The sequence below is a fragment of the Hemitrygon akajei genome, chromosome 24, assembly GCF_048418815.1.
Source record: "Hemitrygon akajei chromosome 24, sHemAka1.3, whole genome shotgun sequence".
Lineage (NCBI taxonomy): Eukaryota > Metazoa > Chordata > Chondrichthyes > Myliobatiformes > Dasyatidae > Hemitrygon > Hemitrygon akajei.
Window position 1 is genome coordinate 45,784,476 of NC_133147.1, and position 71,804 is coordinate 45,856,279.

Consider the following 71,804-nt stretch of genomic DNA (forward strand, 5'->3'; position numbering starts at 1 on the left):
GTGCCTTCCTGCACAAGGCATCTGTGTTGGCAGTCCAGTCTAGCTTCTCGTCTAACTGTACTCCCAGATACTTGTAGGTCTTAACCTGCTCCACACATTCTCCATTAATGATCACTGGCTCCATATGAGGCCTAGATCTCCTAAAGTCCACCACCATCTCCTTGGTCTTGGTGATATTGAGACGCAGGTAGTTTGAGTTGCACCATATCACAAAGTCCTGTATCAGTTTCCTATAATCCTCCTCCTGTCCATTCCTGACACACCCCACTATGGCCGTGTCATCAGCGAACTTCTGCACATGGCAGGACTCCGAGTTATATTGGAAGTCTGATGTGTACAGGGTGAACAGGACCGGAGAGAGTACGGTTCCCTGCGGCGCTCCTGTGCTGCTGACCACCGTGTCAGACCTACTGTCTCCCAACCGCACATACTGAGGTCTATCTGTCAAGTAGTCCACTATCCAATCCACCATGTGAGAGTCTACTCCCATCTCCATTAGTTTGTGCCTTAAGATCTTGGGCTGGATGGTGTTAAAGGCACTAGAGAAGTCCAGGAATGTAATCCTCACAGCACAACTGACCCCATCTAGGTGAGAGATGGATTTGTGCAGCAAATACGTGATAGCATCCTCCACTCCCACCTTCTCCTGATACGCAAACTGAAGAGGATCCCGGGCGTGCCTGGTTTGTGGCCTCAGATTCTGTATTATCAGCCGCTCCATGGTCTTCATCACGTGCGATGTCAAGGCAACAGGTCTGAAGTCATTCAACTCCTTTGGTTGTGGTTTCTTCGGTACCGGGACAATACAGGATGTTTTCCACTGTCTGGGTACTCTTCTCTGCTCCAGGCTCATGTTGAAGATGCGCTGTAGTGGTTCTCCCAGCTCAGTCGCACAGGCCCTCAGTAATCGTGGGGATACTCCATCCGGTCCACCCGCCTTGCTGGTACAGATCTTCCTCAGTTGACCTTCCACCTGTGCAGCCGTAATCCTGGGCGTGGGCAAGGTCTCCTGTGAGTGGCTATTTTCCTGTGAGGGAAGTAAGAGGGAGGACGAGTCCTGGTGTGGAGTTCTGCGGTGAGGATGAGATTGTGCTGTCGAACCTATTGAAGAAGTTGTTCAGCTGGTTCGCTTTCTCCACATCTCCACTTATGTTTGCCCCCCGCTTTGCACCGCATCCGGTGATGATCTTCATCCCATCCCACACCTCCTTCATGCTTTTTTTCTGCAGCTTTTGTTCTAGCTTCCTCCTATACTGCTCCTTTGCCCCCCTGATCTGTACTCTGAGTTCCTTCTGAACTCTTTTAAGCTCCAACCGATCACCATCTTTAAAAGGACCTCTTCTTCTGATTTAGGAGAACTGTGCACGGTGCTCCCGGTGTGGGTCTGACCCAGGGGGTTATGGAGATGGGAACTGTGCACGGTGATCCCGGTGAGTGTCTGATCCAGGGGGATATGGAGATGGGAACTGTGCACGGTGCTCCCGGTGTGGGTCTGACCCAGGGGGATATGGAGATGGGAACTGTGCACGGTGCTCCCGGTGTGGGTCTGACCCAGGGGAATCTGGAGATGGGAACTGTGCACGGTGCTCCCGGTGTGGGTCTGACCCAGGGGGATATGGAGATGGGAACTGTGCACGGTGATCCTGGTGCGGGTCTGACCCAGGGGGATATGGAGATGGGAACTGTGCACGGTGCTCCCGGTGTGGGTCTGACCCAGGGGAATCTGGAGATGGGAACTGTGCACGGTGCTCCCGGTGTGGGTCTGACCCAGGGGGATATGGAGATGGGAACTGTGCACGGTGATCCTGGTGCGGGTCTGACCCAGGGGGATATGGAGATGGGAACTGTGCACGGTGATCCCGGTGTGGGTCTGACCCAGGGGGATATGGAGACGGGAACTGTGCACGGTGATCCCGGGGTGGGTCTGACCCAGGGGGATATGGAGATGGGAACTGTGCACGGTGATCCCGGTGTGGGTCTGACCCAGGGGGATACGGAGATGGGAACTGTGCACGGTGATCCCGGTGTGGGTCTGACCCAGGGGGATATGGAGACGGGAACTGTGCACGGTGATCCCGGGGTGGGTCTGACCCAGGGGGATATGGAGACGGGAACTGTGCACGGTGATCCCGGTGTGGGTCTGACCCAGGGGGATATGGAGACGGGAACTGTGCTCGATGCTCCCGGGGTGGGTCTGACCCAGGGGGATACGGAGACGGGAACTGTGCTCGATGCTCCCGGGGTGGGTCTGAACCAGGGGGATACGGAGACGGGAACTGCTCGATGCTCCCGGGGTGGGTCTGACCCAGGGGGATATGGAGACGGGAACTGCTCGATGCTCCCGGGGTGGGTCTGACCCAGGGGGATACGGAGACGGGAACTGCTCGATGCTCCCGGGGTGGGTCTGACCCAGGGGGATACGGAGACAGGAACTGTGCACAGTGATCCCGGTGTGGGTCTGACCCAGGGGGATACGGAGACGGGAACTGCTCGATGCTCCCGGTGTGGGTCTGACCCAGGGATGCAGAGACGGGAACTGCTCGATGCTCCCTGGGTGGGTCTGACCCAGGGGGATATGGAGATGGGAACTGTGCACGGTGCTCCCGGTGTGGGTCTGACCCAGGGGGATATGGAGACGGGAACTGCTCGATGCTCCCAGTGTGGGTCTGACCCAGGGGGATACGGAGACGGGAACTGCTCGATGCTCCCGGTGTGGGTCTGACCCAGGGGGATACGGAGACGGGAACTGCTCGATGCTCCCGGTGTGGGTCTGACCCAGGGGGATACGGAGACGGGAACTGCTCGATGCTCCCGGGGTGGGTCTGACCCAGGGGGATACGGAGACGGGAACTGCTCGATGCTCCCGGGGTGGGTCTGACCCAGGGGGATATGGAGACGGGAACTGCTCGATGCTCCCAGTGTGGGTCTGACCCAGGGGGATACGGAGACGGGAACTGCTCGATGCTCCCGGTGTGGGTCTGACCCAGGGGGATACGGAGACGGGAACTGCTCGATGCTCCCGGTGTGGGTCTGACCCAGGGGGATACGGAGACGGGAACTGCTCGATGCTCCCGGGGTGGGTCTGACCCAGGGGGATATGGAGATGGGAACTGCTCGATGCTCCCGGGGTGGGTCTGACCCAGGGGGATACGGAGACGGGAACTGCTCGATGCTCCCGGGGTGGGTCTGACCCAGGCGGATACGGAGACGGGAACTGCTCGATGCTCCCGGGGTGGGTCTGACCCAGGGGGATACGGAGACGGGAACTGTGCACGGTGATCCCGGTGTGGGTCTGACCCAGGGGGATACGGAGACGGGAATTGCTCGATGCTCCCGGGGTGGGTCTGACCCAGGGGGATACGGAGACGGGAACTGCTCGATGCTCCCTGGGTGGGTCTGACCCAGGGGGATACGGAGACGGGAACTGCTCGATGCTCCCGGGGTGGGTCTGACCCAGGGGGATACGGAGACGGGAACTGTGCACGGTGATCCCGGGGTGGGTCTGACCCAGGGGGATACGGAGACGGGAACTGTGCACGGTGATCCCGGGGTGGGTCTGACCCAGGGGATACGGAGACGGGAACTGTGCACGGTGATCCCGGTGTGGGTCTGACCCAGGGGGATATGGAGACGGGAACTGCTCGATGCTCCCGGGGTGGGTCTGACCCAGGGGATACGGAGACGGGAATTGCTCGATGCTCCCGGGGTGGGTCTGACCCAGGGGGATACGGAGACGGGAACTGTGCACGGTGATCCCGGGGTGGGTCTGACCCAGGGGATACGGAGACGGGAACTGTGCACGGTGATCCCGGTGTGGGTCTGACCCAGGGGGATATGGAGACGGGAACTGCTCGATGCTCCCGGGGTGGGTCTGACCCAGGGGATACGGAGACGGGAATTGCTCGATGCTCCCGGGGTGGGTCTGACCCAGGGGGATACGGAGACGGGAACTGCTCGATGCTCCCTGGGTGGGTCTGACCCAGGGGGATACGGAGACGGGAACTGCTCGATGCTCCCGGGGTGGGTCTGACCCAGGGGGATATGGAGATGGGAACTGTGCACGGTGATCCCGGGACGGGTCTGACCCAGGGGATACGGAGACGGGAACTGTGCACGGTGATCCCGGGGTGGGTCTGACCCAGGGGGATACGGAGACGGGAACTGTGCACGGTGATCCCGGGGTGGGTCTGACCCAGGGGATACGGAGACGGGAACTGTGCACGGTGATCCCGGGGTGGGTCTGACCCAGGGGATACGGAGACCAACAGCCACAAAAGGATTCAACACTTCTGATTCTGATATTCATTCAAACAATCTAAAACTACTGAAAAGTTTTGAAAACTCTAGAGGTTACCAAAACGTGTGCCCCAGATCTGAACCTTTGCTGCTAACAAATGTGGGGAAGGTTCCGAAAACATATGTCAAGGCCTGGATACGAATCTGCTCCAAATTCGCTGGTTTCCAAAGCGCCAGCACCTTTCCAAACAACTCTTCAGCGCCGCTTTCAAACGCAAGTTGCGGACCTAACAATCATTCCAAAACGTCTTGAAAGCTTGTCGAAGCCTTTTCCTTTGCTGGCAACTCGTCCGCTTCCGATTAAAAGACCAAACGCAATCAGAGGGAATGATTGTGATCGCACTCCTCAGCACCACTCGTTGACGGACAACTCCCTTCAAAGCACACAAATTCGGCAGCAGGCTGAATTAAAGGGACATCGCTGAAGCTTTAACCCGTGACATTCCTCTTCTCTTCCCCAGAGATTAACTATTCAAGGAAACATCGGAGCTCTCCCGCGACCGCTTTCCCAACTAGTGCTTTTTACCCCATTTCACAGATACCCTCCGAGAGAAGCGAATGTGCACCGTGCTCCCGGTGCGGGTCTGACCCAGGGGGATATGGAGATGGGAACTGTGCACGGTGATCCCGGTGTGGGTCTGACCCAGGGATACAGAGACGGGAACTGTACACGGTGATCCCGGTGTGGGTCTGACCCAGGGATGCAGAGATGGGAACTGTGCACGGTGATCCCGGTGTGGGTCTGACCCGGGGGATATGGAGACGGGAACTGTGCACGGTGATCCCGGTGTGGGTCTGATCCAGGGGGATATGGAGATGGGAATTGTGCACGGTGCTCCAGGTGTGGGTCTGACCCAGGGGGATATGGAGATGGGAACTGTGCACGGTGCTCCCGGTGTGGGTCTGACCCAGGGGGATACGGAGACGGGAACTGCTCGATGCTCCCGGGGTGGGTCTGACCCAGGGGGATACGGAGATGGGAACTGTGCACGGTGATCCCGGTGTGGGTCTGACCCAGGGGGATATGGAGATGGGAACTGTGCACGGTGATCCCGGGGTGGGTCTGACCCAGGGGGATATGGAGATGGGAACTGTGCACGGTGATCCCGGTGTGGGTCTGACCCAGGGGGATATGGAGATGGGAACTGTGCACGGTGATCCCGGTGTGGGTCTGACCCAGGGGGATATGGAGATGGGAACTGTGCACGGTTATTGCGGTGTGTGTGGGTCTGACCCAGGGGGATATAGAGATGGGAACTGTGCACGGTGCTCCCGGTGTGGGTCTGATCCAGGGGGATATGGAGACGGGAATTGTGCACGGTGCTCCCGGTGTGGGTCTGACCCAGGGGGATATGGAGATGGGAACTGTGCACGGTGCTCCCGGTGTGGGTCTGACCCAGGGGGATACGGAGACGGGAACTGCTCGATGCTCCCGGGGTGGGTCTGACCCAGGGGGATACGGAGACGGGAACTGCTCGATGCTCCCGGGGTGGGTCTGACCCAGGGGGATACGGAGATGGGAACTGTGCACGGTGATCCCGGTGTGGGTCTGACCCAGGGGGATATGGAGATGGGAACTGTGCACGGTGATCCCGGGGTGGGTCTGACCCAGGGGGATATGGAGATGGGAACTGTGCACGGTGATCCCGGTGTGGGTCTGACTCAGGGGGATATGGAGATGGGAACTGTGCACGGTGATCCCGGTGTGGGTCTGACTCAGGGGGATACGGAGATGGGAACTGTGCACGGTGATCCCGGTGTGGGTCTGACCCAGGGGGATATGGAGACGGGAACTGTGCAGGGTGATCCCGGTGTGGGTCTGACCCAGGGGGATATGGAGACGGGAACTGTGCTCGATGCTCCCGGGGTGGGTCTGACCCAGGGGGGTATGGAGACGGGAACTGCTCGATGCTCCCGGGGTGGGTCTGACCCAGGGGGATACGGAGACGGGAACTGCTCGATGCTCCCGGGGTGGGTCTGACCCAGGGGATACGGAGACCAACAGCCACAAAAGGATTCAACACTTCTGATTCTGATATTCATTCAAACAATCTAAAACTACTGAAAAGTTTTGAAAACTCTAGAGGTTACCAAAACGTGTGCCCCAGATCTGAACCTTTGCTGCTAACAAATGTGGGGAAGGTTCCGAAAACATATGTCAAGGCCTGGATACGAACCTGCTCCAAATTCGCTGGTTTCCAAAGCGCCAGCACCTTTCCAAACAACTCTTCAGCGCCGCTTTCAAACGCAAGTTGCAGACCTAACAATCATTCCAAAACGTCTTGTCGAAGCCTTTTCCTTTGCTGGTAACTCGTCCGCTTCCGATTAAAAGACCAAACGCAATCAGAGTGAATGATTGTGATCGCACTCCTCAGCACCACTCGTTGACGGACAACTCCCTTCAAAGCACACAAATTCGGCAGCAGGCTGAATTAAAGGGACATCGCTGAAGCTATAACCCCTGACATTCCACTTCTCTTCCCCAAGATTAACTATTCAAGGAAACATCGGAGCTCTCCCGCGACCGCTTTCCCAACTAGTGCTTTTTACCCCATTTCACAGATACCCTCCGAGAGAAGCGAATGTGCACCGTGCTCCCGGTGCGGGTCTGACCCAGGGGGATATGGAGATGGGAACTGTGCACGGTGATCCCGGTGTGGGTCTGACCCAGGGATACAGAGACGGGAACTGTACACGGTGATCCCGGTGTGGGTCTGACCCAGGGATGCAGAGATGGGAACTGTACACGGTGATCCCGGTGTGGGTCTGACCCAGGGGGATATGGAGATGGGAACTGTGCACGGTGATCCCGGTGTGGGTCTGACCCAGGGATACAGAGACGGGAACTGTGCACGGTGATCCCGGTGTGGGTCTGACCCGGGGGATATGGAGACGGGAACTGTGCACGGTGATCCCGGTGTGGGTCTGATCCAGGGGGATATGGAGATGGGAATTGTGCACGGTGCTCCCGGTGTGGGTCTGACCCAGGGGGATATGGAGATGGGAACTGTGCACGGTGATCCCGGTGTGGGTCTGATCCAGGGGGATATGGAGATGGGAATTGTGCACGGTGCTCCCGGTGTGGGTCTGACCCAGGGGGATATGGAGATGGGAACTGTGCACGGTGCTCCCGGTGTGGGTCTGACCCAGGGGGATACGGAGACGGGAACTGCTCGATGCTCCCGGGGAGGGTCTGACCCAGGGGGATACGGAGATGGGAACTGTGCACGGTGATCCCGGTGTGGGTCTGACCCAGGGGGATACGGAGACGGGAACTGTGCACGGTGATCCCGGGGTGGGTCTGACCCAGGGGGATATGGAGATGGGAACTGTGCACGGTGATCCCGGGGTGGGTCTGACCCAGGGGGATATGGAGATGGGAACTGTGCACGGTGATCCCGGGGTGGGTCTGACCCAGGGGGATATGGAGATGGGAACTGTGCACGGTTATCCCGGTGTGTGTGGGTCTGACCCAGGGGGATATGGAGATGGGAACTGTGCACGGTTATCCCGGTGTGTGTGGGTCTGACCCAGGGGGATATAGAGATGGGAACTGTGCACGGTGCTCCCGGTGTGTGTCTGACCCAGGGATATGGAGATGGGAACTGTGCACAGTGATCCCGGTGTGGGTCTGACCCAGGGATATAGAGATGGGAACTGTGCACGGTGATCCCGGTGTGGGTCTGACCCAGGGGGATATGGAGATGGGAACTGTGCACGGTGATCCCGGTGTGGGTCTGACCCAGGGGGATATGGAGATGGGAACTGTGCACGGTGCTCCCGGTGTGGGTCTGACCCAGGGGTATACGGAGACGGGAACTGCTCGATGCTCCCTGGGTGGGTCTGACCCAGGGGGATACGGAGATGGAAACTGTGCACGGTGCTCCCGGTGTGGGTCTGATCCAGGGGGATATGGAGATGGGAACTGTGCACGGTGATCCCGGTGTGGGTCTGACCCGGGGGATATGGCGACGGGAACTGTGCACGGTGATCCCGGTGTGGGTCTGATCCAGGGGGATATGGAGATGGGAATTGTGCACGGTGCTCCCGGTGTGGGTCTTACCCAGGGGGATATGGAGATGGGAACTGTGCACGGTGCTCCCGGTGTGGGTCTGACCCAGGGGGATACGGAGACGGGAACTGCTCGATGCTCCCGGGGTGGGTCTGACCCAGGGGGATACGGAGACGGGAACTGTGCACGGTGATCCCGGTGTGGGTCTGACCCAGGGGGATATGGAGATGGGAACTGTGCACGGTGATCCCGGGGTGGGTCTGACCCAGGGGGATATGGAGATGGGAACTGTGCACGGTGATCCCGGTGTGGGTCTGACTCAGGGGGATATGGAGATGGGAACTGTGCACGGTGATCCCGGTGTGGGTCTGACCCAGGGGGATATGGAGATGGGAACTGTGCACGGTGATCCCGGGGTGGGTCTGACCCAGGAGGATATGGAGATGGGAACTGTGCACGGTGATCCCGGTGTGGGTCTGACTCAGGGGGATATGGAGATGGGAACTGTGCACGGTGATCCTGGTGTGGGTCTGACCCAGGGGGATACAGAGACGGGAACTGTGCACGGAGATCCCGGTGTGGGTCTGACCCAGGGGGATATGGAGATGGGAACTGTGCACGGTGATCCCTGTGTGGGTCTGACCCAGGGGGATCTGGAGATGGGAACTGTGCACGGTGATCCCGGTGTGGGTCTGACCCAGGGATCAGAGACAGGAACCGTGCACGGTGATCCCGGTGTGGGTCTGACCCGGGGGATATGGAGACGGGAACTGTGCACGGTGATCCCGGTGTGGGTCTGACCCAGGGGGATATGGAGATGGGAACTGTGCACGGTGATCCCGGTGTGGGTCTGACCCAGGGGGATATGGAGATGGGAACTGTGCACGGTGATCCCGGTGTGGGTCTGACCCAGGGGGATACAGAGACGGGAACTGTGCACGGTGATCCCGGTGTGGGTCTGACCCAGGGGGATACAGAGACGGGAACTGTGCACGGTGATCCCGGTGTGGGTCTGACCCAGGGGGATATGGAGATGGGAACTGTGCACGGTGATCCCGGTGTGGGTCTGACCCAGGGGGATCTGGAGATGGGAACTGTGCACGGTGATCCCGGTGTGGGTCTGACCCGGGGGATACGGAGATGGGAACTGTGCACGGTGATCCCAGTGTGGGTCTGACCCAGGGGGATATTGAGATGGGAACTGTGCACGGTGATCCCGGAGTGGGTCTGACCCAGGGATCAGAGACAGGAACCGTGCACGGTGCACCCGGTGTGGGTCTGACCCAGGGGGATATGGAGATGGGAACTGTGCACGGTGATCCCGGGGTGGGTCTGACCCAGGGGGATACAGAGACGGGAACTGTGCACGGTGATCCCGGTGTGGGTCTGACCCAGGGGGATATGGAGATAGATAGATAGATAGATAGATAGATAGATAGATAGATAGATACTTTATTCATCCCCATGGGGAAATTCAACATTTTTTCCAATGTCCCATACACTTATTGTAGCAAAACTAATTACATACAATACTTAACTCAGTAAAAATATGATATGCATCTAAAATCACCCTCTCAAAAAGCATTAATAATAGCTTTTAAAAAGTTCTTAAGTAGTTTACTTAAATACATTGAATCCTAACCCCGGCACTTTAACATATCTTACTCCTGGCGGTTGAATTGTAAAGCCTAATGGCATTGGGGAGTATTGACCTCTTCATCCTGTCTGAGGAGCATTGCATCGATAGTAATCTGTCACTGAAGCTGCTTCTCTGTCTTTGGATGGTGCTATGTAGAGGATGTTCAGAGTTATCCATAATTGACCGTAGCCTACTCAGCGCCCTTCGCTCAGCTACCGATGTTAAACTCTCCAGTACTTTGCCCACGACAGAGCCCGCCTTCCTTACCAGCTTATTAAGACGTGAGGCGTCCCTCTTCTTAATGCTGCCTCCCCAACACGCCACCACAAAGAAGAGGGCGCTCTCCACAACTGACCTATAGAACATCTTCAGCATCTCACTACAGACATTGAATGACGCCAACCTTCTAAGGAAGTACAGTCGACTCTGTGCCTTCCTGCACAAGGCATCTGTGTTGGCAGTCCAGTCTAGCTTCTCGTCTAACTGTACTCCCAGATACTTGTAGGTCTTAACCTGCTCCACACATTCTCCATTAATGATCACTGGCTCCATATGAGGCCTAGATCTCCTAAAGTCCACCACCATCTCCTTGGTCTTGGTGATATTGAGACGCAGGTAGTTTGAGTTGCACCATATCACAAAGTCCTGTATCAGTTTCCTATAATCCTCCTCCTGTCCATTCCTGACACACCCCACTATGGCCGTGTCATCAGCGAACTTCTGCACATGGCAGGACTCCGAGTTATATTGGAAGTCTGATGTGTACAGGGTGAACAGGACCGGAGAGAGTACGGTTCCCTGCGGCGCTCCTGTGCTGCTGACCACCGTGTCAGACCTACTGTCTCCCAACCGCACATACTGAGGTCTATCTGTCAAGTAGTCCACTATCCAATCCACCCATGTGAGAGTCTACTCCCATCTCCATTAGTTTGTGCCTTAAGATCTTGGGCTGGATGGTGTTAAAGGCACTAGAGAAGTCCAGGAATGTAATCCTCACAGCACAACTGACCCCATCTAGGTGAGAGATGGATTTGTGCAGCAAATACGTGATAGCATCCTCCACTCCCACCTTCTCCTGATACGCAAACTGAAGAGGATCCCGGGCGTGCCTGGTTTGTGGCCTCAGATTCTGTATTATCAGCCGCTCCATGGTCTTCATCACGTGCGATGTCAAGGCAACAGGTCTGAAGTCATTCAACTCCTTTGGTTGTGGTTTCTTCGGTACCGGGACAATACAGGATGTTTTCCACTGTCTGGGTACTCTTCTCTGCTCCAGGCTCATGTTGAAGATGCGCTGTAGTGGTTCTCCCAGCTCAGTCGCACAGGCCCTCAGTAATCGTGGGGATACTCCATCCGGTCCACCCGCCTTGCTGGTACAGATCTTCCTCAGTTGACCTTCCACCTGTGCAGCCGTAATCCTGGGCGTGGGCAAGGTCTCCTGTGAGTGGCTATTTTCCTGTGAGGGAAGTAAGAGGGAGGACGAGTCCTGGTGTGGAGTTCTGCGGTGAGGATGAGATTGTGCTGTCGAACCTATTGAAGAAGTTGTTCAGCTGGTTCGCTTTCTCCACATCTCCACTTATGTTTGCCCCCCGCTTTGCACCGCATCCGGTGATGATCTTCATCCCATCCCACACCTCCTTCATGCTTTTTTTCTGCAGCTTTTGTTCTAGCTTCCTCCTATACTGCTCCTTTGCCCCCCTGATCTGTACTCTGAGTTCCTTCTGAACTCTTTTAAGCTCCAACCGATCACCATCTTTAAAAGGACCTCTTCTTCTGATTTAGGAGAACTGTGCACGGTGCTCCCGGTGTGGGTCTGACCCAGGGGGTTATGGAGATGGGAACTGTGCACGGTGATCCCGGTGAGTGTCTGATCCAGGGGGATATGGAGATGGGAACTGTGCACGGTGCTCCCGGTGTGGGTCTGACCCAGGGGGATATGGAGATGGGAACTGTGCACGGTGCTCCCGGTGTGGGTCTGACCCAGGGGAATCTGGAGATGGGAACTGTGCACGGTGCTCCCGGTGTGGGTCTGACCCAGGGGGATATGGAGATGGGAACTGTGCACGGTGATCCTGGTGCGGGTCTGACCCAGGGGGATATGGAGATGGGAACTGTGCACCGTGATCCCGGTGTGGGTCTGACCCAGGGATGCAGAGACGGGAACTGTGCGATCCAATTGGACATTGCTTTGTGGATCCAGAACTGGCTTGCCCACAGAAGGCAAAGAATGGTTGTAGATGGGTCATATCCTGCCTGGAGATCAGTCACCAGTGATGACACAAAGGTTGGGGGTGTTGTGGATAGTGTGGAGGGCTGTCAGAGGTTACAGCGGGACATTGATAGGATGCAAAACTGGGCTGAGAAGTGGCAGATGGAGTTCAACCCTGATAACCTTGATAAATGTGAGGTAGCTCATTCTGGTAGGTCAAATATGATGACAGAATGTAGTATTAATGGTAAGACTCTTGGCAGTGTGGAGGATCAGAGGGATCTTGGAGTCCGAGTCCATAGGACACTCAAAGCAGCTGCGCAGGTTGACTCTGTGGTTAAGAAAGCATACAGTGTATTGGCCTTGGTGAGACCGCACCTAGAACATTGTGTGTAGTTTTGGTCCCCTAATCTGAGGAAAGACTTTCTTGCCATAGAGGGAGTACAGAGAAGGTTCACCAGATTGATTCCTGGGATGGCAGGACTTTCATATGAAGAAAGACTGGATCGACTAGGCTTATACTCACTGGAATTTAGAAGATTGAGGGGGGATCGTATTGAAACGTATAAAATTCTAAAGGGATTGGACAGGCTAGATGCAGGAAGATTGTTTCCAATGTTGGGGAAATCCAGAACGAGGGGTCACAGTTTAAGGATAAAGAGGAAGCCTTTTAGGACCGAGATGAGGAAAAATTTCTTCACACAGAGAGTGGTGAATCTGTGGAATTCTCTGCCACAGGAAACAGTTGAGGCCGGTTCATTGGCTATATTTAAGAGGAAGTTAGATACGGCCCTTGTGGCTAAAGGGATCAGGGGGTATGGAGAGAAAGCAGGTACAGGGTTCTGAGTTGGATGATCAGCCATGATCATACTGAATGGCGGTGCAGGCTCGAAGGGCCGAATGGCCTACTCCTGCACCTATTTTCTATGTTTCTATGTCTATGCTTCAACAGTTATGGAACTGAACTTAGGAGCCAAGAGGTAATGTTGCAGCTATATAGGACCCTGGTCAGACCCCACTTGGAGTACTGTGCTCAGTTCTGGTCGCCTCACTACAGGAAGGATGTGGAAACCATAGAAAGGGTGCAGAGGAGATTTACAAGGATGTTGCCTGGATTGGGGAGCATGCCTTATGAGAATAGGTTGAGTGAACTTGGCCTTTTCTCCTTGGAGCAACAGAGAATGAGAGGTGACCTGATAGAGGTGTATAAGATGATGAGAGGCATTGATCGTGTGGATAGTCAGAGGCTTTTTCCCAGGGCTGAAATGGCTAGCACGAGAGGGCACAGTTTTAAGGTGCTTGAGTGTAGGTACAAATGAGATGTCAGGGGTAAGGTTTTTTTACACAGAGAGTGGTGAGTGCGTGGAATGGGCTGCTGGTGACGGTGGAGGAGGCGGATACGATAGGGTCTTTTAAGAGACTCCTGGATAGGTACATGGAGCTTAGAAAAATAGAGAGCTATGGGTAACCCTAGGTAATTTCTAAGGTAAGGACATATTCGGCACAGTTTTGTGGGCCGAAGGGCCTGTGTTGTGCTGTAGGTTTTCTATGTTTCTATGTTTATACAAATTATCACCATATACAACCATATACAATCTGTCACCATATTAATGGATTTGTGGCTAAATATGCTGATGATACAAAGATAGATGGAGGAGTGGGTAGTGTTTAGGAAACAGACAGCCTGTTAGATAGTTTAGGGGAATGGGCAAAGAAGTGGTAAATGAAATACAATGTTGGAAAGTGTATGGTCATACACTCTGGTGGAAGAAATAAACGGGCAGACTATTATTTAGATAGGGAGAGAATTCAAAATGCAAAGATAAAGCGACTTGGGAGTCCTTGTGCAGGATGCCCTAAAGGTTAATCTCCAGGTTGAGTCGGTGGTGAAGAAGGTGAATGCGATGTTGTCATTCATTTCTAGAGGAATAGAGTATAGGAGCAGGGATGTGACATTGAGGCTCTGAGGCACTCGTGAGACCACACTTGGAGTACTGTGTGCAGTTTTGGGCTCCTTATTTTAGAAAGAATGTACTGACATTGGAGAGGGTTCACAGAAGATTCAGGAGAATAATTCCAGGGATGAAAGGATTTCTGTATGAGGAACGTCTGGCAGCTCTTGGACTGTATTCCCTGGAGTTCAGGAGAATGAGGGGGGATCTCATAGAGACATTCTGAATGTTAAAAGGCCTGAACAGATTAGATATGGCAAAGTTACTTCCCATGGTAAGGGATTCCAGGAAAAGAGGGCATGACTTCAGGATTGAAGAACATCCATTTAGAACTGAGATGCTGAGAAATTACTTTAGTCAGAGTCACTATATATATATATATATATATACATATATATATATATATATATCCATATATAAACTGTCAGCATATACCACCATATACAAACCATCACCATATACTGCCATATACACACCATAATGAGATACAACCATATACAGTCACTATATATGGCCATATACAAACTGTCACCATATACAACCATATACAAATTGTCACTATATATATCCATATATAAACTGTCACCATATACTGCCATATACAAACCCTCACCATATACAACCAAACTGTCACTACATAAAATAATATACACACCATGATGATATACAACCATATACAGTCACCATATACAGCCATATACAAACTGTCACAGTATACAGCCATATACAAATCATCACTATATATATATATATCCATATATAAACTGTCAGCATATACCACCAGATACAAACCATCACCATATACCATATATAAACTGTCACCATATATAACCATATATAAACTATCACCATTTACAAATTGTCACTATATACCACATATAAACCAACACCATATACAACCATATACAAACCGTCACCATTTACGATATACAAACTGTCACCGTATACAAATCATCAATATATATGTATATATATCTGGTCGCCTCACTATAGGAAGGATGTGGAAGCATTGGAAAGGGTACAGAGGAGATTTACCAGGATGCTGGCTGGTTTAGAGAGTATGGATTATGATCAGAGATTAAGGGAGTTAGGGTTTTACTCTCTGGAGAGAAGGAGAATGAGAGGAGACATGATAGAGGTGTACAAGATGTTAAGAGGAATAGATAGAGTGGATAGCTAGCACCTCTTCCCCAGGGCACCACTGCTCAGTACAAGAGGACATGGCTTTAAGGTAAGGGGAGGGAAGTTCAAGGGGGATATTAGAGCAAGGTTTTTTACTCAGAGAGTGGTTGGTGTGTGGAATGCACTGCCTGAGTCAGTGGTGGAGGCAGATACACTAGTGAAATTTAAGAGACTACTAGACAGGTATACGGAGGAATTTAAGTTGGGGGGTTATATGGAGGCAGGGTTTGAGGGTCGGCACAACATTGTGGGCCAAAGGGCCTGTAATGTGCTGTACTATGTTCTATGTTCTATGTTCTATATCCATATATAAACTGTCACCACATACCGTCATATACAAACCATCACCATATGCAGCCATATAAAAACCATTACCATATACAAACCATATACCACATATAAAATATAGAATGTATATATACCATATGGAAAGGATCCTGAGTGCTGAGAGGCAGGATTTAGGAACATGTGAGCGAATAGGACCTATCAAGTGTGACAGTGGGAAAGTGTGTATTGAAATGGAGGAGATGGCGGAGGTACTTAATGAATACTTTACTTCAGTATTCAGTACAGAAAAAGATCTTGGCGAGTGTACGGATGACTTACAGTGGACTGAAAAGCTTGAGCATGTAGATATTAAGAAAGAGGAGCTTTTGGAAAGCATCAAGTTGGATAACTCACCGGGTCTGGACAAGATGTACCCCAGGCTACTGTGGAAGGCGGAGGAGGAGATTGCTGAGCCTCTGGCAATGATCTTTGCATCATCAATGGGGATGGGAGAGGTTCCAGAGGATTGGAGGGTTGCAGATGTTGTTCCCTTATTCAAGAAAGGGAGTAGAGAGAGCCCAGGAAATTATAGACCAGTGAGTCTTACCTCAGTGGTTGGTAAGTTGATGAAGAAGATCCTGAGAGGTAGGATTTATGAACATTTGGAGAGGTATAATATGATTAGGAGTAGTCAGCATGGCTTTGTGAAAGACAGGTTGTGCCTTATGAGCCTGATTGAATTTTTTGAGGATGTGACTAAACACATTGATGAAGAAAGAGCAGTAGATGTAGTGTATATGGATTTCAGCAAGGCATTTGGTAAGGTACCCCATGCCAGGCTTATTGAGATGGGTCATATTCTGCATGGAGGTTGGTCACCAGTGGAGTGCCTCAGGGATCTGTTCTGGGACCCTTACTCTTGGTGATTTTTATAAATGACCTGGATGAGGAAGTGGAGGGATGTGTTAGTAAGTTTGTTGATGACACAAATGTTGGGGGTGTTGTGGATAGTGTGGAGGGCTGTCAGAGGTTACAGCGAGACATTGATAAGATGCAAAACTGGGCTGAGAAGTGGCAGATGAAGTTCAACCCAGATAAGCATGAGGTGGTTCATTTTGGTAGGTCAAACATGATGGCAGAATATAGTATTAATGGTAAGACTCTTGGCAGTGTGGAGGATCAGAGGGATCTTGGGGTCCGAGTCCATGGGACACTCAAAGCAGCTGTGCAGGTTGACTCTGTGGTTAAGAATGCATACGGTGCATTGGCCTTCATCAACCATGGGATTGAGTTTAAGAGCTGAGAGGTAATGTAGCAGCTATATAGGATCCTGGTCAGACCCCACTTGGAGTACTGTGCTCAGTTCTGGTCGCCTCACTACAGGAAGGATGTGGAAACTATAGAAAGGGTGCAGAGGAGATTTACAAGGATGTTGCCTGGATTGGGGAGCATGCCTCTTGAAAATAGGTTGAGCAAATGTGGCCTTTTCTCCTTGGAGCGACGGAGGATGAGAGGTGACCTGATAAAGGTGTATAAGATGATGAGAGGCATTGATCATGTGGATAGTCAGAGGCTTTTTCCTGGGGCTGAATTGGGTAGCACGAGAGGGCACAGTTTTAAGGTGCTTGGAAGTAGGTACAGAGGAGATGTCAGGGGCAAGTTTTGTTTTACTCAGTGAGTGGTGAGTGCGTGGAATGGGCTGCCGGCGAAGTGGTGGAGTTGGATACGATACGGTCTTTAAAGAAGCTCTTGGATAGGTATGGAGCTTAGAAAAATAAAGGGTTATGGGTAACCCTAGGTAATTTCTGAGGTAGAGACATGTTCGGCACAGCCTTGTGTGCTGAAGGGCCTGTATTGTGCTGCAGGCTTTCTATGTCCTGAAAGGAGAATATAGGGAGTTAGGAAGGCAGTTGAGAAGAAGGACTGCAAAGGTAGTAATCTCAGGAATCCTAGGGGATGGGGGATCCTTGAATCCCAAGGGGACCAATATCCTGGCGGGAAAGCTTAATAGAGCTGTTGGGGAGGGTTTAAACTAATTTGGCAGGGAACCGGAATGATGGAGCGGTAGAGAGGGAAAACAGAAATAGATCTAAGGTAGTGAGCAGTAAGGATGTCAGGAAGGACAGGCATGTGATGGAGCAAATTTGCAGTCATTGGGTGAGTTGCAGTGCAATCAATGCAAAAAGTACCAAATACTGGACTTAAGGTGTTATACAAATGCACGCAGCGTAAGGAATAAGGTGGATGATCTTGTCGTACAGCTACAGATTGGCAGGTATGATATTGTGGCCATCACTGAGACGTGGCTAAAGGATGCATGTCTCTGGGAGCTGAACGTCCAAGGATACATGGTGTATCGGAAGGATAGGCAGGTAGGTAGAGGGGGTGGCGTGGCTTTAATGGTAAGAAATGATATTAAATCATTAGAAAGATGATTGAAACACACACAAAGTGCTGGTGGAAAACAGCAGGCCAGGCAGCGTCTATAAGGATGTTTCGGGCCGAGACCCTTCATCAGGACTAACTGAAAGGAAAGATAGTAAGAGATTTGAAAGTGGGGGGGGGGGGGGAAATGCGAAATGATAGGAGTAGACCGGAGGGGGTGGGATGAAGCTAAGAGCTGGAAAGGTGATTGGCGAAAGTGATACAGAGCTGGAGAAGGGAAAGGATCATGGGACGGGAGGCCTCGGGAGAAAGAAAGGGGGAGGGGAGCACCAGAGGGAGATGGAGAACAGGCAGAGTGATGGGCAGAAAGAGAGAGAAAAGGAGGGGGGAAAAATCTAAATATGTCAGGGATGGGGTAAGAAGCGGAGGAGGGGCATTAACAGAAGTTAGAGAAGTCAATGTTCATGCCATCAGGTTGGAGGCTACCCAGCCGGTATATAAGGTGTTGTTCCTCCAACCTGAGTTTGGATTCATTTTGACAGTAGAGGAGGCCATGGATAGACATATCAGAATGGGAATGGGACGTGGAATTAAAATGCGTGGCCACTGGGAGATCCTGCTTTCTCTGGCAGACCGAGCGTAGGTGTTCAGAGAAACGGTCTCCCAGTCTGCGTCGGGTCTCACCAATATATAAAAGGCCACACCGGGAGCACCGGACGCAGTATACCACACCAGCCGACTCACAGGTGAAGTGTCGCCTCACCTGGAAGAACTGTCTGGGGCCCTGAATGGTGGTGAGGGAGGAAGTGTAAGGGCAGGTGTAGCACTTGTTCCGCTTACAAGGAACCAGAGGTGATTAGAGAGCTAGAAGTGAAGGAACCCTTAGGAGGCAGTGATCACAACATGATTGAGTTCACTGTGAAATTTGAGAAAGAGAAGCCGAAATCTGATGTGTCGATATTTCAGTGGAGTAAAGGAAATTACAGAGGCATGAGAGAGGAACTGGTCAAGGTTGACTGGAAAGGGACACTAGCGGGAAGGACGGCAGAGCAGCAGTGGCTGGAGTTTATGCGAGAAGTGAGGAAGGTGCAAGACAGATATATTCCAAAGAAAAAGAAATTTTCGAATGGAAAAAGGATGCAACCGTGGCTGACAAGAGAAGTCAAAGCCAAAGTAAAAGCAAAGGAGAGGGCATACAAGGAAGCAAAAATTAGTGGGAAGACAGAGGATTGGGAAGTTTTTAAAAGCTTACAAAAGGAAACTAAAAAGGTCATTAAGAGGGAGAAGATGAACTATGAAAGGAAGCTGGCAAATAATATGAAAGAGGATACTAAAAGCTTTTTCAAGTATATAAAGAGTAAAAGACAGGTGAGAGTAGATATAGGACCGATAGAAAATGATGCTGGAGAAATTGTAATGGGAGATAAGGAGATGGCGGAGGAACTGAACGAGTATTTTGCATCAATCTTCACTGAGGAAGACATCAGCAATATACCGGACATTCAAGGGTGTCAGGGAAGAGAAATATGCGCAGTCACAATTACGACAGAGAAAGTACTCAGGAAGCTGAATAGTCTAAGGGTAGATAAATCTCCCGGACCAGATGGAATGCACCCTTGTGTTCTGAAGGAAGTAGCTGTGGAGATTGCGGATGCATTAGTAATGATCTTTCAAAAGTCGATAGATTCTGGCCTGGTTCCGGAGGACTGGAAGATTGCAAATGTCACTCTGCTATTTAAGAAGGGGGCAAGGAAGCAAAAAGGAAATTATAGACCTGTTAGCTTGACATCGGTGGTTGGGAAGTTGTTGGAGTCGATTGTCAAGGATGAGGTTACGGAGTACCTGGAGGCATATGACAAGATAGGCAGAACTCAGCATGGTTTTGTTAAAGGAAAATCTGCCTGACAAACCTAGTGCAATTTTTTGAGGAAATTACAAGTAGGCTAGACAAGGGAGATGCAGTGGATGTTGTGTATTTGGATTTTCAGAAGGCCCTTGACAAGGTGCCGCACATGAGGCTGCTAAACAAGATAAGAGCCCATGGAATTACGGGAAAGTGGAGAAGGAGAATTGTGGAAATTGTGGAGGAGCAGAGGGATCATGTCCACAGATCCCTGAAAGTTGCCTCACAGGTAGATAGGGTAGTTAAGAAAGCTGATGGGGGTGTTAGCTTTCATAAGTCGAGGGATAGAGTTTAAGAGTTGCGAGGTAATGATGCAGCTCTATAAAACTCTGGTTAGGCCACACTTGGAGTACTGTGTCCAGTTTTGGTTGCCTCAGTATAGGAAGGATGTGGAAGCCTTGGAAAGGGTACAGAGGAGATTTACCAGGATGCTGCCTGATTTAGAGAGTATGGATTATGATCAGAGATTAAGGGAACTAGGGCTTTACTCTTTGGAGAGAAGGAGAATGAGAGGAGACATGATAGAGGCATACAAGATATTAAGAGGAATAGACAGAGTGGACAGCCAGCACCTCTTCCCCAGGGCACCACTGCTCAGTACAAGAGGACATGGCTTTAAGGTAAGGGGAGGGAAGTTCAAGGGGGATATTAGAGGAAGGTTTTTCACTCAGAGAGTGGTTGGTGTGTGGAATGCACTGCCTGAGTCAGTGGTGGAGGCAGATACACTAGTGAAGTTTAAGAGACTACCAGACAGGTATATGGAGGAATTTAAGGTGGGGGGTTATATGGGAGGCGAGGTTTGAGGGTCGGCACAACATTGTGGGCCGAAGGGCCTGTAATGTGCTGTACTATTCCATGTTCTTGTGGTGAACTATATATACCTGTCTGGACATGCTGACATGTCTGGACATGGTCCTGTGGCTCCTCCCACGGACCCTGGTATAAAGGCGATTGGAGGCACAGCCCCTTCCTCAGTCTCCAGGATGTAGTATGGTGGTCTCTTGCTGCTTGTTCTTTCTTCCAGCCAATAAAAGCCTATATCTCTGAGAGTTATTGATGGTGCATCAGTTCTATGTTCTGTGGATAGAGTGTTGGCTGATTGGCAGGAAGCAGAGAGTGGGAATAAAGGGATCCCATTATGGTTGGCTGCCGGTTACCAGTAGTGTTCCACAGGGGTCCGTGTTGGGGCCGCTTCGTTTTACGTTGTATATCAACGATTTGGATTATGGAATAGATGGCTTTGTGGCTAAGTTTGCTGATGATACAAAGATAGGTGGAGGGGCCGGTAGTGCTGAGGAAACAGAGAGTCTGCAGAGAGACTTGGATAGATTGGGGGAATGGGCAAAGAAGTGGCAAATGAATTACAATGTCGGAAAGTGTATGGTCATGCGCTTTGGTAGAAAAAATAAACGGGCAGACTATTATTTAAATGGGGAGAGAATTCAAAGTTCTGAGATGCAACAGGACTTGGGAGTGTTTGTGCAGGATACCCTTAAGGTTAACCTCCAGGTTGAGTCGGTGGTGAAGAAGGTGAATGCAATGTTGGCTTTTGTTTCTAGAGGAATAGAGTATAGGAGCAGGGATGTGATGTTGAGGCTCTATAAGGCTCTGGTAAGACCTCACTTGGAATACTGTGTGCAGTTTTGGGCTCCTTATTTAAGGAAGGATGTGCTGACATTGGAGAGGGTTCAGAGAAGATACACTAGAATGATTCTGGGAATGAGAGGGTTAACATCTGAGGAACGTTTGACCGCTCTTGGACTGTACTCCTTGGAGTTTAGAAGAATGAGGGGGGACCTCATAGAAACATTTTGAATGTTGAAAGGCATGGACAGAGTGGATGTGGCAAAGTTGTTTCCCATGGTGGGGGAGTCTAGTATGAGAGGACATGACTTGAGGATTGCAGGGCGCCCATTCAGAACAGAGATGTGAAATAATTTTTTAGCCAGAGGGTGGTGAATCTATGGAATTCGTTGCCACGGGCGGCAGTGGAGGCCGGGTCATTGGGTGTATTTAAGGCAGAGATTGAGGGGTATCTGAGTAGTCAGGGCATCAAAGGTTATGGTGAGAAGGCGGGGGATGGGACTAAAGGGGAGATTGGATCAGCTCATGATGAAATGGCGGAGCAGACTCGATGGGCCGAATGGCCGACTTCTGCTCCTTTGTCTTATGGTCTATAAACTGTCAGCATATACAAACTATCATCATATACAATCATATTTAATTGTTATCATGTAGAAACCATCACCTCATACAACCCTACGATCATTTTCTGATGGGGGACAATGAATGTTGAGAATGCTGGGGGGGGGGGAAGAGAATCAGAATCACTTTTAAAATCACTGACAAGTCATAAAATTTGCAGTTTTGTAGCAGCAGTACAGCACGTGACACAAAAATCACAATAAATAAATACTCACGAATATTAAAAATGGACTTGTGAGGTAGTGTCCATTCAGAAGTCTGATGGCAGGGGGTAGAAAGTGTTCCTGAATCATTGAGTGTGACCCTCCTCCCTGATGGTAACAGTGAGAAAAGGGCTTGTCCTGAGTGAAGGGGGGCAGGGTCCTGAGTGACATTCTGCCACCTGTCGAGGATGGTCAGGGTGCTGGAGCGGGCTGAGGTTACAGATCAGTCAGAATGCTGTGACGGAGCTTTCTGTGATCAGTCATCCATCTGTAGAAATAGTGACAAACCAAATCTCCTCAAACTCCTATCGAAGATGAGGAAAGCCAGATGGACAGGCTGCCTCCGACAAGTCAGAGAGGCTTGCTTCTGGGTTCTAATCCCCAAATCGGATCAGGGGAAGGGTTGAAACAGAGAGTCAGACTCACCAGAGAGACACACTGACAGACAGAGAGAGACACTCTGACAGAGAGAGAGAGACACACACACACACTGACAGAGAGAGACACACACTGACAGAGAGAGAGAGACACTCTGACAGAGAGAGAGACACACTGACAGAGAGAGAGAGACTCTGACAGAGAGAGAGAGAGAGAAAGAGACACACACACACACTGACAGAGAGAGAGACACTCTGACAGAGAGAGAAAGAGAGAGAGACACACACACACTGACAGAGAGAGAGAGAGAGAGAAAGAGAGAGACACACACACACACACACTGACAGAGAGAGAGAGCGAGAGACACACACACACACTGACAGAGAGAGAGAGACACACACACACACACACTCTGACAGAGAGAGAGAGACACACACACACACACACTCTGACAGACAGAGAGAGACACACTGACAGTCAGAGAGAGACACTGAGAGAGACTGACAGTCAGAGAGAGAGACACTGACAGTCAGAGACAGACAGACAGAGAGAGAGGGGTAGTGAGAGTTGGGAAGGAGAGAAAAAAGAAAGGTGGAGGGTGAGGGATTAGCACACTCCACCTTCTCCCGGTGCCGGGGATGAAGGTCGGTGCCCGGCAGCGTCTGCACCTCTCGCTGGTGCTGAGCTCACTGGCCCTCATCTCCTCCACCGCCGCCTTTGCCAGCGGTTACTGGTGTGTCGGCACACACCGGGTGGTGAAGCCGCTCTGCCGGAAGGCAGCGGCGTCTGGCGACAGGCGGGAGGCGGAGACCGAGATCCGCGGGTGCCTGGGACACGCAGCCGGCAACGAGACCGCGGGCGAGCTGGAATCGTACGGCTGGGAGACGGGAGAGGACCGCTTCACCTTCCACGCGTTCCACACCGGCTTCTGGACCTCGTGTGAGGAGGGGGACGAGAGAGGGAGAGGTGAGACGTGGAGACAGAGTGAAGGGGAGAGAAGAGAGTGGGGTGAGTGCAACGGGAGAGAGGAGGGGAAGAGAAAGAGAGGGGGTGAAGGGGGAGGAGAGAGGGAGAGGGGGAGGGAGGGGAGATGGGGCAGGGGAAAATGGGGATGGGAGAGGGGCAGGGGAAAATGGGGAGGGGAGAGGGGCAGGGGAAGATGGGGGAAGGTGGGGCGGGGGGACGGAGAGGGGAGATGGGGCGGGGAGGGAGGGGGGAGGGGGGGAAAGGGGAGGGGAGAGGGGAAGAGAGGAGATGGAAAGGAGAGGGTGTAGGGGGTAGAGAGGGGGATAGAGAGGAGGTAGAGAAGGTGTTAGAGAAGGGAGTAGAGGTGTGACTCTCCATCTGCTCTTACTTATTCTTTCTCCTCTCCAGTGAAATGCCGGAGCTTCCTACAGCTCACACCAGAATCGGAACAGGGTAGGTATAACCCCTCCATATCTCTTGTAACCCCTACACACCCCGTCCTCCTGTTCAAACCCCTCCCTATCTAATATTGTTATTAATATATCAATATTCCCTAATATTGATTGGCTCCTGATCAGTTCCAATGGTTTAGATGGGGCAGAGTTTGTTAAGTGTGTCCAGGATGGATTCCTGTCACAGTATGTTGACAGACCGATGAGGGGGAATGCCATACTAGATCTAGTATTAGGTAATGAACCGGGTCAGGTCACAGATCTCTCAGTGGGTGAGCATCTGGGGAACAGTGATCACCGCTCCCTGACCTTTAGCATTATCATGGAAAAGGATAGAATCTGAGAGGACAGGAAAATTTTAAATTGGGGAAGAGCAAATTATGAGGCTATAAGGCTAGAACTTGCGGGTGTGAATTGGGATGATGTTTTTGCAGGGAAATGTACTATGGACATGTGGTTGATGTTTAGGGATCTCTTGAGGAATTAGGGATAAATTTGTCCCAGTGAGGAAAATAAAGAATGGTAGGGTGAAGGAACCATGGGTGACAAGTTAAGTGGAAAATCTAGTCAGATGGAAGAAGGCAGCATACATGAGGTTTAGGAAGCAAGGATCAGATGAGTCTATTGAGGAATATAGGGTAGCAAGAAAGGAGCTTAAGAAGGGGCTGAGGAGAGCAAGAAGGGGGCATGAGAAGGCCTTGGCGAGTAGGGTAAAGGAAAACCCCAAGGCATTCTTCAATTATGTGAAGAACAAAAGGTTGACAGGAGTGAAGGTTGGACCGATTAGAGATAAAGGTGGGAAGATGTGGCTGGAGGCTGTGGAAGTGAGCGAGGTCCTCAATGAATACTTCTCTTTGGTATTCACCAATGAGAGGGAACTTGATGACGGTGAGGACAATATGAGTGAGGTTGATGTTCTGGAGCATGTTGATATTACGGGAGAGGAGGTGTTGGAGTTGTTAAAATACATTAGGACGTTAAAGTCCCCGGGGCCTGATGGAATATTCCCCAGGCTGCTCCACGAGGCGAGGGAAGAGATTACTGGGCCTCAGGCTAGGATCTTTATGTCCTCGTTGTCCACGGGAATGGTACCGGAGGACTGGAGGGAGGCGAATGTTGTCTCCTTGTTCAAAAAAGGTAGTAGGGATAGTCTGGATAATTAAAGACCAGTGAGCCTTATGTCTGTGGTGGGAAAGCTGTTGGAAAGATTCTTAGAGATAGAATCTATGGACAATTAGAGAATCATGGTCTGATCAGGGACAGTCAGCATGGCTTTGTGAAGGGCAGATTGTGTCTAACAAGCCTGATAGAGTTCTTTGAGGAGGTGACCAGGCATATCGATGAGGGTAGTGCAGATCTACATGGATTTTAGTAAGGCATTTGACAAGGTACCACACAGTAGGCTTATTCAGAAAGTCATAAGGCATGGGATCCAGGGACGTTTGTCCAGGTGGATTCAGAACTGGCTTGCCTGCAGAAGGCAGAGGGTCGTGGTGGAGGGAGTACATTCAGATTGGAGGGTTGTGACTAGTGGTGTCCCACAAGGATCAGTTCTGGGACCTCAACTTTTCGTGATTTTTATTAACGACCTGGATGTGGGGGTAGAAGGGTGGGTTGGCAAGTTTGTAGACGACACAAAGGTTGGTGATGTTGTGGATAGTGTAGAGGATTGTCGAAGATTGCAGAGAGACATTGATAGGATGCAGAAGTGGGCTGAGAAGTGGCAGATGGAGTTCAACCCAGAGAAGTGTGAGGTGGTACACTTTGGAAGGACAAACTCCAAGGCAGAGTACAAAGTAAATGGCAGGATACTTGGGAGTGTGGAGGAGCAGAGGGATCTGGGGGTACATGTCCACAGATTCCTGAAAGTTGCCTCACAGTTAGATAGGGTAGTTAAGAAAGCTTATGGGATGTTAGCTTTCATAAGTCGAGGGATAGAGTTTAAGAGTCGTGATGTAATGATGCAGCTCTATAAAACTCTGGTTAGGCCACACTTGGAGTACTGTGTCCAGTTCTGGTCACCTCACTACAGGAAGGATGTGGAAGCATTGGAAAGGGTACAGAGGAGATTTACCAGGATGCTGCCTGGTTTAGAGAGTATGGATTATGATCAGAGATTAAGGGAGCTAGGGCTTTACTCTTTGGAGAGAAGGAGGATGAGGGGAGACATGATAGAGGTGTACAAGATATTAAGAGGAATAGATAGAGTGGACAGCCAGCACCTCTTCCCCAGGGCACCACTCCTCAGTACAAGAGGACATGGCTTTAAGATAAGGGGAGGGAAGTTCAAGGGGGATATTAGAGGAAGGTTTTTTACTCAGAGAGTGGTTGGTGCGTGGAATGCACTGCCTGAGTCAGTGGTGGAGGCAGATACACTAGTGAAGTTTAAGAGACTACCAGACAGGTATATGAAAGAATTTAAGGTGGAGGGTTATATGGGGGGCAGCACAACATTGTGGGCCGAATGGCCTGTACTGTGCTTTGTTCTTTATTTCTGTAACTCTCCTTGGAAATTATGCACTTTTATATTACTGTATACACTTTTCTTTTGAAGACAACACAACCACAACAAACTTTCAGAGTCCATTGTGTTGCAAGCTGTGGTGTTTCTGTCCTGAAGTGGTGGTTAGGGTTGTGCTGGTTGGTTCAAGAACTGACGGGTGGGTGCTGCTGAACCTGGTGGTGTTGGAATTCCTGCCCGATACGAGCTGTCAGAAGATGGATGCTGGGGTCTTCGATATCAGATTTACCTGCTGTAGGTACCCCGATGGTGGGAATTCCTGCCCGATACGAGCTGTCAGAAGATGGATGCTGGGGTCTTCGATATCAGATTTACCTGCTGTAGGTACCCCGATGGTGGGAATTCCTGCCCGATACGAGCTGTCAGAAGATGGATGCTGGGGTCTTCGATATCAGATTTACCTGCTGTAGGTACCCCGATGGTGGGAATTCCTGCCCGATACGAGCTGTCAGAAGATGGATGCTGGGGTCTTCGATATCAGATTTACCTGCTGTAGGTACCCCGATGGTGGGAATTCCTGCCCGATACGAGCTGTCAGAAGATGGATGCTGGGGTCTTCGATATCAGATTTACCTGCTGTAGGTACCCCGATGGTGGGAATTCCTGCCCGATACGAGCTGTCAGAAGATGGATGCTGGGGTCTTCGATATCAGATTTACCTGCTGTAGGTACCCCGATGGTGGGAATTCCTGCCCGATACGAGCTGTCAGAAGATGGATGCTGGGGTCTTCGATATCAGATTTACCTGCTGTAGGTACCCCGATGGTAGGAATTCCTGCCCGATACGAGCTGTCAGAAGATGGATGCTGGGGTCTTCGATATCAGATTTACCTGCTGTAGGTACCCCGATGGTGGGAATTCCTGCCCGATACGAGCTGTCAGAAGATGGATGCTGGGGTCTTCGATATCAGATTTACCTGCTGTAGGTACCCCGATGGTGGGAATTCCTGCCCGATACGAGCTGTCAGAAGATGGATGCTGGGGTCTTCGATATCAGATTTACCTGCTGTAGGTACCCCGATGGTGGGAAGGTGATGTACTGGGTTGGGCCCACAACGCTCTGCAGCTCCTTACGTTGCGGAGGAGTGCGACAGATCAGCAGTGAAGAGCGTGAGCAGCTTCCATTTCCTTGGCAATAATATCCCTGAGGATACAACCTGGGTCCAACATATTGATGTCATTATGAAGTGGCACAATTAGTTTTTCAGCCGTCTGAGGAGATTTGGTATGCCACCAGAGAGCAGTCGGCATTTCTACTGACTGCATCATCACCTGATTCGCAGGCTTCAATGCACGGGATCGCGAGAGGCTGCAGAGGATTGTAGACACACCCAGGCCTCCCCACCATCGAGGACATCTTCGAGAGGTGCTACCTCAGAAAGGTGGGCTCTCTGCACACTTCTCATTGGCAACAACAGAGCAGAGGTGCAGCAGTCTGAGACATACAGTCAGTGTTTCACCCACCAGGACAGGCCATTGGTGATGTTCAGTTCTGACAACACTGCTGATGTAGACAGGAGAGCATACAGCACCCTCCTCCTGAAACGTGGGGACAAGGCTGAGGTCAGTGATCAGATTGCCCCAAACCGCTCTTTCCGGAGGAGAGAGGAGGGAATAGGATTGATTTGCAGTGATCTCTCTCTCACCCTCCCTCCCTCTCTCCTCCTTCCCACATTCAATATCTCTCCCCATCCCCATCCTTCTCTCTCCCACCCCTCCCACCCTCCCACTCCCAATCGCAGTTCTGTTCTCTGGCTCTGTCCTCCCTCTCTCCCCCGCTTCACTCTCTTCACCCCCCACCCCCTCTATCCTCCCTCCAGCACCCTCTTCCCCACTGCCACTTCCCATTCCTTCCCCCTTTCCATACTCTCCCCGTCCCTCTCTCACCTTCCACACTCTCAACAACCCCTCCTTCTTCACCCCATCCCCCTTCCCTTTAGTCCCTTCTCCACATGTCTCTACTTTCCCCCTCCTCCCTCCCTCTTGTCCTAGGGACTCACCCTCCGTTCTGTTCCAGGAGTCCTGTGGTTTGCCATCGTGGCTGAGATCCTCTACATCACCCTTCTGTCTCTGGGCTTCAGTCTGCTGTGTTTCGAACTCGCCTGCACCCGCCGCTCCCTCGTCACACTCAAGACCAATTCCTTTGCTGCCATCTTCACCGTCCTCTCGGGTAAGAGCCTCCCTCTCCCCAGCCTGACTTCACCCTTCAAGAGCCTCCACCCTCAATACCACTGACCCCAGCCAATCCCTCAACACACATCCAAAACCAAAATGAGTTAGTCTATGCATACAGCATCCGTCACATCTATCGGTCAGGAGTGTGAGGGAACTCCCCCCACATCCCTGGATGGTCTTAGCCAAAGTTCAGAGTAAAATGTATTATCAGAGTACATACATGTCACCACATACAACCCTGGGAGTCTTTTTCCTGCGGGAATACTTAGCAAATCTATAGAACAGTAACTGTAAACAGGATCGATGAACAAAAAACTGTGCAAATGCAAATATAAATAAATAGCAATAAATAACTAGAGCATGAAATAACAAGCTAAAGAGTTGTTAAAGTGAGACCATTGGTTGTGAAAACACCAGAAACAGACTGAGTGTAGTTATCCCCTTTTGCTCAAGAACCTGATGGTTGAGGGGTGGTAACTGTTCTTGAACCTGGTGGTGTGAGTCCTGAGGCTCCTGTACCTTCTACCTGATGGCTGCAGGAAGAGAGCCTGGCCTGTGTGGTGAGGATCTTTGATGATGGATGCTGGTTTTCTATGGCAATGTTTCATGTAGATGTGCTCAATTGTTGGATGGGTTTTATCCATGACATACTGGGCCAAATCCACAACCGTTTGTAGGATTTTTTAACTCAATCCCATAACACAGCCACCCTTCCCACCACACACCTATAGAAGTTTGCCAAGGTTTTTGATGAGATGCCAGACCTCCACAGGCTCCTGAGGAGGTAGAGGCATTGTTGTGTTTTTTTTTGGAATATTTATTTATACGATGGGTCCAGGACAGGTCCTCTGACCGTCTGCACCTCTGCCCTCCGATGATTACTGGCTCACGGATCTCTGGCTTCCCTCTCCTGAAATCTACAATCAGATCCTTGGTCTTGCTGACATTGAGTGAGAGATTGTTGTTACGACACCACAGCCAAGTTTTCAATCTCCCTCCCGTATTCATCACCCCTTTGATACGGCCCACAACAGTAAACTTGAACCTGGTGCTGGAGCTGTACTGAGCCTCACAGTCACAGGTGAAAAGCGAGTAGAACAGGGGGCTAAGCACACATCCCTGCGGTGCTCCTGTGCTGATGGAGATTGTGCAGGAGATGTTTCTGCCAATCCGGACCGACTGGGGTCTACAAGTGAGGAAATCCAGGATCCAACTGCACTAGAGGGTATTGAGGCCCAGGTCTTGGAGTTTACTGATTACTTTTGAGGGGATGATGGTGTTAAATGCCGAGCTGTAATCGATAAAGAGCCTCCTGATGTTTGCATCTTTGCTGTCCGGATGTTGCAGGGCTGTGTGAAGAGCCAGTGAGATGGCATCTGCTGTGGGCCTGTTGTTTCGGTAGGCGAATTGGTGCAGATCCAAGTTTCATTCAGACAGGAGCTGATACGTTTCATCACCAACCTCTCAAAACCTGTCATCACTGAGGATGCAAGTGATAGTCACAGACGGGTTACCACACTCTCTGGGGCACTGGCATGGACGAAGCCTGCTTGAAGCAGATGGGTACCTCACACTGCCGGAGCGAGAGGCTGGAGATAGTTGGTCAGCGCAGGACCTCAGTACGTGGCCGGGGACTCTGTCCAGACCGGACGGTCTCCTTGGAATCACTCTCTTGCTGGTACTCCGCACGTTATCTTCAGATACTGAGACCAAAGGGTCATCGGGAGACGGGGGTGTGCGATGGTTCCTCCCTGTTCTAGTGATGCATCAAAGGCATTGGGCTCATCTGGAAGTGAAGCTCTGCTGTCCCTATGTCACAAGGTTCAGCTTTGTAGGAGGTTATGGCATTCAGATCCTGACACAGCCATCCAGCATCCCTCGTTGATTCAGCCGTGTCTGGAATCTCCACTTTTTCCGTGAGATGGCTCTCCGGCGATCACACCCGCACCTCTTGTAGCATTCTTGATCTCCAGACTTGAGGCCTCCGATCTGGCTCTCAGGTGATTCTGGATTTCATTGTTCATCCAGGGCTTCTGATTGGGGACCCTGAATAATTTCATGGGGACATCCTCATCCACAGCTGTTTTAACAGAGTCTGTAATGACCCTGGTGTTGTCATTCAGGTCCTCAGATGCGTTCTTGCACACAGCCTAATTCACAGACTCAAGACAATCCTGTCACCATTCTTCAGCCTCTTGGTTGTCGTGATCTCTGGACCTTGCTCTTTAGTCTGTCTGTACGCAGGTCGCAGGAGTGCAGCCAAATGATCCAACTTGCCAAAATGCAATCTCAGGAAGGATCGATAGGCATTCCTTTTTGCAGTGTAGCAGTGGTCTTGTGCGTCGGGACCTCCGGTACAACTGGTGATGCGTGCAGTATTTTCTTCAGACAGGCCTGGTTAAAACCACCGACTATAATTTGAAATGCATCAGGTTTCTTGCTTAGAGCATCGTGCAGGTTGGCGGGAACTCTCGAGGCAAATAGAATGGTCAACATGTAATCATTGGTTGTTCTAAGTGAAGGAACAAGATGTCGACATTACCCTCTCATCCAAACACCAACGAGATTGATGTTGCCACCTTTTTCCTTACCAGAGATCACAGTTCGATCATTTCTGAAAATTTCTGGCAGAATGCCTCCCCCTCTGTGCTTCAGCCTGCTTGAACTCTACCTCTCCTGCCACGTTTCCAGCCTTGATCCTTAAACTCTTCATGTGCTCCATTCGAGCTCACGATTTCTGCTCCGTATTCAATCGACAATCCACACCGTCTCTGGTCAGGAGTGCAAGGGAACGACACCACTTCCCCGAGGTTCCAAAAACCCTCAACAGCACCCAGGTACGTCCCATCTGCCCGCGTTTCCCCATTAGCTTACCTGTCCAAGTCCCTTTTAACTGTTGTTAATGTTCCTCTGGCAGCTCGTTCCATAGACAGACCACCCTCTGAGTGAAACAGTTACCCCTCTGTCCCTAGTAATATCTCCCCTTACACCTGTGTCCTCTGGTTCTTGAATCCCAACCCCAGGGAAAAAGTCCGTTCACATTCACCCTATCTGTGCCCCTCATACATCTCTGTAAGGCCACCCCTCAATCTCCAACACTCCAAGGAATAAAGTCCCAACCTGCACAACCACTCTCCATAACTCAATCCCTCAAATATCCTCGTAAATCTCCTCTGCACCTTCCCAGCTCAATGGCATCTTTCCTACAGCAGGGCGACCAGAACTGAACACAATACTCCGAGTGTGGCCTCACCAACGTCTTGTACAACGGCAACATAACGTCCCAACCCCTGTACTCAGTGCCCTGAACGATGAAGGCCAGCGTGGCAAACAGCTTCTTCACCGTCCTGTCAACCTGTGACTCCACTTTCAGGGAACCATGTCCCCGTACCCCTGGGTCCCTCTGTTCCACAACACTCCCCAAAGTCCCCGTCTACCTGTGACTCCACTTTCAGGGAACCATGTCCCCGTACCCCTGGGTCCCTCTGTTCCACAACACTCCCATGATGCTACTATTCTCTATGTAAGACCTACCTGGCTTGTCTTCCCAACACACAACTCCTTGCACTGATCCAAATTTGCGATTCCTCCACCCATTTCCCCAGTTGACTGAGATCCAGAGGATAATGGAAGGAGAACCAGGGGGGAATGAGTGGAACGGATGCCGGGAGTGGAATGGCATGCAGAGGAGTGGAAATTACACAATCGGTTGGAAGGAGTGTCGGGGGGTCGGAAGGAGTGTCGGGGGGGGGGGTTGGAGGATATGCCGGGGCTGTATGGATTATTAGGAGGGGGAACAGAGGTGGATGGTTTTCTGGGGGGGTTGGCTGGAGTTTTGGGGTTGTTGTGGATGGACTGTCAGGTGGTGCGGGGGGGGGAGAGATGGAGAACGCTAGGGTGGGTGATGCTACCTCTGTCGCACCGTTAGGCTGATGTTCTGCTGATGTGGCAGGTCTGCTGGGAATGGTTGGACACATGATGTACACGACAGTTTTCCACGTAACTGTCAGCCTCGGTCCGAAGGATTGGAAGCCTCAAACATGGGATTACGGATGGTCATTCCTGTAAGTTGCACTTCTTCCGACCATCCCATCACACACACCCCGGGGTCAGACAAAGAGTGAATCTCCCTCCACACCGTCCCATCACACACTCCCGGGGTCAGACAGAGTGAATCTCCCTCCACACCGTCCCATCACACACTCCCGGGGTCAGACACAGAGTGAATCTCCCTCCACCCCGCACCATCACACACTCCCGGGGTCAGACACACTGTGAATCTCCCTCCACACCATCCCATCACACACTCCCAGGGTCAGACACAGAGTGAATCTCCCTCCATACCGTCCCATCACACACTCCTGGGGTCAGACACAGAGTGAATCTCCCTCCACACCGTCCCATCACACACCCCGGGGTCAGACAAAGAGTGAATCTCCCTCCACACCATCCCATCACACACTCCCAGGGTCAGACAGAGTGAATCTCCCTCCACACCGTCCCATCACACACACCCCGGGGTCAGACACAGAGTGAATCTCCCTCCACACCGTCCCATCACACACTCCCGGGGTCAGACACAGAGTGAATCTCCCTCCACCCCGTCCCATCACACACTCCCGGGGTCAGACACAGAGTGAAACCCCCTCCACACCGTCCCATCACACACTCCCGGGGTCAGACACAGAGTGAATCTCCCTCCACACCATCCCATCACACACTCCCGGGGTCAGACACAGAGTGAAACTCCCTCCACACTGTCCCATCACACACTCCCGGCGTCAGACACAGAGTGAAACTCCCTCCACACCGTCCCAACACACACTCCCTGGGTCAGACACAGAGTGAATCTCCCTCCACACCGTCACATCACACACTCCCGGGGTCAGACACAGAGTGAATCTCCCTCCACACCGTCCCATCACACACTCCCAGGGTCAGACACAGAGTGAATCTCCCTCCACACTGTCCCATCACACACTCCCGGGGTCAGACACAGAGTGAATCTCCCTCCACACTGGCCCATCACACACTCCCGGCGTCAGACACAGAGTGAAACTCCCTCCACACCTTCCCATCACACACTCCCGGGGTCAGACACAGAGTGAAACTCCCTCCACACTGTCCCATCACACACACTCAGGGTCAGACAGAGTGAAACTCCCTCCACACCGTCCCATCACACACTCCCGGGGTCAGACACTGAGTGAATCTCCCTCCACACCGTCCCATCACACACCTGCTAATCGGGCGAGCAAATTAGAAAGAATTCCCCCCACACTGAGGAGAGAATCCTGAGAGATACCAAGTTGTGTTGAATCTGTGCTGAAATTGTCCCCACCCCCACATCATCCCAAACAACCGCACAGTGCAATCCTATCAATTATACACTCAGGATAGAGATACCGAGGACTTACTTGTGTATATTTTAAGAGGATTACAAGTGTAATTTAAAAGAAATCCAAAAATTATAATCGGGGGAACTGAACACAAGGAAAGTCCAGGGACAGACAGAGCAGAGGAACAGGCCCTTTGGCCCACATGGTCCATGCTATCCCACTAAGGCCCCATCACACATTCCATTTCCCAAGGATTTTACTGTAACTCCTCTTCCTTGGCATTTCAAGGGGTATCCTGATTCATCTGAAATGTTGGGTAAGTCTCTCCCCCTATTACTTCTGTCCACCCCAGTCTCTGTGGAGAAATAACTCATCTACATCACCTCTTAGCTGATGCAGCACAAAAAATCATCACGGCTCTGTACAGCATCAGCAATGCCTGTGACCAAAGTAAACCACAGAGTAGTGGGCACAGCTCAGCACATCACGAGACCAGCCTCCCCTCCACGGACTCTACAGCAGCCAACATAACCAAAGATCCCCACCTACCCGGTTCCCTTCTGCGTATCCCTGGGTCAGATCCACACCGGGAGCACCGTGCACAATTCCCTTCTGCGTATCCCTGGGTCAGACCCACACCGGGATCACCGTGCACAGTTCCCGTCTCCGTATCCCTCTGGGTCAGACCCACACCGGGAGCACCGTGCACAGTTCCCGTCTCCATATCCCCCTGGGTCAGACCCACACCGGGAGCACCGTGCACAGTTCCCATCTCCATATCCCCCTGGGTCAGACCCACACCGGGATCACCGTGCACAGTTCCCGTCTCCGTATCCCTCTGGGTCAGACCCACCCCAGGATCACCGTGCACAGTTCCCATCTCCATATCCCTGGGTCAGACCCACACAGGGATCACCATGCACAGTTCCCGTCTCCGTATCCCCCTGGGTCAGACCCACACCGGGATCACCGTGCACAGTTCCCGTCTCCGTATCCCCCTGGGTCAGACCCACACCGGGATCACCGTGCACAGTTCCCGTCTCCGTATCCCTCTGGGTCAGACCCACACCGGGAGCACCGTGCAGTTCCCTTCTCCATATCCCTGGGTCAGACCCACACCGGGAGCACCGTGCACAGTTCCTGTCTCTGTATCCCCCTGGGTCAGACCCACACCGGGAGCACCGTGCACAGTTCCCATCTCCATATCCCTGGGCCAGACCCACCGGGAGCACCATGCACAGTTCCCATCTCCATATCCCTGGGTCAGACCCACACCAGGAGCACCGCGCACATTTCCCTTCTCCGTATCCCTGGGTCAGACCCACACCGGGAGCACCGTGCACAGTTCCCTTCTCCGTATCCCTGGGCCAGACCCACCGGGAGCACCGTGCACAGTTCCCGTCTCCGTATCCCTGGGTCAGACCCACACCGGGAGCACCATGCACAGTTCCCATCTCCATATCCCCCTGGGTCAGACCCACACCGGGAGCACCGTGCACAGTTCCCTTCTCCGTATCCCTGGGCCAGACCCACCGTGAGCACCATGCACAGTTCCCGTCTCCGTATCCCTGGGCCAGACCCACCAGGAGCACCGTGCACAGTTCCCGTCTCTGTATCCCCCTGGGTCAGACCCACACCGGGAGCACCGAGCACAGTTCCCTTCTCCATATCCCTGGGCCAGACCCACTGGGAGCACCGTGCACAGTTCCCGTCTCCATTTCCCTGGGTCAGACCCACATCAGGAGCACCGTGCACAGTTCCCGTCTCTGTATCCCCCTGGGTCAGACCCACACCGGGAGCACCGTGCACAGTTCCCGTCTCCATATCCCTGGGTCAGACCCACACCGGGAGCACCGTGCACAGTTCCCGTCTCCATATCCCTGGGTCAGACCCACACCGGGAGCACCGTGCACAGTTCCCGTCTCCATATCCCTGGGTCAGACCCACACCGGGAGCACCGTGCACAATTCCCGTCTCCATATCCCTGGGTCAGACCCACACCGGGATCACCGTGCACAGTTCCCGTCTCCATATCCCTGGGTCAGACCCACACCGGGATCACCGTGCACAGTTCCCGTCTCCATATCCCTGGGTCAGACCCACACCGGGAGCACCGTGCACATTTCCTGGAGTGTGAAGAGGGGGGCAGGGGAGCGGAAGAAGAGGTAATAAACGGGAAAGGATGGGAGGTGTTCGAGGGGAGGCTCCATGGACAGCACTGACACCCCCATCCCTCTCCCCACAGGTTGGCCTGGCTCTCATTTAGCCTCTGCATGGCCTCAGCTGTTTGCAGCCTCAACGCTTACGCCAAGACAGAGGCGCAGGGTCGCTGCGGCCGGCAATCATTAGCGGGAACCTCCTCCTGTCGCACCCTCGCTTCCTCTCCTCCGCACCTGCTGGTACTGGACCCCGAGCTCGCCCCCTTCCTGTGGGAGCGTTCCGCCTTCCCGACGCGTGGGCCGGCCCAGGATGGTGAGGGCCAGGAAGGGGGTGAGATTGAGGGGGGGCTCTCCCTGTCCAACGACTTCCCACCCCACAGCCCCCCTGACTCACTTGAGGAGTGAGAGGGAGGGTGGATATTTCACAGGGTGGGGAGTTGGGTATTGGAGTTGCTGTCCAATGACCTTTCACACCTGACCCTCCGTGTGAAATGTGGACTCTTCTTCCCAAACCCCACTGCTGACTTTTGACCCACTCTGGGGTCAAGCAAAGCCCATACAACGTTTCACCCCTCATCCTCTGGGTCAAACCCCATCTCCATGACCTTTCACTCCTCACCTTCTGGGATTAAAGCCCATCCCTGCGGCCTCTCACCTCTTGCCTTCTGGTACACAAGCCACATCCCCGTGACATCTCACTCCTCGCTCTCTGTGTTAAATCCTTAACCCATGACCTTTCACCATTTGCCTTCTATGGTCATGCTCAGTCTCTGCAACCTTTCACCCCTCTTTCTGGGGTCAAACTCCATTTCTCCTCACCCGCCCAGTCTAACCTTTCGCCCTGTCTCCTGAGGTAAACCCTCATGCGCAAGCCTCACCCTTCCAACTCCCCATTCAACTCCTGCCTTCCATTGATGACCTTTCACCCACCAGAAGCCAGACACCTCCTTCACCTCTCACTCCAAACGTGGCCCACTCTCACCTCTGACCTCTTTGCTACTGTTGGATGGGTCAGAGACCAGCTCCCCTCCCCCCTCTGTGACCTGCCGTCTGGACATCAACCCTCCACCCCTCCAAACCCTGAGAGTTTCCAGCAAACCCCTCCCCTCCTGCAGAAATGATCAGTGCTCAACCTGCAATCAGGATCCCACATCACTTTATTGCAGAGAGATTTACAACGTTCAAAGTTACGTAAGTCTACAGATGGGCAGCTTCATAAGCTCAAGGTCAACCTCATGGGATGGAGAGGGAAGAAAGCGACAGATAGACACTCACTCACACAGGGGTGGGGGGAGAAAGATACATATCTTCCCCATCTACTGTCTGTGTATGTGTCTCTATCTGGTGTGTGTGTGTGTGTGTGTGTGTGTGTGTGTGTGTGTGTGTGTGTGTGTGTGTGTGTGTGTGTGTGTGTGTGTGTGTCTGTGTCTCTGTGTGTGTGTGTGTGTGTTTGTGTCTATATGTGTGTATGTGTGTGTGTCTGTGTTTGTGTCTGTATGTCTCTGTGTGTGTGTGTGTGTGTGTGTGTGTGTGTGTGTGTGTGTGTGTGTGTGTGTGTGTGTGTGTGAATGTGTGTGTGTGTGTGTGAGTGTGTGTTTGTGTGTGTCTGAATGTGTGTGTGTGTGTGTGTGTGAATGCGTGTGTGTGTGAACGTGTGTGTTTGTGTGTGTGTGAATGTGTGTGTGTCTGAGTGTGTGTGAGTGTGTGTTTTTCTCTGTGTGTGTGTGTGAGAGTGTGTGAGTGTGTGTGAGAGTGTGTGTGTGTGTACGTCAGTGAACTTACATTCAGGCAGTTGTTGACAGCCATGCCCCCTCATGATTCCAAAATCATCCTCTTGGAAAGCTGCCCCACTGCCCCCATACAACCCTCCTCATCCTGAGGCAACCCTCCACACTGGCTGCACAGTACTACTCGCCCTCTTCCCCTACCCTCCATTCCCCCCCCCCCATCTTCCAGGTAACCCCACTGATGTAACAAGTGGAACCTGCCACATGCCTCCTTCGCAACCCCACCCTCGCGATGTCCGACGAGGCAAGGAGGGGGGAAAGAGGAGGGAAGAGGAATAGTGGGGAGGAGAGGGACAAAATGAGGGGGCAGAGAATACAGGAATAGGGGATAAGGGAAGGGAAAACGAAGGAGGAGGAAGGAAGGAAGGAGGAGGAAGGAAGGAAGGAGGAGGAGCTGGTTCCATCATGGTGTCTGACGAGTCTGGACAAGAGAGTCGGGGGGTAGGAGAGATTCTTGCTCCCCAATGCCTCCTCCCATCATCCCCCTCTCCTTCAACCCCATGCTTGGTTCTTGCAGTAGTGCAGCACCAACTTGCCGTCACTCCCGAAGCACTGGAAGAAAAAAAAAGGGTCAGGTGCAAGGAAACCTTGGGGCTACAGTTCAGAAAGAGAGGCCCCCAAAACTGAGTGGGAAGGGGCCCAGGATCTTCACCCCCACCCTCCACCCCAATCCTCCTCCTTATCCACCTGTCCGACTCTGAGCTCTGGGACTGCGTCTGCCTCGGCCTCATTCTATGTACAAGCAACAAGAAAAGTTTCTTCCTCCACAATCCTCTATAGATCAGCTCCCCTCTCTCACTTCAGGGGATCCACGGACACCTCCATTAATGGCCAGGGATGATTTTAAATCATCGATTCCCCCCTCAACTTCCCTTTCAAATATAACCACCCCTTACTTTAATCTTGTTTTCCCTTGTTCTACCTCAACGCACTGTGTAACGAGCTGATCGGTGTCCACACTGTGTAACGAGCTAATCGCTGTCGACACTGTGTAACGAGCTGATCGGTGTCGACACTGCGTGTAACGAGCTAACCGCTGTCGACACTGTGTAACGAGCTGATCGGTGTCGACACTGCGTGTAACGAGCTAACCGCTGTCGACACTGTGTAACGAGCTGATCGCTGTCGGCACTGTGTAACGAGCTGATCGGTGTCGACTGTGTAACGAGCTGATCGGTGTCGACACTGCGTGTAACGAGCTAACCGCTGTCGACACTGTGTAACGAGCTGATCGCTGTCGACACTGTGTAACGAGCTGATCGCTGTCGGCACTGCGTGTAACGAGCTAACCGCTGTCGACACTGTGTAACGAGCTGATCGCTGTCGGCACTGTGTAACGAGCTGATCGGTGTCGACACTGCGTGTAACGAGCTAACCGCTGTCGACACTGTGTAACGAGCTGATCGCTGTCGGCACTGGGTAACGAGCTAACCGCTGTCGACACTGTGTAACGAGCTGATCGGTGTCGACACTGTGTGTAACGAGCTAACCGCTGTCGACACTGTGTAACGAGCTGATCGCTGTCGGCACTGGGTAACGAGCTAACCGCTGTCCACACTGTGTAACGAGCTGATCGGTGTCGACAGTGTGCAGTTCACTGTATCTCAGTACATCTCTCAATAATAAACCAAGTTGTCGTCGTGACCCTTGCACCTTGTCGTCTGCCTGCACTGCCCTTTCTCTGTAACTGTTAACACTTTATTCTGCATTCTGTTATTTTAACTTGTTCTACCTCAATGCACTGTGCAATAATCTGATCTGTATGCAAGACAAGATTTTCACTGCATCTCGGTACGTGCTACAATGATAAACCAACTCCAGTCGCGAGCCTGTCTTTCCTGAAGGTAAGGAGACCTGAACTCATCACGGTATTCACCAGGAACCAGACCATAAGACACAGAAGCAGAATTAAGCGGTTCTACGCATCGAGCCTGCTCCATCCTGGCTGATTTATTGTCCCTCTCAACCCCATTCTCCTACCTTCTCCCCGTGACCTTCAACATCCTGACTAAACCTTCGATTTAAATATACCCAATGTCTTGACCTCAACAGCCAACTGTGGCAATGAATTCCACAGATTCACCACCATCTGGTTAAAGAAATTCCTCCTCACCTCTGTTCTAAATAGGTTTCCCTCCATTCTGAGGCAGTGCCCTCTGGTCCTTGGCTCCCCACCAGCCTCAAAAGGGCAACAATTATACCATCACCCAAGAAAAGTTGTCCCGCTTGGTGGCGCCATAATATCAGCGCCAGACTCCGGAGCGAAGGTTCCCGAGTTCAAATCCAGGTCGGGTTGAGTGTTGAGCTAGCAACTCGGCCTTGTAAAAACAAGAATAGCTTGCTACGGAAACACCGTCATGACGGTGCCCCGATAACTCCACTGCTGAGTTGAGGGCTATTCTTCTGCAGCTTTAATGACTGTGGTTGCACTCAGATCTACTGCGATGAAATACTTTGAGAAGTTGGTCATGGCTAGAGTCAATCTCTCCGTAAGGTCAAACAGAAAATCCGCAGACTTGCTGGGAGTGCAAGCAATTCCTGCCTCAGCGAGGACCTGGACCCAACTTGCCCTGTCACCACAACAGGTCTACGGCAGATGTACGCTCAATCGCTCTCCATGTGGCCTTAGATCACCTGGACAATACAATCACCTACGTCATTGACTATAACTCAGCGTTTAACACCATCATTCCCACAGTCCTGATGAATAAGCTACGGAACCTCTGCAATTGGATCCTCAACTTCCTAACCGGAAGACCACAATCCATGTGGATTGGAAATAATACCTCCTCCTCGCTGACGATCAACATGGGCGTACCTCAGGGGTATGTGCTTAGCCCACTGCTCTGCTCTCTCCACACCCATGACTGTGTGGCTGGGCATTGCCCAAATGCCATCTATAAATTTGCTGATGATACAACCATTGTTGGCAGAATCAATTTCTAAGATAGGGACGTGTTCGGCACAACTTTGTAGGCCGAAGGGCCTGTATTGTGCTGTAGGTTTTCTATGTTTCTATGAAAGGGTGTACAGGAGCAAGATATACCAGCTGGTGTCACAGCAACAACCTTGCACTCGTTAATAAGACCAAAGAACTGACTGATGACTTCAGGAAGAGTAAGACATGAACCGATCCTCATATAGGGAAGTGGAAAGAGTGAGCAATTTCAAGTTCCTGGTAGGGAACATCTCAGAAGATACAACTTAGCCCCAACATATCAATGAAACTATAAAGAAGGCAAGACAGTGGCTAAATTTTAATCAGGAGTTTGAGGAGATTCAATTTGTTGACTAAAACACTTGAAAACCTCTATAGACATACCGTGGCGAGCATTCTGACGGACTGCATCACTGTCTGGTATAGAGGGGCTACTGCACAGGACCGAAAGAAGCTGCAGAGGGCCGTAAATCTAGTCCGCTCCATCTTGGGTGCTAACATACAAAGTACGCAGGACATCTTCAGGGAGCGGTGTCTCAGAAAGGCAGCGTCCATTATTAAAGACCTCCAGCCCCCAGGGCATGCCCTTTTCTCACTGTTACCATCAGGTAGGAGGTACAGAAGCCTGAAGGCACACACTCAGCGATTCAGGAACAGCTTCCTCCCCTCTGTTGTCCAATTTCTAAATGGACACCACCTCACTACTTTTTAATTTCTGTTTTTGCAGTACTTATTTACTGCACATACCTATTCTGTTTTTTCTATATTTATCATGTATTGCAATGTACTGCTGCTGCTAAGTTAACAAATTTCACCACATATGCCGGTGATATTAAACCTGATTCTGATGGGAAACATCTTCTCCACATCCAGTCTATCAAGGAAATTCAATGAGATGCCCCCACCTCCCCCCCCATTTACCCTCTTCCCTGACCAGCTCTGCACCCTGTTCTGGTGAATTGGAAATGCCTCAGCGCCTACATGCAGAGCGATGGTGAATGGGCTAATCTCACCTCATAGAGCGTTCCCACTTCCTGATCAGGACTCGGGGCGAACGACTGGTTTACGTAGATGAACTGAAGGGGAGAGAGAGCAGAGAATGCATACAGAATCTGATGAATCAAAGTAAATGTATTATTAAAGTACATCTACACTCAGTGGCCGTTTTATCAGGTATATATCTAATCAGCCAATCAAACGACAGCAACTCAATGCATAAAAGCATGCAAACAGAGGTTCAGTTGTTGTTCTGACCGTACATCAGAACGGGGAAGAGATTTGATTTATTTACTTGTTTGGAGATGCAGCACAGAATGAGCCGAGCTGTCCAACAACCCGATTCACAGGACAATTTACTGTACAATGACCAATTAACCTACCGGGAGGAAACCCACACGTTCCATGGGGAGGTTGTACAGAGCATGCTGGGATTGACCTCGCGCAATGCCATTGCACTACCCGCTACACTACAGTGGCGATCTAGGTGACTTTGACCGTGGTGCCAGACAGGGTAGTTTGAGTATCTCAGAAACTGCTGATCTCCTGGGATTTTTACACACAACAGTCTCTAGAATAAAATCTATACATAACTGTACTCGCTGGAATTCAGAAGGATGAGAAGGATCTTACAGAAACATTAAAACTTATGAAAGGGATAAATAGAGGCAGTTTCCACTGGTAGGTGACACTAAAACTAGGGAACATTGCCTCGAGATTCGTGGGAGCAGATTTAGGATGGAGATGAGGAGGATCTGCTTTTCCCAGAGAGTGGGGAATCTGTGGAATTCTCCGCCCAGGGAAGCAGCGGAGGCTGCCCCAGTAAATATACTTAAGACAAGGTTGGATAGATCTTTGCATCGTAGTGGAATTAAGGGTTATGGGGAAAAGGCAGGTAGGTGGAGATGAGTCCGTGGCCAGATCAGCCATGATCTTATTGAATGGGGGAGCAGGCTCGACGGGCCGGATGGCCGACTCCTGCTATTCCTTGTGTTCTTATAAACAAGTTCTTTAACAAACAACTAATGTGTAAAAAGACAATTCGTACAAATGAAAAATAATGCTAAGAACATGATTTGTAAAGAATCCTTGAAGGCGAGTCTGTGGAATCCACTCAGCACTGAGGTGAGCGAAGTTACCACGCTGGTTCAGGAGCCTGATGGTACCATTCCTGAACCTGGTGGTATTGTACCAAAGCCTCCTCAAACAAGAGAAAATCTGCAGATGCTGTAAATCCAAGCAACACACACCAAGGAAAAGAGTAAACAGTTGACGTTTTGAGCTGAGATCCTTCATCAGGACTGGAGGAAAAAAGATGAAAAAAGGAGGCGGGGGAGGGGAGGAAGGTGGCAAGTGAGACCGGGAGGGGGGAGTATACAGTAAAGAGCTGAGAAGCTGATTGGTGAAAGAGATCAAGGGCTGGAGAAGGGGGGATCTGATAGGAGATGACAGAAGGCCATGGAAGAAATGAAAGGGAGAGGACCACCAGATAAGGTGTTAGGGAGATGAGGGAGAGAAAACAGGAAAGGGGAATGGGGGGTAGACAGCATTGCTGAAGGTTCGAGAAATCGATGTTCACGCCATCAGGTTGGAGACTAACCAGACAGCGTTGCTCCACCAATGTGAGTGTGGAGGAGGCCAGGGACTGGCCTACGGGAATGTGAAGTGGGATTGAAATGGGGGGCCACCAGGAGATCCTGCTTGTCCTGGTGAATGGAGCGTAGGTACTCAGCGAAGTGGTCTCCCAATCTACATCAGGTCTCACTGATATCCAGGAGACCGCACCGGGAGACTCCGGCCTGATGGCAGCAGTGAGAAGAGAGCATGGCCTGGGTGGTCGTGGTCCTTGACGATGGATCCTGTGACAGAGCTCAGTGGTAGAGAGGATTTTTCCTGCGAAGGACTGGGCCGATCCACCTCTTTCTGCTCCTTTCCCGTTCCTGGGCATTGGTGATTCGATACCCGGCCATGATACACTCCCCAGCTAGCCCATGGTGACATGCCAAATCTGTGCAAACTTCCTTGTGATCCTCTGATACAAGTCCTAGATAGAGTGGATGCAGTTTCCAATGGTGGGAGAATCGGCACCGGAGGGCACAGCCTCAAAATAGAGGGACATTTTAGCCAGAGGGTAACTATGAAACTGGACAAGGGAGAGCCAGTGGACATAGTGTACCTGGACTTCCAGAAAGCTTTTGATAAAGTCCCACATAGGAGATTAGTGGGCAAAATTAGGGCACATGGTATTGGGGGCAGAGTACTGACAAGGATTGAAAATTGGCTGGCTGACAGGAAACAAAGAGTAGCGATTAACTGGTCCCTTTCGGAATGGCGGGCTGTGACCAGTGGGGTACCGCAAGGTTCGGTGCTGGGACCGCAGCTGTTTACAATATACATTAATGATTTAGATGAAGGGATTAAAAGTAACATTAGCAAATTTGCTGATGACACAAAGCTGGGTGGCAGTGTGAAACGTCAGGAGGATGTTATGAGAATGCAGGGTGACTTGGACAGGTTGGGTGAGTGGGCAAATGTATGGCAGATATAGTTTAATGTGGATAAATGTGAGGTTATCCACTTTGGTGGCAAGAACAGGAAGGCAGATTACTATCTAAATGGAGTCAAGTTAGGAAAAGGGGAAGCACAACGAGATCTAGGTGTTCTTGTACATCAGTCAATGAAAGCAAGCATGCAGGTACAGCAGGCAGTGAAGAAAGCTAATGGCATGCTGGCCTTTATAACAAGAGGAATTGAGTATAGGAGTAAAGAGGTCCTTCTGCAGCTGTACAGGGCCCTGGTGAGACCCCACCTGGAGTATTGTGTGCAGTTTTGGTCTCCAAATTTGAGGAAGGACATTCTTGCTATTGAGGGAGTGCAGTGTAGGTTCACAAGGTTAATTCCCGGAATGGCGGGACTGTCATATGTTGAAAGATTGGAGCAACTGGGTTTGTATACACTGGAATTTAGAAGAATGAGAGGGGATCTGATTGAGACATATAAGATTATTAAGGGATTGGACATGCTGGAGGCAGGAAGCATGCTCCTGCTGATGGGTGAGTCCAGAACTAGAGGCCACAGTTTAAGAATAAGGGGTAGGCCATTTAGAACTGAGATACGGAAAAAAAATTTCACCCAGAGAGTTGTGGATCTATGGAATGCTCTGCCCCAGAAGGCAGTGGAGGCCAAGTCTCTGGATGCATTCAAGAGAGAGTTAGATAGAGCTCTTATTGATAGCTGGGTCAAGGGATATGGGGAGAGGGCAGGAACGGGGTACTGACTGTGCATGATCAGCCATGATCACAGTGAATGGCGGTGCTGGCTAGAAGGGCCGAATGGCCTACTCCTGCACCTATTGTCTATTGATTCACTGACAACAGATGTGGAGGCTAAGTCACTGGGTATATTTAAAACTAAGGTGAACAGGTTCTTGATTACATAGAACATAGAATAGTACAGCACATTACAGGCCCTTCGGCCCACAATGTTGTGCCGACCCTCAAACCCTGCCTCCCATATAACCCCCCACCTTAAATTCCTCCATATACCTGTCTAGTAGTCTCTTAAATTTCTCTAGTGTATCTGCCTCCACCACTGACTCAGGCAGTGCATTCCACGCACCAACCACTCTCTGAGTGAAAAACCTTCCTCTAATATCCCCCTTGAACTTCCCTCCCCTTACCTTAAAGCCATGTCCTCTTGTACTGAGCAGTGGTGCCCTGGGGAAGAGGCGCTGGCTATCCACTCTATCTATTCCTCTTAATATCCTGTACACCTCTATCATGTCTCCTCTCATCCGCCTTCTCTCCAAAGAGTAAAGCCCTAACTCCCTTAATCTCTGATCATAATCCATACTCTCTAAACCAGGCAGCATCCTGGTAAATCTCCTCTGTACCCTTTCCAATGCTTCCACATCCTTCCTATAGTGAGGCGACTAGAACTGGACACAGTACTCCAAGTGTGGCCTAACCAGAGTTTTATAGAGCTGCATCATTACATCGCGACTCTTAAACTCTATCCTTCGACTTATGAAAACTAACACCCCATAAGCTTTCTTAACTACCCTATCTACCTGTGAGGCAACTTTCAGGGATCTGTGGACATGTACCCCCAGATCCCTCTGCTCCTCCACACTACCAAGTATCCTGCCATTTACTTTGTACTCTGCCTTGGAGTTTGTCCTTCCAAAGTGTACCACCTCACACTTCTCTGGGTTGAACTCCAACTGCCACTTCTCAGCCCACTTCTGCATCCTATCAATGTCTCTCGGCAATCTTCAACAATCCTCTACACTGTCTACAACACCACCAACCTTTGTGTCATCTGCAAACTTGCCAATCCACCCTTCTACCCCCACATCCAGGTCGTTAATAAAAATCACAAAAAGTTGAGGTCCCAGAACTGATCCTTGTGGGACACCACTAGGCACAACCCTCCAATCTGAATGTACTCCCTCCACCACGACCCTCTGCCTTCTGCAGGCAAGCCAATTCTGAATCCACCTGGCCAAACTTCCCTGGATCCCATGCCTTCTGATTTTCTGAATAAGCCTACCGTGTGGAACATTGTCAAATCCATGTAGATCACATCCACTGCACTACCCTCATCTATATGCCTGGTCACCTCCTCAAAGAACTCTATCAGGCTTGTTAGACATGATCTGCCCTTCAGAAAGCCAAGCTGACTGTCCCTGATCAGACCATGATTCTCTAATGCCCATAGATCCTATCTCTAAGAATCTTTTCCAACAGCTTTCCCACCATTAGTAAGGGTGCCAAAGGTTATGTGGCGAAGTCAGGAGAATGGCGTTGATCAGCCATGGTGGAATGACAGAGTAAACTCAATGGGACAAATGGGACAATTCTGCTCCTCTATATAATGGCCTCATTCACGAGGAGAGTTTGATATTTTTTGGTTGGTTGTTCAGTTCATTAATTTAATGTTATATGTTAATTGTGTGGATGACAAAATTGACGATTTTGTGGTCAAGTTTGCTGACAATACCAAGAGGGATACCAACAATACCAAGAGGGAGACTGCAGAAGGACTTGGACAGATTGGGAGATTGGTGGAGGAGCAGGCAATGTTGAGAAAACAGGGAGCCTGCAGAAGGACTTGGACAGAGTGGGAGATTGGTGGAGGAGCAGGCAATGTTGAGAAAACAGGGAGCCTGCAGAAGGATTTGGATAGTTTAGTAGTTGGAGGATCAGGCAGTGTTGAAGAAGCAGGGTGTCTACAGGTGGGTTTGGGCTGATTAGGAGATAGTGGAAGAGCAGGTAGAGTTGGGGAAGCAGGGTGTCTACAGCTGGGTTTGGGCTGATTAGGAGATGGTGGAAGAGCAGGTAGAGTTGGGGAAGTAGGGTGTCTACAGATGGGTTTGGGCTGATTAGGAGATGGTGGAAGAGCAGGTAGAGTTGGGGAAGCAGTGTGTCTACAGGTGGGTTTGGGCTGATTAGGAGATGGTGGAAGAGCAGGTAGAGTTGGGGAAGTAGGGGGTCTACAGATGGGTTTGGGCTGATTAGGAGATGGTGGAAGAGCAGGTAGAGTTGGGGAAGTAGGGTGTCTACAGATGGGTTTGGGCTGATTAGGAGATGGTGGAAGAGCAGGTAGAGTTGGGGAAGCAGGGTGTCTACAGGTGGGTTTGGGCTGATTAGGAGATGGTGGAAGAGCAGGTAGAGTTGGGGAAGCAGGGTGTCTACAGGTGGGTTTGGGCTGATTAGGAGATGGTGGAAGAGCAGGTAGAGTTGGGGAAGTAGGGTGTCTACAGGTGGGTTTGGGCTGATTAAGAGATGGTGGAAGAGCAGGTAGAGTTGGGGAAGTAGGGGGTCTACAGATGGGTTTGGGCTGATTAGGAGATGGTGGAAGAGCAGGTAGAGTTGGGGAAGTAGGGGGTCTACAGATGGGTTTGGGCTGATTAGGAGATGGTGGAAGAGCAGGTAGAGTTGGGGAAGCAGGGTGTCTACAGGTGTGTTTGGGCTGATTAGGAGATGGTGGAAGAGCAGGTAGAGTTGGGGAAGTAGGGTGTCTACAGGTGGGTTTGGGCTGATTAAGAGATGGTGGAAGAGCAGGTAGAGTTGGGGAAGTAGGGGGTCTACAGATGGGTTTGGGCTGATTAGGAGATGGTGGAAGAGCAGGTAGAGTTGGGGAAGTAGGGGGTCTACAGATGGGTTTGGGCTGATTAGGAGATGGTGGAAGAGCAGGTAGAGTTGGGGAAGCAGGGTGTCTACAGATGGGTTTGGGCTGATTAGGAGATGGTGGAAGAGCAGGTAGAGTTGGGGAAGTAGGGGGTCTACAGATGGGTTTGGGCTGATTAGGAGATGGTGGAAGAGCAGGTAGAGTTGGGGAAGTAGGGGGTCTACAGATGGGTTTGGGCTGATTAGGAGATGGTGGAAGAGCAGGTAGAGTTGGGGAAGTAGGGTGTCTACAGATGGGTTTGGGCTGATTAGGAGATGGTGGAAGAGCAGGTAGAGTTGGGGAAGTAGGGGGTCTACAGATGGGTTTGGGCTGATTAGGAGATGGTGGAAGAGCAGGTAGAGTTGGGGAAGTAGGGGGTCTACAGGTGGGTTTGGGCTGATTAGGAGATGGTGGAAGAGCAGGTAGAGTTGGGGAAGCAGGGTGTCTACAGGTGGGTTTGGGCTGATTAGGAGATGGTGGAAGAGCAGGTAGAGTTGGGGAAGTAGGGTGTCTACAGATGGGTTTGGGCTGATTAGGAGATGGTGGAAGAGCAGGTAGAGTTGGGGAAGCAGGGTGTCTACAGGTGGGTTTGGGCTGATTAGGAGATGGTGGAAGAGCAGGTAGAGTTGGGGAAGTAGGGGGTCTACAGATGGGTTTGGGCTGATTAGGAGATGGTGGAAGAGCAGGTAGAGTTGGGGAAGCAGGGTGTCTACAGATGGGTTTGGGCTGATTAAGAGATGGTGGAAGAGCAGGTAGAGTTGGGGAAGTAGGGTGTCTACAGATGGGTTTGGACTGATTAGGAGATGGTGGAAGAGCAGGTAGAGTTGGGGAAGCAGGGTGTCTACAGATGGGTTTGGGCTGATTAAGAGATGGTGGAAGAGCAGGTAGAGTTGGGGAAGTAGGGTGTCTACAGGTGGGTTTGGGCTGATTAGGAGATGGTGGAAGAGCAGGTAGAGTTGGGGAAGCAGGGTGTCTACAGATGGGTTTGGGCTGATTAGGAGATGGTGGAAGAGCAGGTAGAGTTGGGGAAGTAGGGTGTCTACAGGTGTGTTTGGGCTGATTAGGAGATGGTGGAAGAGCAGGTAGAGTTGGGGAAGTAGGGGGTCTACAGATAGGTTTGGGCTGATTAAGAGATGGTGGAAGAGCAGGTAGAGTTGGGGAAGTAGGGTGTCTACAGATGGGTTTGGGCTGATTAGGAGATGGTGGAAGAGCAGGTAGAGTTGAAGAAGCAGGGTGTCTACAGGTGGGTTTGGGCAGATTAGGAGATGGTGGAAGAGCAGGTAGAGTTGGGGAAGTAGGGTGTCTACAGGTGGGTTTGGGCTGATTAGGAGATGGTGGAAGAGCAGGTAGAGTTGGGGAAGTAGGGGGTCTACAGATGGGTTTGGGCTGATTAGGAGATGGTGGAAGAGCAGGTAGAGTTGGGGAAGTAGGGGGTCTACAGATGGGTTTGGGCTGATTAGGAGATGGTGGAAGAGCAGGTAGAGTTGGGGAAGTAGGGTGTCTACAGATGGGTTTGGGCTGATTAGGAGATGGTGGAAGAGCAGGTAGAGTTGGGGAAGCAGGGTGTCTACAGGTGGGTTTGGGCTGATTAGGAGATGGTGGAAGAGCAGGTAGAGTTGGGGAAGTAGGGGGTCTACAGATGGGTTTGGGCTGATTAGGAGATGGTGGAAGAGCAGGTAGAGTTGGGGAAGTAGGGGGTCTACAGATGGGTTTGGGCTGATTAGGAGATGGTGGAAGAGCAGGTAGAGTTGGGGAAGTAGGGTGTCTACAGGTGGGTTTGGGCTGATTAGGAGATGGTGGAAGAGCAGGTAGAGTTCAGGAAGTAGGGGGTCTACAGATGGGTTTGGGCTGATTAGGAGATGGTGGAAGAGCAGGTAGAGTTGGGGAAGTAGGGGGTCTACAGATGGGTTTGGGCTGATTAGGAGATGGAGGAAGAGCAGGTAGAGTTGGGGAAGCAGGGTGTCTACAGATGGGTTTGGACTGATTAGGAGATGGTGGAAGAGCAGGTAGAGTTCAGGAAGTAGGGTGTCTACAGATTGGTTTGGGCTGATTAGGAGATGGTGGAAGAGCAGGTAGAGTTGGGGAAGTAGGGGGTCTACAGATGGGTTTGGGCTGATTAGGAGATGGTGGAAGAGCAGGTAGAGTTGGGGAAGTAGGGGGTCTACAGGAGGACTCACCAACTGTTCCAGAGGCTCCAATTTGAGGAACTTCTTCACAAACTGCCCAAGAGCTTGAATGGTCCGCGATCTCTCCACCGTCCACTTTTTCTGTTTCATGATGGGGGTGTCCCCAACTGCCTTCAGTAGAATGTCAACTTGGGTGGGAGAGGAAAGAGGAATGGACAAACACATCAGTGCTGATGCTTCCCAAACACCCCGCTCCCCCCTCCAAATCAATCTCCCTATCTCCCTCGACCCTCACCCCTCTCCTACTTGTCCATTCCTCTCCCACAGTCTCCATCCATCCCCCAGTGCTTCCTTGGAACTACATTCGCCTGCCAATTGAATTGATTTTATTACTTACATCCTTCACATACATGAGGAGTAAAAATCTCTACATTATGTCTCCATCTATATGTGCAATTTATAGTAATTTATAAGAAATAGTATGTACAACAGCATAGTCATATAACATCGAAATACAGTTGTGTCAGTCTGATGGCCTGGTGGAAGAAGCTGTCTCGGAGCCTGTTGGTCCTGGCTATTGTGCTGCGGTACCGCTTCCCGGTTGGTAGCAGCTGGAACAGTTTGTGACTGGGGTGACTCCTTCGGGCCCCTTTTACACACCTGTCTCTGTAAAAGTCCTGAATAGTGGGAAGTTCACACATACAGATGCGCTGGGCTGTCCGCACCACTCTCTGCAGAGTCCTGTGATTGACGGAAGTACAGTTCCCATACCAGGCAATGATGCTATCCGTTGTGCCCCTGTAGAAAGTTCTTAGAACTTGGGGGTTCACTCCAAACTTCTTCAACCATCTGAGGTGAAAGAGGCACTGTTTCCACACACAGCCGGTATGTACAGATCACGTGCGATCCTCGGTGATGTTTCTGCTGAGGAACCTAAAGCGGTTCACCCTCTCAACCCCAGATCCTTTGATGTCTATATGGGTTAACCAGCTCCTTTGCAACATTGAGGGAGAGTTTGTTTTCTTGACACCACTGTTTCATGGTGATGATTTCTTCCCTGCAGGCTGCCTCGTTATTATGGGTGCCAAGGTAGCGTAGAAGTTAGCACGACACTAGGGGTGTCAGCGTCCACAGTTCAGTTCTGTAAGGAGTTTGTACGTTCTCCCCGTGACTTTGTGGGTTTCCTCTGGGTGCTCCGGTTTCTGCCCACAGTCCAAAGGCATACCGGTTGGTAGGTATGTAATTGTAAATTACAATTAAATTACAGTTGGTAATTGTAAATTGTCCCGTGGTTAGGCTTGGGTGGCTGGGTGCTGCAGCTTGTTAGGCCAGAAGGATTTTTCTGCGTGTATCTCCCGAAATAAATAAATCACCCTCCATCACCTCCTCTTTCCACTCCCTTCTCCTCAACCCCTATCATCCTCATCCCTACCCTCTTCCACTCCCTCCTCCTCAACCCCTATCATCCTCATCCCTGCCCTCTTCCACTCCCTCCTCCTCAACCCCTATCCTCTTCCCTCTTCTATTCCCGCCTAACCCCCTTAGTTCCTCCTCACTCTCCTACCCGCCCTCCCTTTGCCCCCCTCCCCTCCCTCTTCGCCCCTTTCCTACCAACCCCACCCCTCACGCTCCCTATTGGCCAACCGGCCACAGCTGACAGCACCCGCCCTCTTCCTGCCCACCTCGCTATTGCTTCCGGCCACCGTCTATCAAGGCTAATCGGACCTGTCCACTGGCCGCACCTGTCGCCACTCAACCCATTCTCCTTCCCCAAACACCGTCTTGTCGTAACTCAGCCGCGCTGCTTCAATCAGGCCCACCGGCGCCTGCTGTCACTCAACCATCGCACATTCCTGCCCACCATCTATTGGCCGTGCCTGCTGTCACTCAACCATCCTATCTTCCCGCCCACCGTTCATTGGCCGCAGCCGCCGTCACTCAGTCCGTCCGGCCTGCCGCTGCCTCCTCCCCACTCCCCAGTTGCCCCTCCGCTCACTTTTGCGCCGCAGTTGCTCTTCGGCCGGCGGCTCCTCGGCCACTGCCGGAGCTTCGGGGGGCGTGTCTGACGCCTCAGTGGTCTCCCGTTGCCCCCCGTCGGCTGGTCCGCCCTTTCCCTCCGTGTCCGCCATCGCCCAGGGCCCCCTTAGGCCTCGACCGGACGTGAGGTTATCAGGCGGGCGGAAGCACGGGCGAGGTGGCGGCCATCTTTAAGGCAGGCGGAAACCCGCCCAGCTGGTCGTTTGCCTACACACCAGAAATCCCTGCCGTCACTGCCTGTTTGCAACAAGTTATACATAAGTAATGCAAAAATAGAAATTTAAAAATGCTGAGGTAAATCTGCAGATGCTTGAAATTCAAAGAAACACACACACTTCCTGGTGAAGCATCTCAGTCCGAAACATCGACTCTTTCCCTTTCCATAAATGCTGCCCGACCTGCTGTGTTCCGCCAGCAGTTTGTGTGCGTTTGGAGCGTTCATGTCTCTTCAGAAATGTGATGACAGAGGGGAAGAAGCTGTTCCCCAATCATTGAGTGCGTGTTTTCAGGCGTCTGATGATAACAATGAGAATAAGGCACGACATGGGTGATTGGGGGTCCTTAATGATGGATGCCGCCTTTTGGAAGATTTCCTGGACACTACAGAGACCAGTGTCCATGATGGAGCTGACTGCGTTTACAACTCTCTACAGCTTATTTCGAGCCTGTACAGTAGCGCACCCACCCCCCCCCCCCAACAGCCAGAACAGTTAGAATGCTCTCCATCTGTACATCTATAGAAAATTGCGAGTATCTTTGATTACATACCAAATCTCCTCAAACTCCGAATGAAATATAGTAAATTTATTATCAAGGTACGTAATGTTACCAAATGCTACTCTAAGATTCACTTTCTTGCTGGTTATCACGGGAAAATAAATAAAACACGTAGAATTTATGAAAAAGCTGTACATAAACAAATAGAATCTGACAAGCAGTGAAGGGTCTCGGCCCAAAACATCGACTGTTTATTCATTTCCGTAGATGCTGTCTGACCTGCTGAGTTTTGCCATCATATTTGAACTACAATAACAACGGTGATAAGAAACAATGTTATCTTTATCACATTCCTTCCTCTCCAGCTCCTGAAATTCTTTGTCCAAAGAAGCAGTGGAGGCTACCTCAGTAAATATATTTAAGACAGGGTTGGATAGATTTTTACATAGTAGGGGAATTAAGGGTTATGGGGAAAAGGCAGGTAGGTGGAGATGAGTCCATGGTCAGATCAGCCATGATCTTATTGAATGGCAGGACAGGCTCGATGGGCCGGATGGCCGACTCCTGCTCCTGTTTCTGCAGCTTTCCTCCTTCCCCTCACCCCAACATTTTATTCTGGTGTCTCCCCCGCTCCCACACTTCTTTTCCTTTTTTTTGTAATTTATTTTTTTATTGAAGTTCATCATCAAACAAACATTTCCATAAGATGTATTTCAGACATTGTACATATATATCACAAATCTCCACATAGTATTTATCTGAGGTACACACTTATAGAAAAGAGTGGAAAGAAAAACAAGCAAAAGGAAAGAACTATGTACAAGTAGGGAGTGATTAAAATCAATGGATATTTGTCAAATAGTCTTACCCTAGAAAGGGGCACGAGTCAGGGTTGTGCTACTCTTCATGCTATATCTGGAACCATTAGCTCAATACATCAGACAAAATGAAGATATCAGGGGAATTACTATTAAAGGGACAGAGCATAAATTGGCTGGTTATGCAAATGACATTTTGATCTATCCAGGGCAACCAACATACTCTTTACCTAAATTGATGCAATCCTTTGAACAATATGGTCAATTATCAGGATACAAGATCAACATAGATAAAACCCAATTACTTTCATATTACTATAGCCCACCAAGAGAAATTGAAAGTCGATACCCCTGGGCACAACACACAGGGTCTTTCAAATATTTGGGCATCATTATGCCAAAAGATTTGACAAAATTATCAGAATGTAATTATCAGCCTTTATATAAAAAATTAAGGAAGATGTGGCAAGATGGAACCTGATTCCTTTTTCAGTCTCAGTTCAAGGATTGAGTCGATTAAAATGAATATACTGCCCAGACTGTTATATCTCTTTAATCAAAATCAGTTCAATGAATGGAACAAGATGCTATCAAGGTATATTTGGCAGGGTAAAAGACCTAGAGTTCATCTCAAAACTTTGCAATTAGCAAAGGAAAAGGGGGGATGGGGCCTACCTTCTTTTAGAGTTTATTATTTTGCAGCACAGATGAGAGCTGTGATATGTTGGTGTAACCCATCATATGACGCTCAATGGAAAAACATTGAGGAACGGGTACTTCCCATCCCCATACAAGCAATCTTGGCTGATAACAACCTGCAAAGGTACATAAATACTATTGATAACCCATGGGTGAAATTGACTCTTAAATTATGGAAAACTACTATAAAAATATAATCTAGAGGGAGATATTGCAATTCTTAAATGGTGTGCATATGACTCGGATTTTACACCAAATAAATTGGATGCTAGATTTAAGGACTGGACAGCTAAAGGAATAACAGTTCTTTGCAACATAATGAAAGAAGGAACACTGTTCAGTTTTGAAATGCTTAAAGAGAAACACTTATTAGAAAAACAAGATTTTTATCGGTATTTGCAGATGCGATAATATGTTAATAAGACGTTTAACAATGTAACCAAGGCAGATACATGCTTGATAGAGCTCACTTCTTTTCCAGTCCTGAAGAAAGGTTTTGGCCTGAAATGCTGATTATTTATTCATTTCCATAGATACTGTCTGACCTACTGAATTCCTCCAGCATTTAGCATGTGTTATCTTTCAATTGTCTTTTAAAAAGATTAATATTTCATCTGGAACAAAAAATACCCTGTATTAAAATATCTAAGTTACAGCTTCCCAGTAGTCTAGGGGATCTGGATTTTCCAGACATCAAAAAATATCAGTTAAGTTCCTTTTTATCTTATGTGGTTGACTGGGTTTGCAGGGACCCCTCCTCAATTTGGCTAGACATTGAAGCTTCACAAGCAAAATGCCCTCTTATCAATTTGCTTTTCCTCAATAAGAGGAAACTAGTTAAGGAATATTGTCGCAATACAATCACAATTAATACAGTCAGGGCTTGGAGGGCGGTGGGACAAATAGAGGGCAACGCAGCAAAAATATCACCCTTCACTCCAATAACCGGCCGTCCAGATTTTCAGCCTGGCATAATGGATTCTGGATTTAAACTTTGGATTTCTAAGGGTATTTTCCATCTAGGAGGTTTGTTTGATGAAGGAATGATGATATCTTTTAGTCAAATAGTACAGAAATTTAACATACCCAACAAGGATCTTCTTTGTTTCTTTCAGGTAAGAGATTATATACAGAAAAAAACATCATCGTTAACTGATTTCTATAGTTCTCACATAGAAAAAAGGGTGTTTTGTTCTAAGGGTGAAGTCTCCTGATGCACCATCAATAACTCACTCTGAGACGTAAGAAGTGAGATATCGGCTTTTATTGACTGGAAGAATGAACAACACAACATCCTGGAGAATGAGGGCCGGCCTCAGGCCTCATTCGCCTTTATACAGGGGTCTGTGGGAGGAGCCACAGGAGCAGTCAGCAGGCGTCAGTGGGAGGAGCCACAGGAGCAGTCAGCAGGGGTCTGTTGGGAGCAAACCACTCTGGTATATGTAGTTCACCACATCTCCATCCGTACTTTTTACAGCATCCTGAGGGAATGTTCTTGTGGAGAGGCTGAGCAGCTGGGAAGGGTCTGGGAGGTAGAGCTGGGAGTAGAAATTACAGCTGAAACATGGGAAGACATCTGTGATAATGCAAAGAAAATTTCAGTTTGTAATAGAACTAAAGCATTGCAACACAGAATTCTGCATAGAGCCCGTCTGACTCCAGATTGTCTCTCGAAATTTAAGACGGGGGTTTCTCCAATGTGTTCTAAATGCTGGAACTTTCACCCACTGTTTTTGGACTTGTCCCAAACTTCAGGCGAACTGGAGTGATATTTTGGGTGAAATGTAAAAGATTCTGAAGATGGAGCTTGAACTGGACCCAGTGACTTTTCTCTTAGGCCTACCCAGCAGTCGTATTATTAATGCACATCAGAAAAAACTTTTTAACATCCTGACTTTTTGTGTGAGGAAGAACATTTTACTTTGTTGGATATCCGATAAGGCCCCTGGACTTTTTGGTTGGCGTAAATTAATCATGGAATACATTCCTTTGGGCTTCTTGACGTGTATGGTACACTCAAAAACAAATAGTTTTCATAAAACACGGCAACCTTTTCTACAATATGGAGATGTAAACCTGTCTGCTATACTAATGAGGGCTTTTGTATAGGATGTTGTGGTGATGTCTATATTTTGATGAAAATGTTCTGATCGCTGATATCTGTGAGGGGAAGAAATGTAAATGTATCCGGAAATTGAAAGTTTTGTTATGCTGAGCAAAAAAAAAAGATTAATATTTGTCATTTTGACCATGTTGGCATCAGATCCCGCTTTTACTCAAGTTCAAGTTTATTGTCGTTCAAATGTACCTGTGCACCTATAGACGAAATAACAGTCCTCTGGACCAAGGTGCATCTCAGGGGATCAGAAGTGGAGAGAGTTCATGGGTGTTAATCTCTCCTGGACCAGAACCTAACTGCAATTGCGAAGGAAGCACTGCAGCACCTCTGCTTCCTTGGAGTCTGTGGAGATTCGGCATGACATAGAAACATAGAAAACCTACAGCACAATACAGGCCCTTCAGCCCAGAAAGCTGTGCTGGACATGTCCTTACCTGAGAAATTACCTAGGGTTACCCATAGCCCTCTATTTTTCTAAGCTCCATGAACCTATCCGGGAGTCTCTTAAAAGACCCGATCGTATCCGCCTCCACCACCGTCGCCTATGACAAAATTCTATAGATGTGCAGTGGACAGTGTATTGACTGACTGCATCACTGTCTGGTATGGAAATACCAATGCTTTTAATGGAAAATCTTACAAAAGGTAGTGAATTCTGCCCAGTACATCATGGGTAAAGCCCTCCCGACCACTGAGCACATCTGCATGAGATGCTGTCGTAGGGAAAGTAGCATCGATCATCAGAGACCCTCACCAGCCAGGCCAGGCTCTCCTCCATCATCAGAGACCCTCACCAGCCAGGCCAGGCTCTCCTCCATCATCAGAGACCCTCACCACCCAGGCCAGGCTCTCCTCCATCATCAGAGACCCTCACCACCCAGGCCAGGCTCTCCTCCATCATCAGAGACCCTCACCACCCAGGCCAGGCTCTCCTCCAACATCAGAGACCCTCACCACCCAGGCCAGGCTCTCCTCCATCATCAGAGACCCTCACCACCCAGGCCAGGCTCTCCTCCATCATCAGAGACCCTCACCACCCAGGCCAGGCTCTCCTCCATCATTAGAGACCCTCACCACCCAGGCCAGGCTCTCCTCCATCATCAGAGACCCTCACCACCCAGGCCAGGCTCTCCTCCATCATCAGAGATCCCAGCACCCAGGCCAGGCTCTCCTCCATCATCAGAGACCCTCACCACCCAGGCCAGACTCTCCTCCATCATCAGAGACCCTCACCACCCAGGCCAGGCTCTCCTCCATCATCAGAGATCCCAGCACCCAGGCGAGGCTCTCCTCCATCATCAGAGACCCTCACCACCCAGGCCAGGCTCTCCTCCATCATCAGAGACCCTCACCACCCAGGCCAGGCTCTCCTCCATCATCAGAGACCCTCACCACCCAGGCCAGGCTCTCCTCCATCACCAGAGAACCTCACCACCCAGGCCAGGCACTCCTCCATCATCAGAGACCCTCACCACCCAGGCCAGGCTCTCCTCCATCAACTGAGACCCTCACCACCCAGGCCAGGCTCTCCTCCATCATCAGAGACCCTCACCACCCAGGCCAGTCTCTCCTCCATCATCAGAGACCCTCACCACCCAGGCCAGGCTCTCCTCCATCATCAGAGACCCTCACCACCCAGGTCAGGCTCTCCTCCATCATCAGAGACGCTCACCAGCCAGGCCAGGCTCTCCTCCATCATCAGAGACCCTCACCACCCAGGCCAGGCTCTCCTCCATCATCAGAGACCCTCGCCACCCAGGCCAGGCTCTCCTCCATCATCAGAGACCCTCACCACCCAGGCCAGGCTCTCCTCCATCATCAGAGACCCTCACCACCCAGGCCAGGCTCTCCTCCATCATCAGCGACCCTCACCACCCAGGCCAGGCTCTCCTCCATCATCAGCGACCCTCACCACCCAGGCCAGGCTCTCCTCCATCATGAGACCCTGACCACCCAGGCCAGGCTCTCCTCCATCATCAGCGACCCTCACCACCCAGGCCAGGCTCTCCTCCATCATCAGCGACCCCAGCACCCAGGCAAGGCACTCCTCCATCATCAGAGACCCTCATCACCCAGGTCAGGCTCTCCTCCATCATCGGAGACCCTCACCACCCAGGCCAGGCTCTCCTCCATCATCAGAGACCCTCACCACCCAGGCCAGGCTCTCCTCCATCATGAGACCCTCACCACCCAGGCCAGGCTCTCCTCCATCATCAGCGACCCTCACCACCCAGGCCAGGCTCTCCTCCATCATGAGACCCTCACCACCCAGGCCAGGCTCTCCTCCATCATCAGAGACCCACACCACCCAGGCCAAGCTCTCCTCCATCATCAGAGACCCTCACCACCAGGCCAGGCTCTCCTCCATCATCAGAGACCCTCACCACCCAGGCCAGGCTCTCCTCCATCATCAGAGACCCTCACCACCCAGGCCAGGCTCTCCTCCATCATCAGAGACCCTCACCACCCAGGCCAGGCTCTCCTCCATCATCAGAGACCCTCACCACCCAGGCCAGGCTCTCCTCCATCATCAGAGACCCTCACCAGCCAGGCCAGGCTCTCCTCCATCATCAGAGACCCTCACCACCCAGGCCAGGCTCTCCACCATCATCAGAGATCCTCACCACCCAGGCCAGGCTCTCCTCCATCATCAGAGACCCTCACCACCCAGGCCAGGCTCTCCTCCATCATCAGAGACCCTCACCACCCAGGCCAGGCTCTCCTCCATCATCAGAGACCCTCACCACCCAGGCCAGGCTCTCCTCCAACATCAGAGACCCTCGCAACCCAGGCCAGGCTCTCCTCCATCATCAGAGACCCTCACCACCCAGGCCAGGCTCTCCTCCATCATCAGAGACCCTCACCACCCAGGCCAGGCTCTCCTCCATCATCAGAGATCCCAGCACACAGGCCAGGCTCTCCTCCATCATCAGAGACCCTCACCACCCAGGCCAGGCTCTCCTCCTTCATCAGAGACCCTCACCACCCAGGCCAGGCTCTCCTCCATCATCAGAGACCCTCACCACCCAGGCCAGGCTCTACTCCATCATCAGAGACCCTCACCACCCAGGCCAGGCTCTCCTCCATCATTAGAGACCCTCACCACCCAGGCCAGGCTCTCCTCCATCATCAGAACCCTCACCACCCAGGCCAGGCTCTCCTCCATCATCAGAGACCCTCACCACCCAGGCCAGGCTCTCCTCCATCATCAGAGATCCCAGCACCCAGGCCAGGCTCTCCTCCATCATCAGAGATCCCAGCACCCAGGCCAGGCTCTCCTCCATCATCAGAGACCCTCACCACCCAGGCCAGGCTCTCCTCCATCATCAGAGACCCTCACCACCCAGGCCAGGCTCTCCTCAATCATCAGAGACCCTCACCACCCAGGCCAGGCTCTCCTCCATCATCAGAGTCCCACACCACCCAGGCCAGGCTCTCCTCCATCATCAGAGACCCTCACCACCCAGGCCAGGCTCTCCTCCATCATCAGAGACCCTCACCACCCAGGCCAGGCTCTCCTCCATCATCAGAGACCCTCACCACCCAGGCCAGGCTCTCCTCCATCATCAGAGACCCTCACCACCTAGGCCAGGCACTCCTCCATCATCAGAGACCCTCACCACCCAGGCCAGGCTCTCCTCCATCATCAGAGACCCTCACCACCCAGGCCAGGCTCTCCTCCATCATCAGAGACCCTCACCACCCAGGCCAGGCTCTCCTCCATCATCAGAGACCCTCACCACCCAGGCCAGGCTCTCCTCCATCATCAGAGACCCTCACCACCCAGGCCAGGCTCTCCTGCATCATCAGAGACCCTCACCACCCAGGCCAGGCTCTCCTCCATCATCAGAGTCCCTCACAACCCAGGCCAGGCTCTCCTCCATCATCAGAGACCCTCACCACCCAGGCCAGGCTCTCCTCCATCATCAGAGACCCTCACCACCCAGGCCAGGCTCTCCTCCATCATCAGAGATCCCAGCACCCAGGCCAGACTCTCCTCCATCATCAGAGACCCTCACCACCCAGGCCAGGCTCTCCTCCATCATCAGAGACCCTCATCACCCAGGCCAGGCTCTCCTCCGTCATCAGAGATCGTCACCACCCAGGCCAGGCTCTCCTCCATCATCAGAGACCCTCCCCACCCAGGCCAGGCTCTCCTCTATCATCAGAGACCCTCCCCACCCAGGCCAGGCTCTCCTCCATCATCAGAGACCCTCACCACCCAGGCCAGGCTCTCCTCCATCATCAGAGATCCCAGCACCCAGGCCAGGCTCTCCTCCATCATCAGAGACCCTCACCACCCAGGTCAGGCTCTCCTCCATCATCAGAGATCCCAGCACCCAGGCCAGGCTCTCCTCCATCATCAGAGACCCTCACCACCCAGGCCAGGCTCTCCTCCATCATCAGAGACCCTCACCACCCAGGCCAGGCTCTCCTCCATCATCAGAGACCCTCACCACCCAGGCCAGGCTCTCCTCCATCATCAGAGACCCTCACCACCAGGCCAGGCTCTCCTCCATCATCAGAGACCCTCACCACCCAGGCCAGGCTCTCCTCCATCATCAGAGACCCTCACCACCCAGGCCAGGCTCTCCTCCATCCTCAGAGACCCTCACCACCCAGGCCAGGCTCTCCTCCATCATCAGAGATCCCAGCACCCAGGCCAGGCTCTCCTCCATCATCAGAGACCCTCACCACCCAGGCCAGGCTCTCCTCCATCATCAGAGATCCCAGCACCCAGGCCAGGCTCTCCTCCATCATCAGAGACCCTCACCACCCAGGCCAGGCTCTCCTCCATCATCAGAGATCCCAGCTCCCAGGCCAGGCTCTCCTCCATCATCAGAGACCCTCACCACCCAGGCCAGGCTCTCCTCCATCATCAGAGATCCCAGCACCCAGGCCAGGCTCTCCTCCATCATCAGAGACCCTCACCACCCAGGCCAGGCTCTCCTCCATCATCAGAGACCCTCACCACCCAGGCCAGGCTCTCCTCCATCATCAGAGACCCTCACCACCCAGGCCAGGCTCTCCTCCATCATCAGAGACCCTCACCACCCAGGCCAGGCTCTCCTCCATCATCAGAGACCCTCACCACACAGGCCAGGCTCTCCTCCATCATCAGAGACCCTCACCACCCAGGCCAGGCTCTCCTCCATCATCAGAGACCCTCACCACCCAGGCCAGGCTCTCCTCCATCATCAGAGATCCCAGCACCCAGGCCAGGCTCTCCTCCATCATCAGAGATCCCAGCACCCAGGCCAGGCTCTCCTCCATCATCAGAGACCCTCACCACCCAGGCCAGGCTCTCCTCCATCATCAGAGACCCTCACCACCCAGGCCAGGCTCTCCTCCATCATCAGAGACCCTCACCACCCAGGCCAGGCTCTCCTCCATCATCAGAGACCCTCACCACCCAGGCCAGGCTCTCCATCAGAGACCCTCGCCACCCAGGCCAGGCTCTCCTCCATCATCAGAGACCCTCACCACCCAGGTCAGGCTCTCCTCCATCATCAGAGACCCTCACCACCCAGGCCAGGCTCTCCTCCATCATCAGAGACCCTCACCACCCAGGCCAGGCTCTCCTCCATCATCAGAGATCCCAGCACCCAGGCCAGGCTCTCCTCCATCATCAGAGATCCCAGCACCCAGGCCAGGCTCTCCTCCATCATTAGAGACCCTCACCACCCAGGCCAGGCTCTCCTCCATCATCAGAGACACTCACCACCCAGGCCAGGCTCTCCTCCATCATCAGAGACCCTCACCACCCAGGCCAGACTCTCCTCCATCATCAGAGACCCTCACCACCCAGGCCAGGCTCTCCTCCATCATCAGAGACCCTCACCACCCAGGCCAGGCTCTCCTCCATCATCAGAGATCCCAGCACCCAGGCCAGGCTCTCCTCCATCATCAGAGACCCTCACCACCCAGGCCAGGCTCTCCTCCATCATCAGAGATCCCAGCACCCAGGCCAGGCTCTCCTCCATCATCAGAGACCCTCAACACCCAGGCCAGGCTCTCCCGCATCATCAGAGACCCTCACCACCCAGGCCAGGCTCTCCTCCATCATCAGAGACCCTCACCACCCAGGCCAGGCTCTCCTCCATCATCAGAGATCGTCACCACCCAGGCCAGGCTCTCCTCCATCATCAGAGACCCTCACCACCCAGGCCAGGCTCTCCTCCATCATCAGAGACCCTCCCCACCCAGGCCAGGCTCTCCACCATCATCAGAGACCCTCCCCACCCAGGCCAGGCTCTCCTCCATCATCAGAGACCCTCACCACCCAGGCCAGGCTCTCCTCCATCATCAGAGACCCTCACCACCCAGGCCAGGCTCCCCTCCATCATCAGAGACCCTCACCACACAGGCCAGGCTCTCCTCCATCATCGGAGACCCTCTCCACCCAGGCCAGGCTCTCCTCCATCATCAGAGACCCTCACCACCCAGGCCAGGCTCTCCTCCATCATCCGAGACCCTCACCACCCAGGCCAGGCTCTCCTCCATCATCGGAGACCCTCACCACCCAGGCCAGGCTCTCCTCCATCATCAGAGACCCTCACCACCCAGGCCAGGCTCTCCTCCATCATCAGAGACCCTCACCACCCAGGCCAGGCTCTCCTCCATCATCAGAGACCCTCACCACCCAGACCAGGCTCTCCTCCATCATCAGAGACCCTCACCACCCAGGCCAGGCTCTCCTCCATCATCAGAGATCCCAGCACCCAGGCCAGGCTCTCCTCCATCATCAGAGACCCTCACCACCCAGGTCAGGCTCTCCTCCATCATCAGAGATCCCAGCACCCAGGCCAGGCTCTCCTCCATCATCAGAGACCCTCACCACCCAGGCCAGGCTCTCCTCCATCATCAGAGACCCTCACCACCCAGGCCAGGCTCTCCTCCATCATCAGAGACCCTCACCACCCAGGCCAGGCTCTCCTCCATCATCAGAGACCCTCACCACCAGGCCAGGCTCTCCTCCATCATCAGAGACCCTCACCACCCAGGCCAGGCTCTCCTCCATCATCAGAGACCCTCACCACCCAGGCCAGGCTCTCCTCCATCCTCAGAGACCCTCACCACCCAGGCCAGGCTCTCCTCCATCATCAGAGATCCCAGCACCCAGGCCAGGCTCTCCTCCATCATCAGAGACCCTCACCACCCAGGCCAGGCTCTCCTCCATCATCAGAGATCCCAGCACCCAGGCCAGGCTCTCCTCCATCATCAGAGACCCTCACCACCCAGGCCAGGCTCTCCTCCATCATCAGAGATCCCAGCACCCAGGCCAGGCTCTCCTCCATCATCAGAGATCCCAGCACCCAGGCCAGGCTCTCCTCCATCATCAGAGACCCTCACCACCCAGGCCAGGCTCTCCTCCATCATCAGAGACCCTCACCACCCAGGCCAGGCTCTCCTCCATCATCAGAGACCCTCACCACCCAGGCCAGGCTCTCCTCCATCATCAGAGACCCTCACCACCCAGGCCAGGCTCTCCTCCATCATCAGAGACCCTCACCACACAGGCCAGGCTCTCCTCCATCATCAGAGATCCCAGCACCCAGGCCAGGCTCTCCTCCATCATCAGAGATCCCAGCACCCAGGCCAGGCTCTCCTCCATCATTAGAGACCCTCACCACCCAGGCCAGGCTCTCCTCCATCATCAGAGACACTCACCACCCAGGCCATGCTCTGCTCCATCATCAGAGACCCTCACCACCCAGGCCAGGCTCTCCTCCATCATCAGAGACCCTCACCACCAAGGCCAGGCTCTCCTCCATCATCAGAGACCCTCACCACCCAGGCCAGGCTCTCCTCCATCATCAGAGATCCCAGCACCCAGGCCAGGCTCTCCTCCATCATGAGAGACCCTCACCACCCAGGCCAGGCTCTCCTCCATCATCAGAGATCCCAGCACCCAGGCCAGGCTCTCCTCCATCATCAGAGATCCCAGCACCCAGGCCAGGCTCTCCTCCATCATCAGAGACCCTCACCACCCAGGCCAGGCTCTCCTCCATCATCAGAGATCCCAGCACCCAGGCCAGGCTCTCCTCCATCATCAGAGATCCCAGCACCCAGGCCAGGCTCTCCTCCATCATCAGAGACCCTCACCACCCTGGCCAGGCTCTCCTCCATCTTCAGAGACCCTCACCACCCAGACCAGGCTCTCCTCCATCATCAGAGACCCTCACCACCCAGGCCAGGCTCTCCTCCATCATCAGAGACCCTCACCACCCAGGCCAGGCTCTCCTCCATCATCAGAGACCCTCACCACCCAGGCCAGGCTCTCCTCCATCATCAGAGACCCTCACCACCCAGGCCAGGCTCTCCTCCATCATCAGAGACCCTCACCACCCAGGCCAGGCTCTCCTCCATCATCAGAGACCCTCACCACCCAGGCCAGGCTCTCCTCCATCATCAGAGACCCTCACCACCCAGGCCAGGCTCTCCTCCATCATCAGAGACCCTCACCACCCAGGCCAGGCTCTCCTCCATCATCAGAGATCCCAGCACCCAGGCCAGGCTCTCCTCCATCATCAGAGATCCCAGCACCCAGGCCAGGCTCTCCTCCATCATCAGAGACCCTCACCACCCAGGCCAGGCTCTCCTCCATCATCAGAGACCCTCACCACCCAGGCCAGGCTCTCCTCCATCATCAGAGACCCTCACCACCCAGGCCAGGCTCTCCATCAGAGACCCTCGCCACCCAGGCCAGGCTCTCCTCCATCATCAGAGACCCTCACCACCAAGGCCAGGCTCTTCTCCATCATCAGAGACCCTCACCACCCAGGCCAGGCTCTCCATCAGAGACCCTCGCCACCCAGGCCAGGCTCTCCTCCATCATCAGAGACCCTCACCACCCAGGCCAGGCTCTCCATCAGAGACCCTCGCCACCCAGGCCAGGCTCTCCTCCATCATCAGAGACCCTCACCACCCAGGCCAGGCTCTCCATCAGAGACCCTCACCACCCAGGCCAGGCTCTCCATCAGAGACCCTCGCCACCCAGGCCAGGCTCTCCTCCATCATCAGAGACCCTCACCACCCAGGCCAGGCTCTCCTCCATCATCAGAGATCCTCACCACCCAGGCCAGGCTCTCCTCCATCATCAGAGACCCTCACCACCCAGGCCAGGCTCTCCTCCATCATCAGAGATCCCAGCACGCAGGCCAGGCTCTCCTCCATCATCAGAGATCCCAGCACCCAGGCCAGGCTCTCCTCCATCATTAGAGACCCTCACCACCCAGGCCAGGCTCTCCTCCATCATCAGAGACACTCACCACCCAGGCCAGGCTCTCCTCCATCATCAGAGACCCTCACCACCCAGGCCGGGCTCTCCTCCATCATCAGAGACCCTCACCACCCAGGCCAGGCTCTCCTCCATCATCAGAGATCCCAGCACCCAGGCCAGGCTCTCCTCCATCATCAGAGACCCTCACCACCCAAGCCAGGCTCTCCTCCATCATCAGAGATCCCAGCACCCAGGCCAGGCTCTCCTCCATCATCAGAGACCCTCAACACCCAGGCCAGGCTCTCCTCCATCATCAGAGACCCTCACCACCCTGGCCAGGCTCTCCTCCATCTTCAGAGACCCTCACCACCTATGGCCAGGCTCTCCTCCATTATCAGAGACCCTCACCACCCAGGCCAGGCTCTCCTCCATCATCAGAGATCCCAGCACCCAGGCCAGGCTCTCCTCCATCATCAGAGACACTCACCACCCAGGCCAGGCTCTCCTCCATCATCAGAGACCCTCTCCACCCAGGCCAGGCTCTCCTCCATCATCAGAGACCCTCACCACCCAGGCCAGGCTCTCCTCCATCATCCGAGACCCTCACCACCCAGGCCAGGCTCTCCTCCATCATCGGAGACCCTCACCACCCAGGCCAGGCTCTCCTCCATCATCAGAGACCCTCACCACCCAGGCCAGGCTCTCCTCCATCATCAGAGACCCTCACCACCCAGGCCAGGCTCTCCTCCATCATCAGAGACCCTCACCACCCAGACCAGGCTCTCCTCCATCATCAGAGACCCTCACCACCCAGGCCAGGCTCTCCTCCATCATCAGAGATCCCAGCACCCAGGCCAGGCTCTCCTCCATCATCAGAGACCCTCACCACCCAGGTCAGGCTCTCCTCCATCATCAGAGATCCCAGCACCCAGGCCAGGCTCTCCTCCATCATCAGAGACCCTCACCACCCAGGCCAGGCTCTCCTCCATCATCAGAGACCCTCACCACCCAGGCCAGGCTCTCCTCCATCATCAGAGACCCTCACCACCCAGGCCAGGCTCTCCTCCATCATCAGAGACCCTCACCACCAGGCCAGGCTCTCCTCCATCATCAGAGACCCTCACCACCCAGGCCAGGCTCTCCTCCATCATCAGAGACCCTCACCACCCAGGCCAGGCTCTCCTCCATCCTCAGAGACCCTCACCACCCAGGCCAGGCTCTCCTCCATCATCAGAGATCCCAGCACCCAGGCCAGGCTCTCCTCCATCATCAGAGACCCTCACCACCCAGGCCAGGCTCTCCTCCATCATCAGAGATCCCAGCACCCAGGCCAGGCTCTCCTCCATCATCAGAGACCCTCACCACCCAGGCCAGGCTCTCCTCCATCATCAGAGATCCCAGCACCCAGGCCAGGCTCTCCTCCATCATCAGAGATCCCAGCACCCAGGCCAGGCTCTCCTCCATCATCAGAGACCCTCACCACCCAGGCCAGGCTCTCCTCCATCATCAGAGACCCTCACCACCCAGGCCAGGCTCTCCTCCATCATCAGAGACCCTCACCACCCAGGCCAGGCTCTCCTCCATCATCAGAGACCCTCACCACCCAGGCCAGGCTCTCCTCCATCATCAGAGACCCTCACCACACAGGCCAGGCTCTCCTCCATCATCAGAGATCCCAGCACCCAGGCCAGGCTCTCCTCCATCATCAGAGATCCCAGCACCCAGGCCAGGCTCTCCTCCATCATTAGAGACCCTCACCACCCAGGCCAGGCTCTCCTCCATCATCAGAGACACTCACCACCCAGGCCATGCTCTGCTCCATCATCAGAGACCCTCACCACCCAGGCCAGGCTCTCCTCCATCATCAGAGACCCTCACCACCCAGGCCAGGCTCTCCTCCATCATCAGAGATCCCAGCACCCAGGCCAGGCTCTCCTCCATCATGAGAGACCCTCACCACCCAGGCCAGGCTCTCCTCCATCATCAGAGATCCCAGCACCCAGGCCAGGCTCTCCTCCATCATCAGAGATCCCAGCACCCAGGCCAGGCTCTCCTCCATCATCAGAGACCCTCACCACCCAGGCCAGGCTCTCCTCCATCATCAGAGATCCCAGCACCCAGGCCAGGCTCTCCTCCATCATCAGAGATCCCAGCACCCAGGCCAGGCTCTCCTCCATCATCAGAGACCCTCACCACCCTGGCCAGGCTCTCCTCCATCTTCAGAGACCCTCACCACCCAGACCAGGCTCTCCTCCATCATCAGAGACCCTCACCACCCAGGCCAGGCTCTCCTCCATCATCAGAGACCCTCACCACCCAGGCCAGGCTCTCCTCCATCATCAGAGACCCTCACCACCCAGGCCAGGCTCTCCTCCATCATCAGAGACCCTCACCACCCAGGCCAGGCTCTCCTCCATCATCAGAGACCCTCACCACCCAGGCCAGGCTCTCCTCCATCATCAGAGACCCTCACCACCCAGGCCAGGCTCTCCTCCATCATCAGAGACCCTCACCACCCAGGCCAGGCTCTCCTCCATCATCAGAGACCCTCACCACCCAGGCCAGGCTCTCCTCCATCATCAGAGATCCCAGCACCCAGGCCAGGCTCTCCTCCATCATCAGAGATCCCAGCACCCAGGCCAGGCTCTCCTCCATCATCAGAGACCCTCACCACCCAGGCCAGGCTCTCCTCCATCATCAGAGACCCTCACCACCCAGGCCAGGCTCTCCTCCATCATCAGAGACCCTCACCACCCAGGCCAGGCTCTCCATCAGAGACCCTCGCCACCCAGGCCAGGCTCTCCTCCATCATCAGAGACCCTCACCACCAAGGCCAGGCTCTTCTCCATCATCAGAGACCCTCACCACCCAGGCCAGGCTCTCCATCAGAGACCCTCGCCACCCAGGCCAGGCTCTCCTCCATCATCAGAGACCCTCACCACCCAGGCCAGGCTCTCCATCAGAGACCCTCGCCACCCAGGCCAGGCTCTCCTCCATCATCAGAGACCCTCACCACCCAGGCCAGGCTCTCCATCAGAGACCCTCACCACCCAGGCCAGGCTCTCCATCAGAGACCCTCGCCACCCAGGCCAGGCTCTCCTCCATCATCAGAGACCCTCACCACCCAGGCCAGGCTCTCCTCCATCATCAGAGATCCTCACCACCCAGGCCAGGCTCTCCTCCATCATCAGAGACCCTCACCACCCAGGCCAGGCTCTCCTCCATCATCAGAGATCCCAGCACGCAGGCCAGGCTCTCCTCCATCATCAGAGATCCCAGCACCCAGGCCAGGCTCTCCTCCATCATTAGAGACCCTCACCACCCAGGCCAGGCTCTCCTCCATCATCAGAGACACTCACCACCCAGGCCAGGCTCTCCTCCATCATCAGAGACCCTCACCACCCAGGCCGGGCTCTCCTCCATCATCAGAGACCCTCACCACCCAGGCCAGGCTCTCCTCCATCATCAGAGATCCCAGCACCCAGGCCAGGCTCTCCTCCATCATCAGAGACCCTCACCACCCAAGCCAGGCTCTCCTCCATCATCAGAGATCCCAGCACCCAGGCCAGGCTCTCCTCCATCATCAGAGACCCTCAACACCCAGGCCAGGCTCTCCTCCATCATCAGAGATCCCAGCACCCAGGCCAGGCTCTCCTCCATCATCAGAGACCCTCGCCACCCAGGCCAGGCTCTCCCCCATCATCAGAGACCCTCACCACCCAGGCCAGGCTCTCCTCCATCATCAGAGACCCTCACCACCCAGGCCAGGCTCTCCTTCATCATCAGAGACCCTCACCACCCTGGCCAGGCTCTCCTCCATCTTCAGAGACCCTCACCACCTATGGCCAGGCTCTCCTCCATTATCAGAGACCCTCACCACCCAGGCCAGGCTCTCCTCCATCATCAGAGATCCCAGCACCCAGGCCAGGCTCTCCTCCATCATCAGAGACACTCACCACCCAGGCCAGGCTCTCCTCCATCATCAGAGACCCTCACCACCCAGGCCAGGCTCTCCTCCATCATCAGAGACCCTCACCACCCAGGCCAGGCTCTCCTCCATCATCAGAGATCCCAGCACCCAGGCCAGGCTCTCCTCCATCATCAGAGACCCTCACCACCCAAGCCAGGCTCTCCTCCATCATCAGAGATCCCAGCACCCAGGCCAGGCTCTCCTCCATCATCAGAGACCCTCGCCACCCAGGCCAGGCTCTCCCCCATCATCAGAGACCCTCACCACCCAGGCCAGGCTCTCCTCCATCATCAGAGACCCTCACCACCCAGGCCAGTATCTCCTTCATCATCAGAGACCCTCACCACCCTGGCCAGGCTCTCCTCCATCTTCAGAGACCCTCACCACCTATGGCCAGGCTCTCCTCCATTATCAGAGACCCTCACCACCCAGGCCAGGCTCTCCTTCATCATCAGAGACCCTCACCACCCAGGCCAGGTTCTCCGCCATCATCAGAGACCCTCACCACCCAGGCCAGGCTCTCCTCCATCATCAGAGACCCTCACCACCCAGGCCAGGCTCTCCTCCATCATCAGAGACCCTCACCACCCAGGCCAGGCTCTCCTCCATCATCAGAGACCCTCACCACCCAGGCCAGGCTCTCCTCCATCATCAGAGACCCTCACCACCCAGGCCAGGCTCTCCTCCATCATCAGAGACCCTCACCACCCAGGCCAGGCTCTCCTCCATCATCAGAGACCCTCACCACCCAGGCCAGGCTCTCCTCCATCATCAGAGACCCTCACCACCCAGGCCAGGCTCTCCTCCATCATCAGAGATCCCAGCACCCAGGCCAGGCTCTCCTCCATCATCAGAGACCCTCACCACCCAGGCCAGGCTCTCCTCCATCATCAGAGACCCTCACCACCCAGGCCAGGCTCTCCTCCATCATCAGAGACCCTCACCACCCAGACCAGGCTCTCCTCCACCATCAGAGACCCTCACCACCCAGGCCAGGCTCTCCTCCATCATCAGAGACCCTCACCACCCAGGCCAGGCTCTCCTCCATCATCAGAGACCCTCACCACACAGGCCAGGCTCTCCTCCATCATCAGAGATCCCAGCACCCAGGCCAGGCTCTCCTCCATCATCAGAGATCCCAGCACCCAGGCCAGGCTCTCCTCCATCATTAGAGACCCTCACCACCCAGGCCAGGCTCTCCTCCATCATCAGAGACACTCACCACCCAGGCCAGGCTCTCCTCCATCATCAGAGACCCTCACCACCCAGGCCAGGCTCTCCTCCATCATCAGAGACCCTCACCACCAAGGCCAGGCTCTCCTCCATCATCAGAGACCCTCACCACCCAGGCCAGGCTCTCCTCCATCATCAGAGATCCCAGCACCCAGGCCAGGCTCTCCTCCATCATCAGAGACCCTCACCACCCAGGCCAGGCTCTCCTCCATCATCAGAGATCCCAGCACCCAGGCCAGGCTCTCCTCCATCATCAGAGATCCCAGCACCCAGGCCAGGCTCTCCTCCATCATCAGAGACCCTCACCACCCAGGCCAGGCTCTCCTCCATCATCAGAGATCCCAGCACCCAGGCCAGGCTCTCCTCCATCATCAGAGATCCCAGCACCCAGGCCAGGCTCTCCTCCATCATCAGAGACCCTCACCACCCTGGCCAGGCTCTCCTCCATCTTCAGAGACCCTCACCACCCAGACCAGGCTCTCCTCCATCATCAGAGACCCTCACCACCCAGGCCAGGCTCTCCTCCATCATCAGAGACCCTCACCACCCAGGCCAGGCTCTCCTCCATCATCAGAGACCCTCACCACCCAGGCCAGGCTCTCCTCCATCATCAGAGACCCTCACCACCCAGGTCAGGCTCTCCTCCATCATCAGAGACCCTCACCACCCAGGCCAGGCTCTCCTCCATCATCAGAGACCCTCACCACCCAGGCCAGGCTCTCCTCCA

The 71,804-nt window shown here is 52.8% G+C and overlaps 2 protein-coding genes across 3 annotated transcripts; one reads left to right on the plus strand and one right to left on the minus strand.

The window, feature by feature from the left end:
- The first annotated feature begins 23,198 nt into the window (after nt 1-23,198).
- LOC140716043 (germ cell-specific gene 1-like protein) lies at nt 23,199-37,302 on the plus strand. The gene is made up of 5 exons (XM_073028714.1): nt 23,199-23,597; nt 24,006-24,050; nt 28,588-28,740; nt 32,698-32,809; nt 36,330-37,302. Exons 1-5 carry the CDS (start codon nt 23,270-23,272, stop codon nt 36,646-36,648), a joined length of 957 nt encoding a protein of 318 aa, XP_072884815.1. The 5' UTR covers nt 23,199-23,269; the 3' UTR covers nt 36,649-37,302.
- An 80-nt stretch (nt 37,303-37,382) lies between these two features.
- Nucleotides 37,383-52,440, minus strand: atg12 (ATG12 autophagy related 12 homolog (S. cerevisiae)). Of its 2 annotated transcripts, none has more exons than XM_073028715.1 (4): nt 52,258-52,440; nt 50,313-50,449; nt 41,982-42,044; nt 37,383-38,582 (listed from the first exon to the last, which is right to left on the minus strand). In XM_073028715.1, exons 1-4 carry the CDS (start codon nt 52,388-52,390, stop codon nt 38,523-38,525), a joined length of 393 nt encoding a protein of 130 aa, XP_072884816.1. In that variant the 5' UTR covers nt 52,391-52,440; the 3' UTR covers nt 37,383-38,522. The 2 variants fall into 2 exon arrangements, with proteins under 2 accessions (XP_072884816.1, XP_072884817.1); XM_073028716.1 differs by lacking the exon at nt 52,258-52,440 and adding an exon at nt 50,922-51,663.
- Nucleotides 52,441-71,804: the final 19,364 nt, after the last annotated feature.

Coding starts and splice junctions, on each gene's coding strand:
- LOC140716043 (XM_073028714.1), top strand. CDS start 23,270: ATGAAGGTCGGTGCCCGGCAGCGTCTGCACCTCTCGCTGGTGCTGAGC. Junction 28,741..32,697: donor CATCTTCACCGTCCTCTCGG/GTAAGAGCCTCC, acceptor CTGATGTGGCAG/GTCTGCTGGGAATGGTTGGA. Junction 32,810..36,329: donor GATTACGGATGGTCATTCCT/GTAAGTTGCACT, acceptor CTCTCCCCACAG/GTTGGCCTGGCTCTCATTTA.
- atg12 (XM_073028715.1), bottom strand. CDS start 52,390: ATGGCGGACACGGAGGGAAAGGGCGGACCAGCCGACGGGGGGCAACGG. Junction 42,045..50,312: donor TGGAGCCTCTGGAACAGTTG/GTGAGTCCTCCT, acceptor TCTCCCCTTCAG/TTCATCTACGTAAACCAGTC. Junction 38,583..41,981: donor AAGTGGGAACGCTCTATGAG/GTGAGATTAGCC, acceptor TTTTTCTTCCAG/TGCTTCGGGAGTGACGGCAA.